Source organism: Mercenaria mercenaria, chromosome 11, assembly GCF_021730395.1.
Source record: "Mercenaria mercenaria strain notata chromosome 11, MADL_Memer_1, whole genome shotgun sequence".
NCBI classification, from domain to species: domain Eukaryota; kingdom Metazoa; phylum Mollusca; class Bivalvia; order Venerida; family Veneridae; genus Mercenaria; species Mercenaria mercenaria.
Window position 1 is genome coordinate 39,713,616 of NC_069371.1, and position 61,705 is coordinate 39,775,320.

A 61,705-nucleotide genomic window follows, 5' to 3' on the forward strand; every position below is an offset into this window, starting at 1 on the left:
TTTTTTGACAAAATGTTCCCAAAACCCGCACTTTTTATGCTTTAAACATGGTCAGTGATTTTTGAAATCAATTTCCCTGATGTCAAAAAGGCAAAAAACCCCCTTTTTTGGGTTTTCATTTTTGACACAAAAGTAATTTCAAAAAAGTCCCCCTTAATAAAAGAAAATTCAAAAAAAAAAAAAAATTCCCCCCTTCCCTACCCAAATTTTTTTTGAGCTTTTTTTACCAGAAAAAAAAAAAAAAATTTTTTTTGGGCCAAAACAAAAAAGAAGATCAAATTTCCCTTTGGCCATGTGATGTTGGGGAAAATTTGCTCTATATGCCTTTCAAGTTCCCAATCTTTTTTTTCTTTGGTAAAAATATACAATTTTGTAGTCATGCTGTGAAATTTAAAGAGCGTGAAAAGTTTTTGCCCTTAATTGAAGAATTTTAAGTTCTAGTTTTTTTTTTTTCACTAAGATCCTTTTGAAACAGGCCCAGATCAGTTTAACAATAATCAAAAAAAATTTAAATCCAAAACCTTTTGTTTTTTAATTTTTTTTGCCTTCTTTTGGTTCATAAAATCGTTCAGGATAGGCTATATGTTTAAATCTGTATCGAGCAGTAAAATTGTTTCTTTTTTTTTTTACATTTTTTTTAAATCATGGGCTATTCCCCCAATCCTGGTTTTTAAAACAAAAGCTCAGGGACGTCAAAAAGGGACCGTTTTCAAAGTTTTTGATTTATGTAGTTTGAGCACATTGTCTAGCTAAATTTAAAAATGAAAATATTTTCCACACACCCCCCAAAACCCATGAAAAACCCTTTTAAACCCCCCCCGGGGCCAGTCCACTTAAAGACATTACAGTATATCCCCAAAATTTTTCCCTTGGCTGACCGCCCAAACCCCCCCCCTGTGCAGCGACGCACCCGCCCAACCCCTTTTCTGTAAAAATTTTTGGGAATTTTTTTTTTAATATAATTCATTAATATTAAGTACTTGTTTAAAAAAATGTCAAGATAGAATGATTTTTGGAGCAAAGACACTTTATTTGTTTCTGAAACTTAAATTTATGTTTTAAGAAAAATTTTAAGGAGGGAAGTTTTTGGTTTTTTAATTTTTTAATATCATTTTAAACCCTCCTGAATCCTGCAGAAAAACCCTGAATCAAATTTTGCGGGCCCTTTTTAGTGCACCAAAAACAAAGAATTTAAAGCTGAATTTTATCAAGAGCTAAAGTTCCCACTGTCTTTAGATACATTTAACGGGAACCTAAGTCACCCTTGACCTTCAAGCAAGTGCTTTTTTAAAATGTTGTAAATTTTTGACCTTTTTACCCAAAAAAAGCATCAAAAACTGAAAAATTGGAAAAGAATTTGTTTTTAAAGCCTCCCTTAAATTTAAATTCCACCTTTTTTGAATGGGCATGTTTTAAAACAGCCATCCTCAGTTCTTTTTTTTTTTTTTGGGTTTTTGTCTTATGAGTTTTCGGGGCCCCTTCTGAAAAAAATAAATTACAGGGGTTTGTAAAGTTGTAACCCAAATTTTGGCCGTTATCAAAAAAGGGGCTTTCCCCCTTTAGGCCCCATGCCACAGGGAAATTTTTAAATCTTATATTCTTTTAAAATGAAAAACAAAGAGATTTAAAAATTTTCAAAAAATAGCTATTTAAAAGGGTTTTCCGTTTTTTATGATGTTTTGATAAAAAAAAAAAAGGCCTAAAAAAAGGTTTGAAAATTTGAGGCCAGTGAGTTTTTTTTTTCGGGAATTGCCCTAAAAAAATACTGTCAGTGATGAGGGATTTATGTTATAAAATATTCTAAACACGTTTTTTTTTTTTAAATTTCCCAAAGCTCTATTAATCTTTCTTGGACATTTTAAAAAAAAATTTTATCCACCCAAAACAGTTACAAAACCTACTCAATATTGCCCTGCAGCCACCCTTTGGCCTGCAAAAGGCCAGGTCTTCCAGTTTTTTTTCCCTCTCATTCCTTTCGGGGAATTTCCAACCCCCCCCTTATTTGACCCCGAAAAACTCATCAGACGCATGTGGGTAACATTTTGTCCCGAATGTGAAATTTAATATTGGGCCTGAAAAAGGGGAAAAAAACCCCAGTAAACTATTGAAAATTATGTAGGTCCAACCCGGTTTACGGGCAATCGTTTTGAAAAAAAGTAGTTTTCCATTATATTTAAAACAAGACAGTACTATTGAAAAAATTTTTATGCCTTTAAATGGTTTTCAAATGTTTTAAATTTCCCAGTCTTTTAAATTTTCCTTTAAAATTTTAAAATAACTAGAGTTTTATCACTGAAGGTGATAAATTTACTCCATATCTTTAGGCCCTAAATTGCTTATTTTTCTGGGGGACAAGATTTTAAAGGGACGTATCTCAAGTCAAGGTGAAGGTAAAATTTACATGTAATGCCCCGTGTTCCTTGGGCTCAAAGATTGGTTTATGTGCTGTAAAATTATTTGAAAAAATTTTGGGGAGCGTTTAGGAGAAAAAAACTGTAGATGGGGCAGACTGATGTGACTCCCATATATAGCCCCCCTACTAGACACTAGAAAATGACCCTACTTAAGAATTTCATCAGCCCAAAAATTGGGGGTAATTTTACATGCATTTTACCATCTCTCATGTCTCACTTGACCGAGGAAACGTACCCAATTTGGGGAAATTTGCCACCCCCCGTGTCAACCCGGCCTGAAGTTTACAAAGAAAAAAACGAGATAGCTTTCAAAATTTGGAAATTGGTTTTTTTCTACGTATGGGCCCAAAATTGGTATTTCCCCTCATGCAAGTCTTGGTATCTACATGCATTTTGTACCCCCTCTCCTATCCTACTTGGGGATTGAGGTCGTAACATTTAAGGGATTCGCCACCTTCCCATGTAAACAGGCCTGGGTTTTACAAAAAAAAAAAAACCCCAAGGGTATCTTTCAGATTTGAATTGAATTGGTTTTTTAAACCCATACTGGGTTGGTGTGCCGTTTAAAACCCCCAAAAAAATTTATTAGTTTTATTTTTTCCCAGAAGTACTTAAATATTTACATCATGCAAAATCTTTGTTACCTGCATTTGGTACCCCTTCTCCCGTCCCACTTTGCCAAGGGCCTTTCCCCTTAAAGGGGGTTGTAATTGCCATCTTTTCCTGTAAACAGGCCGGGGGATTGACAAATAAAACTGTAAAGCTTTCAGACCCTTTAATTAGTTTTTCTTTTGAATACTTTGTTTGGACATGCCCAAAATTTTGGGATTACATGCATTTTTTAAAACCTCTCCCGTCCCACTTTGGGATGAGGGTCGGACCAATTTAAAGGTTTTTGCCCCCTCTCCCTTAAAAGGCCCGAGGATTGACAAAAAAACCCGGGAAAAAATCTTCCCCCTTTTGGGTTGGTTTTTTCTATAGTTTCAGACTTGAATTAGTTTACTATGCATACTAAGTGTGACATGCAAAATTTTGGGATCTACATGCATTTGGGACCCCTCTCCCGTCCTACTTGGGATGGGATCGGCCCCAAATTTAAAGGTTTTTGCCAAAATTTTCCTTTTTAAACAGGCCTGGGGGGATTGGGGAAGAAACCGAGTTTTTTTCAGATTTGAATTTTGGTTTTTACTATAGCTTTCAGACTTGAAATTTTTTATATGAATACTAAGTAGTGACATGCAAAACTTGGTATTTTCCTGCATTTGTCCACCTCTCCCGTCCCACTTTTGGGATGGGTCGGACCAATTTTAAGGGATTCACCACCCCCCATGTAAAAAAAGGGGCCCGAGGTTTTACAAAAGAAAAACGAGATATCATCCAGATTTGAAATTGGGGTTTTACTGTTGCTTTTTAGACCCTTTAATTAGGGTTTTCAATGACATCCCAAAATAGTGACATGCAAAAATTTTGGGATCTCCCTGCATTTGTCCCCCTCTCCCGTTTTTCCCACTTGGGATGAGGATTTGGGCCAATTAAGGGATTCGGGCCCCTTCCCTGAAAAAAGGCTTGAGGGGTTTACAATGAAAAAAAGATATCTTTTCCCGATTAGAACTGGTTTTACATGTATGACGGACTTAGGAATTTAAAATTATGCAAATCTTTGGGATTACATGATATGTTCCCCTCTCCGCCCTACCTGGGATGAGGATCGCCATTTAAGGTAATTTCCATCTCCATGTAAACAGGTTTGGGAATTTTACAAAGGAAAAATGAGATAGCTTTTAGACTTGAATTGTTTACTATGTTTGATGCACCTAGAATTGACATGCCCAAATTTTTTGGGATTTACATGGATTTGTACGACCTCTCCTGTCCCACTTGGGGACGGGATATACCATTTTTAAAGGGATTCGCCACCTCTTTATGTTAAAAAAAGGGCCCGAAGATTTACAAAGAAACCTGACTTAGCTTTACCCCTAGAAAGGGTTTTTAATATGACCTTGTATTTGGGCATGAAAATCTTCCCTATCTACATGCACGATTTTAAAAAAAAAAATCGTAATATGTATTCCCCACAAAGTTTTTTTTGGAAAACGGGGTATCGGCCCAAAAACCCATATTTTTTCAGTAAAAACAGGTATCATTACTTATTCATTTGGAAAAAAATTACCGGATGGGTTTGGGAAATCCCTTGGGAAAATCGGCCCCAAAAACTCAGACTAGGCATTCGGTAACCCAGATGGCTAGACACATCCTTGGGGTTAATTTTTTTAATTCAATGGTTTTTGAAAATTTTTTTTCACAAATACGCGTTATCTGAAACTTGATTTAAACTTTATAGTTTTAAAATATAAAATAAATCTGAAAAATTGATCCCTTTTTTTAAACCACCCAGAAAAACCCCAAAAAATTTTTTTAAACAGTGAAAAAAAGGGAGACTCAGTTTGATTGAGTCTGTTCATGAGCGGTCCCCCTTTATGAGCAGTTATGGAAAAGGGAACACTGCCCACGCCCCTTTCACCGGGTTAAAGGGAGGTATTCAAATTTCTAATCTAAAAAGAGTTGAAAAACAAAAGATCCCCAAGGACCAGGGAAAAAATATAAACACTGAGATGAAGTCGGGCCCACTTTTTTGGCCCCCACCCCAGCATTAACCCCCGGGTGTAAATTTAATCTGAAAAATGAAACCCGTGAAAGCACTGAAAAACTTCGAAACGAAATTAAATAAATTGGGGGGACGCTTGGGCGAGGGGGGCTAAGCGCTTTCCCACTGAGGTGGGGGGGCCCCCGGTTTTGATTGGCAAATCCCCCTGCGGGGGTGTCCTTGGGCCAAAGGGACTTTATCAAGGGTTGCCTCAGTCGACCCCGCTTTTTAAACAGGTTAAAAAAAGTAAAATGGGTCCAGCAAATTGTGGGGGTGAGGTATAATTTGGGTTTTAAAATGTTCTTAATTAAAGGGGCGCAGAAAAGCTCTAGAGAGCTTTTGTTAAATTGGGTTTACTAAGCGACGGTAAATAAAAATTTACCCCTTTTCCCGTCTGAAAATTATTGGAAAAATTTCCCTTTTTTAACGAAAGGGGGGGGGGTTGGCAGCAATTTTCCCCTTTGTTTTTTTTTTTTTTTTCAGAAACTGACTTTAGGGTTTTAAAAGAATAAATTTTTGGGGGCCATGCAGAATTAGGGGTTTAGTACATCCGAACAACGTTTTTTTTTTTAGAAAGAATTTCTCAAGTAAATTTACGAAAAAATATTTAATTTTTTAAAGATATTACGTGTATTCGACAACTTAAATTGAAAAAAAACGTAAATTTTAATGGCAAAAATAGATTCGAAACTATTTGCTACGAAATAAATTTCCCTAATTTTAAAAAAAATACCCAAAAACAAAACAACAATATTTCCCTAAAAAACTAATTTATTTCAAAAGAAAAAAGCTTATTTTTTTAGAAAATTTGAAAATTCAGGGGCAAACAGTTTTTTCTGATGTACTTCATTAAATACATAATCGGCCCAAAGCGTAGGTTTTGGTATGAACGGGCGGGGGGGGGGGGGGGGCCCGGGGGGTTTTTATCCTTCTAAAAAATTGGGCACTCGCAGTAAAATTTGGGAAATTTTACAGTTTTAAATTTTTCCTTTTGGGGCTGAAATGTCGTTTTAGAAGAAGCCCCATTTTATCATAAATTTTTTTAAAAATCATTCCGCCAAAAAATTTAATTTAAAAATTTGGGTATTCATGTATTTTAATTACAATTTGTCAAAACTGCGGGTTTTTTAAAAAAGGGGTTTTTTTTTTTGTGGAAATTTTTGCCTGGGTGTCAAAAATTGACCCCTTTTTTAATTTTTTGGGGGAAAGTGGGAAAAAATTTAAAATGAAACCCCCTCTGTATTTAAATAATTTTTTATGTTTTTAATCTACATGCTTTTAAAGTAATGAGTGAAAAAATTTCATTTTTTTGAGTTATGATTTAAATTGTAAATTTTTCCCGTTCTACCCCCCCCGTTTTTAAATTTTTTTCTGAAAAAATCTTCAGATTTATGGATTGTAAATATATTTACAGAATGCCCATAAAAAAGACAAAATTCTAGACCTGCGTACAGCATATGCTGTACAAATTACCTATATAATTGGCAATGTTTTGCGGCAGAAGGGGAGTGGTGGTGTTGGAGACGAGGCGTCAGCTGCTTACCACGGAGACGTGGGTTTGAACCCTAATAATGGGTCATGACAGTTAACGTCCTCATTAAACACCATTCCAAGGTTTTCCCGGATTCGGACTCGAAACTTTATTCTTCACAATCGAGCGAAAGAAATTAGTATATAAGGGAGTAGCAAAGCAGTTCTCGTATGAGGCAGTTGACAGCTGCTGAGCAGGCGACCTCGGTAGCTCCACAAGTAGGCAGGCTTTTCTAGGCAACTGTCAGTTTTGAATATACTTTCATAACTACTCTTTCACTGAAAATTGGCAACATTGTAAAAACGTTAATATAACGTTACCTTAACAACGTTGTGATTCAAACTTGAGTAAAACGTTGTGACAACGTTACTTAACAACGTTGTGACAACGTTACAGCACTGTTACTTACACAACGTTGTAGCCCAACGTTTGCACAACGTTGTACGTACGTTGTAGATTTTACAAGATTCAGATAAAAACTCAGTGTGTCTTTTTATAGGGTCTTTTCAGTACATTCACACATTGCTTGCAAAGGACTTTCTCCTATACATTTCAAATCACTATTTTGAATAGTTCTCAACGTTGTTACAACGTTGTCACAACGTTGTAAAATAACACAACTAACATACAACTAAAACACAACGTTGTCTTAACGTTGTGTGTTTGCTGGGTTATCGTTGAGAGTTCTTTTGCCACACGTAAAGAGCGCATGCGCGTTAAAATCAAAACATCCGCGGATTAGCATAGCAGCCAATAACTTGTGTAAAAACATTCTATAAAACTTTAAGAATATATATGTTCACAGGTCATTCTGACATAAATCTGCTGGTACAAAAGGAACTACAGCTTTTTATTGTTAAAATGTTGTGTTATGAATAAGGGTTGGTCATTATTTTCAATCCTTATGACGCATTTATGATTTTTAAGCAACCAAGTAAACAAGTATATTTGTTAGATTCAGCTCGTTGGTGGTAATGAAACATGCAACCCTTGACCTTCCTTTTCATTTGTTTAAGCGGGATTCTATTACAAAAGGATATGAAATGGACATCATGATCTTATAAACCAGACAGTGATGAGTCCGGCCAAATCAATAGCAAACATTCTAATGTAAATGAAATAACTTGAGTACATTTTTAGACAAGTATTAAAGTTTTGTATCCTAGTATTAGTACCATTTAGATAAATTCATTTGGCTAAAATGTTAACATTTACATCTCCCACAAGTCATTACAAATATTTCCTACTACTATTAATGAACTGGCGTTACCCCAAATTTGAATAAATCATCAAAATTTCATTTATAAGGTGGCACAGAGGTGACATAAATGTTTTACAGTAAAACATGCGCACGTAATAACTAATGCGTGCGCACGTACTAGTATAAAAACATCACCGCACATATCAGTACGTGTAGACCAAAAAAAAACTTTCTGTTGCAGTATTCCAAAATTATATGTACCGTGGTGATCCGACGGGAAACAGCTATAACCTAGAATTTTACAATGTTCATTGCATACCTGTACACTAGAAAATCAATCAGTACATTGTGTTATTCTTGTTGGAGAAATCTGTAAGGAAATACGGGCGAACATACATTTCATTATCTCACCGAAACAGAATAAATGTCATTATTACACATATTCGTGCTGCACATTAGTTCAATATTTGTATTAATTGAGTCTCGGAAAAACAGACGTAAATAATTTCAGACGTCAATATATGTACCTTAAAACCAAAATGTGCAAGATATGCAACAATAACAAAACCAACGATGGTCAAGTCATAATCTCGTCAATGACTGAATTATACGAACGCTTCAAGATGGCACAAAAATAACGAACGACTGGGCAGTGGTCGTTACGTTCAAGAAGTGATTTATCTATAAATTTTACGAGACAAGATTCAGATTTGTGTTATTTATCTGCAGATAACTTCGATTAAAATGCAAATGTTTGTATTATTTTTCGATAATATAGTGTTTTGTAGGTCATGTAACTATTTGGAATCGAAATCACTTGAAATATTAGCAAAATAAAATTTTGAATTATAATCTTTGGCTATTTTTAGTTTATTTATGTCACATTTTCATGTAAAGGAAAGCATTGTAAGACTTATCTCCCCAGTGGAGTTATGCTCCTTAATATTTGCGTTTTCAAACTGCCAAGTGGTAAACTTTCATAAAACAGCCAAAAAGGATAAGGTTACCAGGCATATAATTTAAGCCATTTATGGATCGGATACCTTAAAACAGATCAATGGAGTTTAACGTACTTCATAAATAACGAAAAAAAGTGTAATTTGTGTAGTCTGTGACTTGTGGCAATAACGCAGATTTAACCTGTCATTAAAGTCTTTTGGATACAATAAAAGGTATGCACCAGGTATTTAACATTGTTAACGGATTGTTAATTAAATTGTCACTATTTATTGTTTGAATGTGATAATATAAAGAGTATTATAAGGCAATACAAAAAAAATGTATATACGGCTGTATAGTTTTTTATATTTAATTTGATAAAACGGCATTAAAATGTCGTTAGACATTACTTCCATTTTGAAATATCAGTATTTATCGATATATGGTTGATTACATGCATTCGAGGATTAGAAGTGTCTGAATATTGTTTTAGAGGTTGGATATGGTGGGGGAGGTATTTCGAGGGAGGGACATAATAGATTTGCCTTTGTCCGTCCTCCCTACGGTTTTCGTCTGTCTACGCGTCACAGTGTTGTGACGCATGCTGATGTAAGATATATATTTATGCAACACTGCATCCTAGAAAAATTAATGCTAAAAAAAAATGATAATAAACCTAATAATGAGGATACGCACGTGCGATTTTGTTTGTGATTTCACGGCTATGGTACCTGAATTAGAACTTTCAAACGTGTTCTGAAAGGATTTAGAGAAATGAACTATTTTTGGAAAATGTTAAATCCAGCATGTGACATTTTACACCAGGGCTTATGGTTTTACTCGGTTACAACAGAGTTATGACCCTTGATTAGTATTGTTAAATTGTTTAACGAGGTACTTAGAACGCATTTTACCCAGCAATTTTCAGTTTATCACCACAGTACGGCGGCTGATTTCTGCCAACTTTTGTACAGAAATTGATATAATTTCTTTCTATGGAAAGAAAACAATCTCTCCTGATATTATTTCATAAGTAAATAAACATTTTTCCTACAAAAAAAGGCGAGACTGCACAGATTTAAAACTAGCTTAATTATTCACAAAGTGCACATTAAATGCATGCCCCTTAATACAATGAGTCAGGTCATATAAGTGTTACATTGCAGTAAAGTGATTCACAAAGGGTTAACTTGAGTGACAATTTATCTATATTCTAAGAGGAATAATTTTATCGTTTATTGCTTGCGGTTCGCACCAGAATTCATTCATTTTTTTTTGTAAATGATGTATTTGACCAATCTGTATAAATATGGAGACAAATTGTGTATTGTCGGACTAAACTGAAATGGACGCACGCTCACTAAGTAACCAGGTGGTGGCTCGGAAGCCGGCCAGGGCTAAGGCCTTGCGCTGCGCTCAGCCTGAGAAGAAATGCAGACGGAGACAGAGAATTATGAAATGCTTAAAGGCTCATTTGTGCTAGCTGGAATTGTGCTAGCTCTGCCAGTACGAAGTTGTACTTTTGGTGACGGAGAAAAAAAAATAGACAGAAACAAAAACAGTGTGTTGAGTTATATTTTCCAGCGGCTTAAAGGAACGGCCACGCTACACTTAGCATAATTTCTACAAAAGTCGAGATATTGGTTTTTGGTGCGTTGTCGCCTTTTTACTTTGACGCGGGCGTCAGGAGGAAAAGGCAAATAACAAGCAGAAATCCAGTATGGAAAAAAGGCGACATAGCGAGAGTTTTAACGTTAATAATCTCGCTTTGTCACCCTGGACAAAGCAAGTAGGTGACAACCCAGAAATCCCGCCTTTTACGCTATGTAACCTTCCTGTAGCACATGTCATGTTTAAAATATACATTCGTTTGGTATAATTTAAACCGGAGTATCCAGGTATTAACACCGGTTGCGTGGTTTCAGCAATTGTTATATTTCATAACAATGGTGTGCGCATGCGCTACAAGAAGGTGACAAAGCGACAAGTTGAGATTTTATGCGCATTGTCACCTTTTCGCTTTGTCGCCTTTTTTGCATATTTTGCATATCGCCTTTATATAGTCCTATGAAATAAAGAAAGGATAGATTGAACCCACATGCACATTGTAATTAAGCAGAACGTCAAAATCTGAAAATCATTTGTGAACATTTGTGAACATTTGTTAGAATAATATTTTACATATACATGTCTTTAGATATGGTATAAATCTAAACTTAATTGTTTTGAGTGTTAAACCTTTTTTCAAATTTCTTTTTTTTCTGATCCTTTCGAGAAATGTAACTTGAGCTGCATGAGTATTGCACATAACATATTACATCTTTAAGACCATTACCAGTCATTTTGACGGAGCGAAAAATGTAGTATGGTCTTAAATTTGATACGATATATAAGGATTAACTTCCTTGTTTTATAACTTATTGCATGACATCACATTTGTCTAAAATCATCCAAATGTAACTTCAATATTTCACACTTTAATACACTAACATTTTATTTTTGCAATTGTACAAATGTATACAGTCATGTTCATGCATCAAACCAAGAAATCAAAAACATTCTTTTATTTCCTTTCTTACTGGGTTGGTATTATTATGTATTTCTGAGTAATCTTTTTTAATGAAACAGCATTTTGCAATTTTTGTTTTAACTGTAAATCATGTAATTATATGACCAGTATATTGCCTCATTACAGAACACTTTTTGATGGAGCGGCAATTTTTATGCTTTCCTCAAAAATGCTATATTAGTATTGGTTAGTAAGCGGTACACAAAAGCGGTTTATGACTATAGTTTTAAAGTTAAATAACCTTCATGTCTATGGCCTTTTTTGCTATGCATGTTCAACAGTACGGTGACAGAACGTAAAAGGTACTGTAGTGTCCACAATTGCTACCCTACTTTTGTGTTCCTATCATGTTATTTCATGTGTTGTTTCTTTCACATAGTTGTTTGATAAGTAAATTTTGTCATTGAAAAGAAGTACAGTATAACATACGTTTATAAGTATTAGTATACTGTTAAATATTAGTATTGACAGACAGTTTATATTATAGTCTAGTAACAATTTAGAAATTCGTAAAAAACATATTGTCGAATTAAGCATTTATTTGTTTTCGTTTATTTTCTAATTTTATATGATATACTGCATTACTGTTTCTCTTGATCTTTTTGACGGCAATAGTGTCCCCCACCCCCTTTTTTATTTGTTTGGTTTTGCTGGTATCCGGTAGGCTTTGGAGAAATACTGGTAATATACTTCTAAAATATTGCATATTTTCTCTTGTAGGTAACTAAACATGGAGATATTCTTGATATTTCAAGCTACGTTTCTTCTTTTATGCATGGTTTTAAACACAAGTAAGAGACAATTTGAAGTTTGCATGTACGTAAGAAATAGAAAGCACTTTTCACGAATCCTGAATATTGGGAGGTGCCAATCAAAGATTCAAAGCAGGAACTTATCAGATTAAAACGATTTAGCTGAACTTATGTTTATCTTTACGTAACATCTTTAAGTTGTGTATTCTTGAATTGTTGACTTTATATGATTATATACGTTCTTTGTAGTATTAAACACTTCAGATCATATTAGCGAAACTCTTCCATTCTCAGACAGTTTGAAAGTAATAAATGAATTACCTACGGATTTGAAAAAAAAATATCAGTCAGTTTTGACTGTCAATATGTAAAAAGAGGAATGGCGGTATAATTAAGGGTCTTATTTTGTCAAAGATCCAAGCGAACGCAATTCCAATATAATAGACGTTCTGTATAGATGCCGATGAATTTGTTTTTCAATTTTTGTCCCCTACTTTATTGGGTGCGGAATACCTTCACAGCTTATAAATGAAATTGAATGATAAAAGACAGAATACGCTACATGACTTCAAGCATCTGTCCGGTCGGCATATAATTATTACAGGTATGCTTGGTATAGTAATGCATTTAGTTCACAAGTTAATAAACCGCAGCATGTCGCTTATTTGATGCTTTCTCCAGTCAGTGCCATATATAAATTAAGTTCAAAGTATTCCAGTAAAAGTTGTTCTACGAAGCTGATTGGAATTGGTTTGTGTGCAAATACGATAGAATTAATCATTAGTTGGAAAGCTTTTTCATCCAGCAGAGGTTCGCAATTATTCCGGGATAAACCAGGTAGAAAATTGGTTAATGCTGTGTCAGTTAACAAAATCGTTGACATTTATTTGTTGTTTGTTTTACTTTCCCGTTTTCTGATGCCTGACGTTTAGAAATTATTAACGATCTAACAAACATGCATAACTGCTATAAATGCATTTATTAAAAATGCATTGGGTAAAGGAACGGTTTTCTTTTCTGTGTGGTCAAAATATCATTTCTCCCAAGTGAACCTCACGCAAAGATACATTTTTTGCATTAAAACTGTTATGTTTCTGTTATCTTCCATTCCAGGTGCGGGATTTTCTCTTACTGTTATCAGTCCTCTTGGTGAATCAAGGATAAATGATCTTGATATACCCGTAGACTTTGAGTGCAATACTGAAGTCACTTTGTTATGTGAAATTAAACCATATATAGACTCAATGAGTTGGCAAATTCATGGGGAAACGTACGCACTATGCATTTACAATAACTGTGTCACCTACCCGCCCTTTCCAGAAAACCACATTTTTACTATGGATGTGGCAAGCGGGGTTTTCAGTTTAACTGTGGATCCGGTTACCAATTCAACGAACTACAATATTTACAAATGCGATGATGGCATTACTGCAAGATCAGTGGAAGCTCAAGTGAAAGGTAATTATTAAGTTGTAGGAAGTTACATAACACAGGTGTTGACGTCTGCATTTATATAGATTTGACGTATAACCATTTAAGATTTCCCTTTTTTCATAGAGCTGGTTACTACAACATGTCAGAAGTTATTGATGGAAATACAAAAAAATGTCCTACCCATCATGATTTTCTGAGTGTGGAAAACGCATTATTTAGAGATAAATAACAGTCGTTATCTATTTTGTTTTAAGTTTGGAAATTTCAGTTTATTGTACCCCCCGACAACAAAGTTGTAAGGGGGGTATACTGGTTTCAGGTTGTCTGTCTGTCTGTCCGTCTGTCTGTCTGTCCGTCTGGTCGTCTGTCCGTCTGTCCGTAGACGCAATCTTGTGCGCACCATCTCTCCTTATCCCCTTGACAGAATTTAATGAAACTTCACACAAGTGATCAGTACCAACAGTAGTTGTGCATGTTAGGTTCTTTTAGAAAAAAAATTGCAGAGTTATGGGACTTTGTTTTTTTGTTACTATACTATATACATAGACACAATCTTGTGCGCACCATCTCTCCTCATCCCCTTGACACAATTTAATGAAACTTCACACAAGTGATCAGTAACAACAGTAGTTGTGCATGAGGCATGTTAGGTTCTTTCAGAAAAAAAATTTGCAGAGTTATGGGACTTTGTTTTTTTTGTTACTATACTATATACATAGACACAATCTTGTGCGCACCATCTCTCCTCATCCTCTTGACACAATTTAATGAAACTTCACACAAGTGATCAGTAACAACAGTAGTTGTGCATGGGGCATGTTAGGTTCTTTCAGCGACAAAAATTGCAGAGTTATGGGACATTGTTTCTTGTTAACATACTATGTACATACAGTCTGCATATGCAATTTTGTGCGTGCCTAATCTACCAAACCCTTGCACACAATTTAATGAAACTTCACACAAGTGATCAGTACCAACCCTAGTTGTGCATGGTGCATGTTACATTCTTTGAGATAAATATTCTGCATAGTTATGGGACTTTGTTTTTTGTTACTATACTGTATACATACAGTCTATATATACATACAGTCCACATAATTATGCAATCTTGTGTGCGTCAAATTGCAATGTACTGTGTCAGTGCATGCGGGGAGGTGGGGGGGGGGGGGGTACATTCATCACCCTTAGTGATAGCTCTAGTTTCCATATGTATTAGAACCAAATTAAGCATCTGATTTTTTTTGTACATACATGGTATGAATTCTGCATTTACATGTATTTCAACACGAGCTCCCGTACATATTTGACAACTGTCATATATCTCAAAGAAAACTCATATAAAATCGAATTTAATGAATAATGATAAATATGCATCAAACTTATTTTTGCAATGAGGTCGCAGGAATAAAATATTTGCCATAAATGGGTGTTGCATTTTTTAACATTTCTTGAGAAAATATTAAGTTTAGAGTTGCTTAGAAAAATAAATAGTTCTTTCTCACGCTTGCTCAAATGCACTTTGGATCGCTCACGCTAAAAATAGGACAATTTTTCAAAATTTCTCATTTACTATGGGACGGATGTTCCAACAACGTGGCAAGAAGGTTTGTTTTAACGGTTCTGCCTACCGTATTCAGATGTCGCTAGATCTAAAAAGTGAAATTTAGAATTCTAATGACTGCTTTTTATTATGAACCGCACACAGACTGTCATATATTTTTGTTGTCCAAGCGCAACTGATTGACTGCGCTTTGACTCTGGAAGACCCTCAGAAAATACGAAAATACTTAATAAATTTCTTCACTTGAACAACAGGATTAACTTGCACTTTAAAGCATGAAGAGCTAAAACTAAAACGCTTTCAATCTTCTCTTTATTAACTGGAAAGATTACCGTCACACCCGCTCAGTAGCATTTTTCAAGGGCCTTATTCAAAAGTGTTTAGTTCCAACTGACTACTTTTTATTATTCTTTTCACAACTTCCTTTCATGATAGTGTGTTTCGACGCATATTCAAGCATGACGTATATTCAAGGCTTAGGGGTCGAGGCTAGGCCAGCGACTAAGGATCTTTATTGCCCTCTCGTTTATTGATATGTTTTCTAGTTTTAATTCTACCTTATACAAGAACCAACAAACTGTTCAAAGGTACACTGCTTGTACCCAGTCATTGTCAAAGATGTACCGACTGGACTGAATTAACGTCTCAGTTTTCGAAAACTAGTAAAAATGTTTAAATCGTCTTGACTGAAACTGCTGCCATAATATTATAACAATTTTAGACAAATTTTACTGTGTAACCCTTTCCAAAACGACCTGTTTCAGTCTGGCATCCTCGTATGTCTTTTGTGGCCATATTTAGGTCATAGATTTTGCTCAATCCTGATAAACTTTGGTCAGAGGATTTCCCTTCAAAATCTCGAACTGGTTGAAACTTGGTCCACTGGGTCATATACTAAACAACAAGAAATCAATTTGTTTACAATCAAAGACACTGTTGAAAATGAGGCACTCGTTCAAAAACTAGGTTACTAGTTCACTTTTTTAGATTTTTGTAAAATGAAAGATGAACAATTAAGCCTGCCTGTGCCTTTTTGTTTACAAAAGCGTGTAAGAATAAATGTTATCTATAGGGAATGCAAATTTGACATTTTGTGAATATCGAATCTTGGTTATGTTTAGATTTTCTTATTTTAGGTGAGCTGAATTCAACATGTGTAAATAAGCAAGAATTTCACCATTATTATATCATATTTGTTGACTTCTGATGAAGACAGAATAAATTGTCGAAACGTCGAATAAGATGGAGTTAGCCTTGTAATTCTCCTGTTCTTTGACCATTCGCCTATCGTAACACTTACATCTCATAACAGATCATTAAGGACATTTCCGACAGTATATATTATACAACAATTGCGGAGTGACAGATCTGTTACTTATCAAACAGTTTTTAGATGGTATCAATCGAACAAAACTAGTTGTGAATAGGTTTAACCCTGTTAAAGGCGAACTTGTCGGTTTCTGGATAACGGAATGGAAACCGCTATGAAAAAAGTAATATCTGTTAACAAGAATCTATTTATTCATTTTGTAGGGTTTAACGTCGCACCGACACAATTATAGGCCATATGGCGACTTTCCAGCTTTGATGGTGCAGGGAGACCCCAGGTGCCCCTCCGTGCATTATTTCATCTCAAGCGGGCACCTGGGTAGAACCACCGACCTTTCGTAATCAAGTTAGATGGCTTCCTGAATGTCGTTCAGTGCGCGACATACGACATACGACATTCGAAAATTGACCAAAAATTTTGAATGTCGTTCATTGCGCGACATACGACATACGACATTCGAACTTTGAAGAAAAAAATTGAATGTCGTTCACTGCGCGACATACGACATATGACATTCGAACTTTGAGGAAAATATTTTAATGTCGTTCAGTGCGCGACATACGACATTCGAAAATTGACCACAAAAAATTTGAATGTCATTCACTGCGCGACATACGACATACGACATTCGAAAATTGACCAAAAAATTTGAATGTCGTTCACTGCGGGACATATGACATACGACATTCGAACTTTCAGGAAAAAATTTGAATGTCGTTCAGTGCGCGACATACGACATACGACATTCGAACTTTGAAGAAAAAATTTGAATGTCGTTCAGTGCGCGACAAACGACATACGACATTCGAACTTTGAAGAAAAAAATTGAATGTCGTTCACTGCGCGACATACGACATACGACATTCGAACTTTGAGGAAAAAATTTGAATGTCGTTCAGTGCGCGACATACGACATACGACATTCGAAAATTGACCAAAGAAATTGAATGTCGTTCATTGCGTGACATACGACATACGACATTCGACATTATAAAATTTTGAATGTCGTCCAGAGTGCGACATACGACATACGACATTTGAAAATTGACCATAAAATTTGAATGCCGCTCACTGCGCGACATACGACATACGACATTTGAACTTTGAGGAAAAAATTTGAATGTCGTTCACTGCGCGCGACATTCGACATACGACATTCGAAATTGACCAAAAAATTTGAATGTCGTTCACTGCGCGACATACGACATACGACATTCGAACTTTGAAGAAAAAAAATTGAATGTCGTTCACTTCGCGACATACGACATACGACATTCGAAAATTGACCACAAAATTTGAATGTCGTTCACTGCGCGACATACGACATTCGAAAATTGAACAAAAATTTTGAATGTCGTTCACTTCACGACATACGACATTCGAAAATTGACCACAAAATTTGAATATCGTTCACTGCGCGATATACGACATACGACATTCGAAAATTGACCAAAAATTTTGAATTTCGTTCACTGCGCGACATACGACATACGACATTCGAACTTTGAGGAAAAAAATTGAATGTCGTTCACTGTGCGACATACGACATACGACATTCGGAAATTGACCAAAAAATTTGAATGTCGTTCACTGCGCGACATACGACATACGACATTCGAAAATTGACCAAAAAAATTGAATGTCGTTCTCTGTGCGACATACGACATTCGGAAATTCACCAAAAAATTTGAATGTCGTTCACTGCGCGACATACGACATACGACATTCGAAAATTGACCAAAAAAATTGAATGTCGTTCTCTGCGCGACATACGACATACGACATTCGAACTTTGAAGAAAAAAATTGAATGTCGTTCACTGCGCGACATACGACATACGACATTCGAACTTTGAGGAAAAAATTTGAATGTCGTTCAGTGCGCGACATACGACATACGACATTCGAAAATTGACCAAAAAATTTGAATGCCATTCACTGCGGGACATACGACATACGACATTCGAACTTTCAGGAAAGAAATTGAATGTCGTTCAGTGCGCGACATACGACATACGACATACGACATTCGAAAATTGACCAAAAATTTTGAATGTCGTTCAGTGCGCGACATACGACATACGACATTCGAACTTTGAAGAAAAAAATTGAATGTCGTTCACTGCGCGACATACGACATATGACATTCGAACTTTGAGGAAAAAATTTGAATGTCGTTCAGTGCGCGACATACGACATACGACATTCGAACTTTCAGGAAAAAAATTGAATGTCGTTCAGTGCGCGACATACGACATACGACATTCGAACTTTGAAGAAAAAAATTGAATGTCGTTCAGTGCGCGACATACGACATACGACATTCGAACTTTGAGGAAAAAATTTGAATGTCGTTCAGTGCGCGACATACGACATACGACATTCGAAAATTGACCAAAGAATTTGAATGTCGTTCATTGCGTGACATACGACATACGACATTCGACATTATAAAATTTTGAATGTCGTCCAGAGTGCGACATACGACATACGACATTTGAAAATTGACCATAAAATTTGAATGCCGCTCACTGCGCGACATACGACATACGACTTTTGAACTTTGAGGAAAAAATTGGAATGTCGTTCATTGCGCGCGACATTCGACATACGACATTCGAAATTGACCAAACAATTTGAATGTCGTTCATTGCGTGACATACGACATACGACATTCGAAAATTGACAAAAAAATTTGAATGTCGTTCACTGCGCGACATACGACATACGACATTCGAACTTTGAAGAAAAAAAATTGAATGTCGTTCACTTCGCAACATACGACATACGACATTCGCAAATTGACCACAAAATTTGAATGTCGTTCACTGCGCGACATACGACATTCGAAAATTGACCAAAAATTTTGAATGTCGTTCACTTCACGACATACGACATACGACATTCGAAAATTGACCAAAAATTTTGAATATGGTTCACTGCGCGACATACGACATATGACATTCCAACTTTGAGGAAAAAAATTGAATGTCGTTCACTGTGCGACATACGACATACGACATTCGAAAATTGACCAAAAAATTTGAATGTCGTTCATTGCGTGACATACGTCATACGACATTCGAAAATTTGAATGTCGTCCATTGCGCGACATACGACATTCGAAAATTTTGAATGTCGTCCGTTGCGCGACATACGACATTCGAAAATTTTGAATGTCTTCCAGAGCGCGACATACGACATACGACATTCGAACTTTGGCAAAAATTTTGAATGTCGTTCAGTGCGCGACATACGACATTCGAACATTTTGAATGTCGTCCACTGCGCGACATACGACATACGACATTCGAAAATTTTGAATGTCGTCCAGAGCGCGACATACGGCATACGACATTCGAACTTTGGCAAAAAATTTTAATGTCGTTCAGTGCGCGACATACGACATACGACATTCGAAAATTGACCAAAAAATTTGAATGTCGTTCACTGCGCGATATACGACATTCGAACTTTGAGGAAAAAATTTGAATGTCGTTCAGTGCGCGACATACGACATACGACATTCGAAAATTGACCAAAAGATTTGAATGTCGTTCATTGCGTGACATACGACATACGACATTCGACATTATAAAATTTTAAATGTCGTCCAGAGTGCGACATACGACATACGACATTCTAAAATTGACCAAAAAATTTGAATGCCGCTCACTGCGCGACATACGACATACGACATTTGAACTTTGAGGAAAAAATTTGACTGTCGTTCACTGCGCGCGAGATACGACATACGACATTCGAAATTGACCAAAAAATTTGAATGTCGTTCATTGCGTGACATACGACATTCGAAAATTGACCAAAAATTTTGAATGTCGTTCACTGCGCGACATACGACATACGACATTCGAAAATTGAGGAAAAAAATTGAATGTCGTTCACTGCGCGACATACGACATACGACATTCGAAAATTGACCAAAAAATTTGAATGTCGTTCATTGCGCGACATACGTTATACAACATTCGAAAATTTGAATGTCGTTTTTTTTGAATGTCGTCCGTTGCGCGACATACGACATTCGAAAATTTTGAATGTCGTCCGTTGCGCGACATAAGACATTCGAAAATTTTGAATGTCTTCCAGAGCGCGACATACGACATACGACATTCGAACTTTGGCAAAAATTTTGAATGTCGTTCAGTGCGCGACATACGACATTCGAAAATTTTGAATGTCGTCCGTTGCGCGACATACGACATTCGAAAATTTTGAATGTCGCCCAGAGCGCGACATACGACATACGACATTCGTATTTGGCAAACATTTTGAATGTCATTCAGTGCGCGACATACGACATACGACATTCGAAAATTGACCAAAAAATTTGAATGTCGTTCACTGCGCGATATACGACATTCGAACTTTGAAGAAAAAATTGAATGTCGTTCACTGCGTCAATATTTACTTAGACATAAAACGAAAGGAAGTAGGTGATCTATGGTGAATTGATACTGCATGAAATGTTAAACAATTTACAAATACTAAACTACGGTAATTTCAACAACAGGACCTTGCAGATATCAGAGACAATGTAACCTGGAATTAGGTCATTTCATTAAGTAGTTAGTTATAAAGTAGTAGAGTTTGCATGTACCTTTTATGTGGTAGAAATATGAGTTCACCCAATATATGTAATTCTAAATGTTCAAAGTTAATTCCTGTTGCAGTCTCTTTTGTGCCGGAAAGGGAAACCAGCGAGTTTTCATAAGTTAATAAATGTTCGTATGTTGGTTTTCCCCTCATAGAAAGGACAGAAAAAAGAACATTATCAGGTAATCAAAATTAAGCCCCTTTTCAGTATGAAAGACAAAATTATTCAAAAGGTTGATTAGCCTTACTCATTTGTTTGTCAAATTTAAATTCTTCAGACCGGATATTTAACAGGTGGTAACAGAAAATGATCAAACTTGTTATATGCGGTAGGGTGCTGACCAAGACTAAGCTGGCCCGACTCAGGGAGCCGTGAGAATTGCTTTAATGGTGCCATTGGATTCAGCGAAGGTAGCGCTTGGGTTTTCAGAACCGTCTTGACTGCTCTGACAAGTTCATATTTAAGAATATTACTGGAATTTGACCTATGACCTTGACCCTAGCCGACCGGGTTCGAACCTGACTTGGCCTTTTTTCACTAGGTACTGATTTGTCTTTTGCAACAAGGTATCATTTATTAAAATCGGACATCAGGTTATGAAGATATGGCTTCTTAGACAAGGACCACCCCTCTATTTAATATATGAAAAAGTATGCATATTTTCACGAATACTGATACATTATAAGACGGTCCTCCAACGAAATCGTCGGCGGTGAAATTACACAAGTTACATATCCGTTTAGAAAATGTTTGAATTTTATTCATGAAAGTGATTTCATTAAAATATCTTGGAACATTCTACAATTATTTGAAGTTAATGAAAAACACGGACATTTTCCGTACGGAAAAGTACGGAAATACAGCTTTTATCTTTAAGTACGTACAGACGGACGAATAGATGTTGTCTTTTTTTGTCAAACCATTCAGATTTTGTCATTTTCTATCAAAACAAGTTTTTATTTGCAGTTATTTATCCAAAATAATTATTTTATAAGCACTTTTTCCTTATTTTATCGCTAATATTTTAAGCCAAAAATGACAAAGATCACCAAATGTTAGGGTGCCTGTCGGGGAAGAACATTGTTTTAATATTCGTTTAGGCAATACTACTTGTTAACAGAAATTTCACTTTGATACCTTACTTTTAACGCTTTTAATAATAAAATGAAATTGATGAATTTTTCGAAAAAAAAATGCGACCATGATTAGCCGGTATTTATCCAGGTGAACACCGGTTCGTTTGATAATGTCGCCGTCGCGTTTGCAGGGTCGACACACGACAACGCGAAGTGACATCGCGACATTACGAAGTGACATAGCGACAATGCGATACGAATCTCGACAACGCGAAGTGACATCGCGATATATCGTGCTTTTGAAAAGCGACATTTCAAAATGGATATCGCGACATTGTCGTTTGGGATTGTCGCCGTCGTTTGCGATTGTCGGGTGTCACTTCGTAATGTCGCTATGTCACTTCGTGTTGTCGTGTATAGACCCCACAAACGCGACGGCGACATTATAAATGACCCCAATATGATTCCGTAGGCATGACAGGTAGCAAAAAATGTACATATTAATTCTTAATTCGGGATATATCAATACAAATTATTACTTATTTACTTATTAGTAAATATGCATTCGGCTTATCTTTCAATACAATGTTTTTGTCCGTACTGTTTTGTATTCATACTTGAAACTTTATTAAATCTTATCGGGTACGGTGATTTCTTTTGTGATACATGTACATTAAAAGGTAACCCCTTTTTGTTTCTGAAAGACTGACATCATTTGTCAGAGTGCTTCAAACACAAGTACCTGTACTACAAAAATCTTCTTTACTAGCACTTTTTTGAAGAAAAACATCTTTTCTCTCTATCTCTGTTGAGATGTGCTTGAGGAGGAAAGGGTTTTCTTACAAAAGGATCAGTGCCAGGGTAAGAAAGAAATTATAATTATAATTACAGAATATTTAATCTTAACAAAACGTACTTTGTAAGTATATTGCTGTGGTTGCGCGTGTTGGTCGTAATTATAATACAAAATACTCCACGCGCATTTATGAATACCAAATGTTATTACATACTGAGGTTGATTAAACATTTTATCCAAATTTCATATCTTTTATTATTATCAGTGATCTATGTGATAATGTCAAACGTTAGACAATTATATGGGTATTTGAGAGGCCCTAAAATTATTCTGGAAAAGATGCGACTGCGAGGTTCCGCGTTTGACACGCACCTCGTGAACGTTTCGAATGATATCAACGTCACCAACCACATTATCTTTATATTACTTTTATCTTTTCGTCATTTTCAACGAAATTCCATAAACTCAAGTCTAGCTACGTTCGGCACAGCCAAGTTTCATACTAAAGTCATGCAGATACTAAATAGAAAAAGGGTGCTGAAAGAAATGATTGCCGATAATGATTCTCCGTTTTTGTATTTTGTATTTGGGTGAAAATAGTTTTCTTGCATCAATCATTTCCCACACTTCTCTTATGTGTCTGTTTATTTATTTATGTCATTTAATTTGTTATTCAGTACTGGTAATATCCTTCAAGACAATGTAAGTAACAGACATTTCCAATGGGTCCTATGAGTGGTGTTACCTTTGGAAATTTGACAGATGTATATAGAATAAAGGTCATTAGGCTATTTAGTGTGTTCATGTTTCAAGTCGCATATGCCAGTTTCGTATTATGGACCGAGTACGTTATTTTGAATAAAATAGCTATTCAGCTAGTTTTGTTTGATACCTATAGAAAAAAAATCTGGTAGACAACCAATTGTTGTCAAAACAATCAATTATTTTAATTCCGTGTCGATCCAAAAATCTTACCGGAGGTAACATAAGTTAGCGAAACGGACACGGTCATCCGTCTATCCAGATTCAGCTCAGTATTTCAGTATTTCATAAAAAATATAAGTGTGCATTTTTGGTCATTTCTCCACAAAATTTAGTTTCTGAAAACGGATTGTACTTTTTTACGTCTACCGGATCGACAAGGCTATAAATGCTAGATTATGTGCTAAGTATAAACAGTGCATCCGTTCTACTCCTTCCTGACATTTCTCTTTTTTATTTCTCTCGAACATTTACCAACGAAAGTTTGTGGAATTTTCAAGTTTACTGTTCCCTTCCACATTTTTATTATGCATATTTCATAAATATATGCATCAAGAAAATGTTCTAAGCTTATTTCTCAAATGCATTGATTGGGGCATTCTTAAAGAGTGTAACTAGATACCATTAACTGAAATTATTTTTTAAAATCTTATTTTAATTCAATTATCAATTCAAAGTTTTATCAAAGGTAGGCTCCGCAAAATGGGTCTTTGTATTCGCTCCATTAAACAACGAAAACGCCAATTCTAAGTTTGAACTTTATATCAATCAATTACTACGACTTCCCTAAGATCTTACCACTAATAAAGCGCAAAATGAACCGATAGTTACTCAACCTAGCACCTCCAATCCAGCTGATATCCGGGAAATAAAATAACAGATTTGCATACTGATGGTATATGCATAATTATTCTTTAACAGAAATGAATTGAAAGGGTCGTGAAGAATGATATGCAACTACATAATTTGTTTAAACTGAAAAACAAGTCAATCTAAAAAATAATGCATTATGTTTTTAATGTTTTTGAAGAAATTCCTGAAGTAAATACTAAAAAAGGAGATCACGGTTTTGAGGGTTGAACGTCACATCCACACATTTTTACTTTCAAAGCTTAAATGGTGAGGGAAGAACCCGTTTGCCCCTAGTCTGAGCATTATTTCGTCATAGGCGGGCACATAGGTATCAACACCAACCTTCTGTAGGCCAGCTTGATAGCTTCGTAAGGGCGTAAACCACATTGTCGTGGCTCAAATGCTTTGTATTCGACCAAGTAATAATAATAGTGATGAGAGAATGTTGTCAAACAAGTATACAGAATGTCGTATGTCGCAAACTGAACGACATTCAAATTTTTTGGTCAAAGTTCGAATGTCGTATGTCGTATGTTGTGCACTAAGCGACATTCAAATTATTTGGTCAAAGTTCGAATGTCGTATATCGTATGTCGCGCACTGAGCGACATTCAAAATTTTCGAATGTCGTATGTCGCGCAGTGAACGACATTCAATTTTTTCTTCAAAGTTCGAATGTCGTATGTCGTATGTCGCACACTGAACGACATTCAATTGTTTTGGTCAAAGTTCGAATGTCGTATGTCGCGCAACGGACGACATTCAAAACTTTCGAATGTCGTATGTCGCGCACCGGACGACATTCAAAATTTTCGAATGTCGTATGTCGTATGTCGCGCAGTAAACGACATTCAAATTTTTTCTTCAAAGTTCGAATGTCGTATGTCGCGCAGTGAACGACATTCAAATTTTTTCCTGAAAGTTCGAATGTCGTATGTCGTATGTCGCGCAGTGAACGACATTCAAATTTTTTGGTCAATTTTCGAATGTCGTATGTCGTATGTCGCGCACTGAACGACATTCAAAATTTTTGCCAAAGTTCGAATGTCGTATGTGGTATGTCGCGCTCTGGACGACATTCAAAATTTTCGAATGTCGTATGTCGCGCAACGGACGACATTCAAAATTTTCGAATGTCGTATGTCGCGCAGTAAACAACATTCAAATTTTTTGGTCAATTTTCGAATGTCGTATGTCGAGCAATGAACGACATTCAAATTTTTTGCCAAAGGTCGAATGTAGTATGTCGCGCTCTGGACGACATTCAAAATTTTCGAATGTCGTATGTCGTATGTCGGGCAGTAAACGACATTCAATTTTTTTCTTCGAAGTTCGAATGTCGTATGTCGTATGTCGCGCACTGGTCGACATTCATTTTTTTTTGCCAAAGTTTGAATGTCGTATGTCGCGCACTAAACGACATTCAAATTTTTTGGCCAATTTTCGAATGTCGTATGTCGTATGTCACGCAGTGAACGACATTCAATTTTTTCTTCAAATATCGAATGTCGTATGTCGCGCAGTGAACGACATTCAAATTTTTTCTTCAAAGTTCGAATGTCGTATGTCGTATGTCGCGCACTGAACGACATTCAAATTTTTTGGCCAAAGTTTGAATGTCGAATGTCGTATGTCGCGCACTAAACGACATTCAAAATTTTTGGCCAATTTTCGAATGTCGTATGTCGTATGTCGCGCAGTGAACGACATTCAATTTTTTCTTCAAATTTCGAATGTCGTATGTCGTATGTCGCGCAGTGAACGACATTCAAATTTTTTCTTCAAAGTTCGAATGTCGTATGTCGTATGTCGCGCAGTGAACGACATTCAAATTTTTTCTTCAAAGTTCAAATGTCGTATGTCGTATGTCGCGCAGTGAACGACATTCAAATTTTTTCTTCAAAGTTCGAATGTCGTATGTCGTATGTCGCGCACTGAACGACATTCAACTTTTTTGCCAAAGTTCGAATGTCGTATTTCGCGCTCTGGACGACTTTCAAAATTTTCGAATGTCGTATGTCGTATGTCGCGCAACGGACGACATTCAAAATTTTCGAATGTCGTATGTCGTATGTCGCGCAATGGAGGACATTGAAAATTTTCGAATGTCGTATGTCGTATGTCGCGCAATGGACGACATTCAATATTTTCGAATGTCGTATGTCGTATGTCGTTTGTTTAGCCAACTTCACACAGCTAAATTAAACAAACATATTTTCTCTACGGAAAATTATAAATATAAGAACTATGAAGGAGACATATTGTTTTTGTCTTCGGCGTCTGTTCGACCGTCCGTCGATTCGTCTGCCCGCATTAAGCTAGTCCGGCTTTCACAGGTCAAACTGCTGGCCGGATTTCGACGAAACTTCACTGGGGTGATCAGTACTAAGCCTAGTTATGCATTTCGCGCCGGTACGTTCCGCTTTGCTTCTTATAATGGCCGCAAGAGCTAAGAAAAAGAAAAAAAAGATCTTGTCCGGCTTTTACAGGTCAAATTACTCCACAGGAGTGATCAGTACCAAGCTTAGTTGTGCATATCGTCGATACGTTTCACTTCGCTACACAAAATGGCCGCCAGAGCTTGAGGTAGAAAAATCTTACATAGGTAAAACTGCTGGATTTATTTCGACGAAATTTCACAGGAGTGATCAGTACCAACCCCATTTGTGCATATCGCTGGCACGTTCTGCTTTGCTGTATAAAATGGCCGCCAGGGATAAAAATAGAATACATAGTGGGAGACTTACGTTTTTGTGGCAGAAACACCTTCTAGTTGATCAATAAGCTTCAGTTTTTATTAGGACTTCATCAGTCTCACGTCACGCTTCCAGCTGTTCAACGTTTTATGATTGAGAATTGTTACGTCAGAGGGTAACAGTTTCTTGTTACAGTACATAAAGGTAACAGAAAGACAAACCAGCAACTATTAACAATAACTAAGTTTTATTCATGAATTTAAAAATACAAATACCTTTAAAAATGACAAAGAGCTGTTAAATCCAATCTTATATGTAAAAATAGTCCAAATCCTGTCCAGGTCAAATTTAAATCCAGTACGAATAAATTCCACAATGTTTCACACAGTTCAAAAGAAATATCCAAAATTTATAATTCCTCTCTTTCGAAGATAACTTTTTAAATCCAGGAATTTTTACATAAATCCTTCGAATAATTCTTCAAAAATTAAATATCCAAACTGGTAATAATTTGTTTTTAAGAAATACAAGAAAGTTTCATTAATATCTACAGTTTAACTTCTTAGGTTCTAAGTTCTAATGTTTATTGTATTATGGAAGGTTCCAGAATTTATCAATAAGAATAAAAACAACATTCTGGAAAAATCTTTTCTAAAATAACTGACATACACTGTTTATCAATAATTGATACATAATTAACACAATAGAATTTTCTAGATTAAAGTAGAATGTTATGGTAAATTCAGAATGATATCTTAAAACAAGGTCAATAAACAATGGTTTGCCTCAGGGAAAAATGAAAAATGATCTATACATAACAGAATGACATTGGTCATTTTTAAATGAGTTATCGTCTTAACCTACTTGAAACAAAATTTGAGCAAAAAACATATTTCTTTTACAAAGTTGATAGTCTGGTCCAGATTTCAATAAATGTGAGAGGTATAGACAGATGTTTTAACACAAATATGTAATAGTATCACAATTACCAGTAAAACATGTGAGTTTCTTTATTAAGCTTCCGTTATGTTTTAACCTTTCAGATGTGAAGGATTGCCATATCTACATCATTATCATCATAATTTTGGCAGTGCGTTTCCAATCTCTTAAAACCTTGATCTCTGGGTACAGCCTGTACAAAACGTTTTCAAAAGACGGACGTAAGTACTGAAAATTGTCAAAGTTTGAATAATTCACAGAGCTACTAGCTATCAAAACATGAAATAGCAATGACATAAGAAATAGGGGATGGCTTTTTCAAACATCTTATGTATACTTAAGGCATCTAAGTATCATTTAAAGGATATTTTGTTTTTCTCGTAATTACAGTTATGATTAAGGATGCACATTTTGAAATATATACTGTTTTAAGAGAGCTGGGAAAGGATACTCATAATTTATACTAAGGATTCTTTCGACAGTAGCAATCGAAATTTAACAAGACCTATTTTTTCGAGCTTGCATTTTCGTGGGCTGTCTAAATCACGACTCAAAGGTGTGTCCATTTTATCCCTATGCCGCTTCAGATCACTATGCTTACGTGACCGTCTTAATTCCAACCTAGCAATATCAACCGCTTGGGCTACGGGTGTCACAAGGTTTACTACGGGGAGATCTTCTCCTTTTTGTTCTTGTTTCATTGCTTCTCTTTCTTGTTTCTCTTTCATTTCGGCCATTTTCCTAAGATGAGCACCGCTACCCAAAATGTAACGGCCCATATGATCAGGCCGTACGTATCCGTCCCTCAGGTCTTTGAAGTGTTGTATCCACTTTTCCGGGTCAGGTTTATCCGGTGCCCATTTTTCTTGTTTATAATCGTATACCTCTATGGAACCCATTTTGGCATGGTGAAAGTTAATGCACGCCAATCCTTCTTACAACATTCATTCATCATCATCCGATTCCTGATCGCCATCAGCTTCTTTATTATCATCCATTGAATATTCTTCTTTGCTTTTATGATCGGGCCACAACTCATTAAATAGGTCTTTTCTAAGCGCAATGGCTTGCTGAATAGATTCTTTGACAGTCATGCCGTGCTGACTTCTTAGTTTCTTAGCCGACTGTAGAATCTGCTGCTGAGTAGGGTCGTTTTATAGCTCATAAAAGTCAATTAGAAATCGGGCATAATTTTGTCTCAGTCTCTTTCTTAATTGAGGCAATTCGTCATTAGCGGTGCGACGGTAAGCTTCTTCAAAAGAGAGCCCTTGTTCTGTATAGTTGTTAACTTTAGCTTTAAATTGTTCTTTAATAGATTGTCTGAGAGGATCCTGAAAACGCTTATCCCATATCTCACGGCGTGATCGCTCTTCTATAATTTCAACTTTTCTACGTTTACCGGGAGGTCCCTTGAGCAAAGATCGTTTCTTTACAAAGCTTGTGTCATTTCTATTTTTTGTTTCATCATCACTATCATCATCAACATCATCATAATGGTCATCATAATCCTCCTCCTCATCTTCAACCTTGTCATCATTTTTGTCAGATGAGTAGCCTTCTCCATTGAAATAGTGTTCTTGTTTATATTCATCATCTGTTCGTTTTCTTTTTTCTGGATTGTTTGCCTCGAAAATATTATCACGTAAACGGTGTTGTTCTGGGGTGCTCGATTTTAAGTCTATTACCAAATAACCGTGCGGTCTTGATGTCACTCGTTCAAACCGTTTCATAAAGATATTACTAGACGAAGGATATATTCTTCTTGCCAATGTAGCTACTTGCTGTCTATCAATAGGATTATTAAATAGCACCAGATACTGCGTATTCAAAGCGATATCTCTGCAGGTATTACCTTGAGGAAACAAATTTTGGGTGAGATATACGACAGATATGTTCCTGTGGTGACTACCCTTGGTAAAGAGATCAGCAATTCTTTGATCACATTTAGCTTCAGTCATCAAGTCGTCAAAGACCAGCAGATTCCTTTGATTAACATTTATATATTGGGAATCATTCAAGTAGTCTGGAATACGGTGTACAAAGTCGACCCCGGGGATATCACGCTGAAGTTCATCATACAATGGTTGCCATTGTCCAAAACACCATATGATACGCTGAGGCTGAGGTCTTACAAGATTTGATGATAACAGTTTTCTTGTCCATTCAGTTTTTCCACTACCACTTGGTCCTGAAACGACAATAGAAAATGGATGTTGAAACGTCGTCTCTCTTGAGATGTCCCATGCTTGTAATGGCGGTGAAAAACTGTCAGTGACTTCGTCATTTCCGTGGACATAACGTTGATGTCTCCGCATGTTGTCGATCCTAGAAAAAGACTGATGGCAAACAGGACACTGATGCATTTGTGAAACCGATGTAAGTTTTATATCTTTTATCCAAAAAAAACCCCACTGCTTTATTCTGTTCTATTATCCATTCTTACGCTTTCTTGGGGTAGAGGAGAAGGAAGAGGAGGAGGAGGAGGAGGAGTGAAGGAGGAGGAGGAGAAAGATGAGTGGTAGCGTAGGAGGATGAGGAGAGGAGGAGGAGGAGGAGTGGAGGAGGAGGAGGAGGAGAAGTGGAGGAAGAGGAGGAGGAGGAGGAGGAGGAGGAGTGGAGGAGGAGGAGGAGTGGAGGAGGAAGAGGAAGAGGAGGAGTGGAGGAGGAAGAGGAGTGGAGGAGGAGGAGGAGGAGGAGTGGAGGAGGAGGAGGAGAAAGATGAGTGGTGGAGGAGGAGGAGGAGAGGAGGAGTGGAGGAGGAGGAGGAGGAGGAGGAGGAGTGGAGGAAGAGGAGGAAGAGGAGGAGGAGGAGGAGTTGAGGAGGAGGAGGAGAAAGATGAGTGGTGGAGGAGAGGAGGAGGAGTGGAGGAGGAGGAGGGAGAGGAGGTGGTGTCGGTATATACAGTAACTCGTAACACCTTCCGTCATGGTTAAATTTACTTTTGACTTATATGCGTGTGATCCCTGAGTGACCAATCATGCGTCGTATCACAAGTCAATCAGAGCATTGCTAAGCTATACTGACTAATCAGAACATTGCTTTGGCTCTATTAATTATATTTCTCCCTGTAAATTCATTCACTGCTATTTTGGTTATCAAAGTGTAAGGATCGGGTAAGCTTACTTTGACGCATTTCTCGCATGAGTGATTTGATACTTTGTAATTATTAATACACAATATATGTAATATGTTTTTATCCATTTATATCAGTGTGCAATTTATATACAGATGTACATTCGATCTCATTCATGTTTCGCTCTTGGTATTGTTCACAACTTAGGTTAATTGTAATAATAAGACCGCCGCGCGCTTGTTCTTCAAGATGACCGCCGCACGTGCTGTGCACGTGATTGGTGGCGCCCAAGAGGCGGTGGCGCCCAAGAGACATCTATACTACTAATGACAAATATCACTGTAACCTAATTCATTGCTGTACTCCTTGCATTGTCACTTATAATCCCTTTTTGGATCTAAAGCATAATATAATATCCTAACTATGCAATACTGAACAGGTCATTTTTTTCTAATACAAAATGAGACTTAACAAGTTTCATATGTTTATCACTATGGCTGGTCCATGTTTGAATATATAATAAACGATTACTATTATAATCAATACTACAGTGTGGATATAAAGTTATTACTATTCTTATTTCTTAGATCAAAGGAAAGTGAGTGAACAGAACTAATACAGAGAGCTTACAAGTGAAGTGGTCTTTACTACAGATGGTCAGTAAATAATACTGTTACTCTGGATTCTCAGACTAGAAATACTGATTGCAGTCACATAGACATTAAAGAGTAAAATTTCCTTGAAGTTAGCTATTTAGTAGACAGTACAATAAAATAAGCGAATATAGTATCCTGCGTGGGCGCATTCCAATTTTCTATATGAGATGGATTTTGTGTTTAAAAACAAATGAAACGCAGCAAATTATCCTGAAATAAGTGTTGTTAAAAAATGCCGACTTCGATAAAATGAATTTTTGTCCGTAATAAGTATATCATAATGTTATTGCATTCTTTTGAAATAAAAAAGCCTGGATAACATTATCAACACTATTATTTGTCATTTTATTCTGTTATAGATGTTCCCCTTTCAGTGAAAACAAGTAATTAAACTTTGATAAAGCTCAACAAGCTTTTGCTCTATCATTTTAAAATGCAAATAAGTAATTGTTGAACAGTGGGTATGATGATTCAGATTGATAAAATTTCGAGTTTTCGCATGTGATGGACAAGTCAAATACATATAAACTCTACTTAACAACCAATGTGCTTATCATTTTGGAACGCATAGCAGTTGAGCAGACATATATAAATATGTTCTATATTATGTCATTGGTTCACTCTTATTGAATTATACATGTGTTTAACTTCTCAACTGACACAATTTCTGGGATGATTAGTAGAATGTCTTGAATATCTTGCTTTCAGTATTCATGCTGTCTTGTCAGTTTTCTTAGTCTTCCGTTTTGATTAATGATCAATGTTTTGCAGCGTGAAGGTACGTGTATTGAAATGTCATGCCAAATGTAAGAAAATGATTGTTGAGAGCTGATTTTAGTGGGAAGATACACAGACGCACGCCCATTTTCATAGCTGGGCAGTTAGATTTCTTAAAAATGAGAAGGGGCGGCGTAATGTGGGTTGGGTTTAAACGAGGTAGCTACAAAATCATAAATACAATAAACATAGCATTACACGACATAAAGCAAGTTGAGAATAGGTGCAACAACTCGGATCTGTTAGTAACGTATATGTAAAGGAAGCTGGGGATTCAAACTTAGTTTTAAGCATGGTAAATTATGGCGTCATATCAGTATTTTCATGAAACTTCAACCCGATCTCGACTGGAAATGGAGATATAAACGAGTAGAGCTGGAACTACTCTCTCCCTCTCTCTCTCTCTCTCCCTCTCTCTCTCTCTCTCTGTATATAATATACGGTTAATGATATTTCAGGCTTGTTATCAGGACTCCGTTATCTCAGGACAGACTAAAGCAATAACACTAGGATGTATACATATCAAGGTAAGCCTATATGATCATTATTTTCGATCAAAGATGCCTTATCTCACATATCGTCACCTGAGTGGAACGATGCTCTATCTACCATTTTTTGAACGTGGTGAAAATCGCTTCCAAAGTTTAACTCGTGTCTAATTTCTTTATTTCTTGGCGAGAACGATAATAAATGCATCTACTTGTTCCTTGTGCTTAGTTTATTCTGACTAAAATGTTTTAATTCTGTTTGTTTTAACTTTTCTACAATTATACATTTTTCACTTTGGAGTTAGAGCAAATTTGACAAAGTAACAAAAAATGTCAAAGGTGTATTGCTCTACCAGGAGATGGAGCACTGTGAAATTACAAAATTGGACATAGCGCAAAATAATATTTATCATATTGAAATCAGGGCAATGAATTTCGAATGACCTTTTAAACAGTAATGGCAGCCACTGTACTCATTATGAATTTCCAGGAGGATTGGTTTTGTTTTTGCGTTATCGTCAAACTGACACAAATATAGGCCATATTGCAATTTTTAAGCTTTTCATAGTGGAAAGACCTTAAGTGCATTACTTTTTTGGCAGGCGTAGACACCTGGCTTTCCACATGTCAGCTAGATGGCTTCCTCACATGGAATAATTATACACAAAAGCGAGGTTTCGAACAGTTTTTTTTTTTTTGCCAAATTCTTTACCATGCTGCCCGCAAAAGGATTTTGAACATTAATTACTCAGTTACAGCAATAATGATTGTCATCAATGAACAACAAATCTTAAAATCTTTTTAGTCATATCTATTCAATTTCTTATTACGCTAAGTAAGTTTCTCCATGTCTTTTTTATCTGTTGGCATAAATTTTAACATAATACTAAGCATTATAACAATACCTAATAACTTAATATTCCTAATAAATATTCACTTCAACAAAAACAACCGTTTTTATATTACTGTCAATTTTCTGCATGCAAATGCTCACAGCAGCAAACTTTCTCAGTTATACCCATACTCTTTCATAAAACACAACAAATGTTATTACCCGCCGCCAGGAGGCGGTGTGTTTATTGGTATGCTAAAAAAAGTTTCGCGTGTGGGACATGGAGCAAGTCATGTGACAGGTTCTCGATCCAGTACAGATTTTTTTTGTTCGTAGATGTGTGATACACTAATACTTTATTTAAATGATAAAATATTTTATTTATATAATATATAATTTTTTTAAAAAAATAAGTGAAAGAAATCTTGGGTCACGTGACACGTTTCGGCCATCTTCGTAACACACTGTAAAGTACAGGTTACATTCTACCAATTCAATTCCTTATTTATTTCATATTAATAACAAAACATTCAGACCTCATTTTCAGCACTTTAGAGCATTTCAATGATATGAAAACCATATATGATCATTTAGTATAACATGTCTTCTTATCAAAAATAGAAAAATATTGACATGTTATGTTGTATATAAGAAAAATAATCTGTTCTGAGAAACATCACCCTCTAAAAATGCCCCCATGAAAACAGCCGTTTAGCAGTTACGCGTAGGTAGGCATTTTTTGCAAAGAATAAAACTTATTCCAAGAAATTTACAATGAAAATGGTCTAGATCTATTCTCAATACTATAAGCAATAAACATAAGCCAACAATTTAACTGTCACCTCCTTATGTCACTCATTATACCAGATTTCATCCATAGCACGGAACTACATTTTGGACTACTTCACATGTAACACGGAGTAGTCACTTCCGGTTTGGTGTAATCCGTCCTACAACCATCTCGGATGACCGTGACTAATTCGAACGATCCTTTTGTTTACATTTTTATTTCTACAATTTTCGCCTTTCATGTGGTACATGCATTTGACTTAGATACAAGAATTTTATAATTTTGTGGTGATGTAGAATTACCACGAATATCGGAGATTTGTGGAATTATGTTTTTTTTTTTAAATATTAAATTGTAAAAACATGTTGTGTATGACGTCATCAGTATCCGCGTACATAAAAGGTAAACAAATAATCAGCTATTCAGTGAGCTGATGACCTTTGATAGAGATGAGTAAATGTAAATGTGTTACATTACTTCTGTTAGGATTCTGGTTAGGAAAGTGTGGTTAGTTTGCATAAACTATAGATATTAGATTTTTAGGTTATGATATGATATATTTAAATTGCCATGACCTGCAGATGACCCCAATTCTTTTTGAGATCGTTAAAAGGACATTCATTATGACTGTCAGTGACCTGAATATAAATTTCTGGAGGCGGAAAAACTTTTGACTTGTATTCATGTCTATTTAGCTCACCTGAACTTTGTGAGCTATAAGTATAAGTGGACGGTCCGGCGTCCGTCGTCCTGTGTCATATGGTGACTTTTCTAAATTTGCTGGTGGAGGATGTCCACAGGTGTCCCTTCGTGTATTATTTCATCAAGAGTGGGCACCTGGATAGAACTATCGGCCTTCCGTAAGCCAGCTGGATGGCTTTCTGACATAAAAAATTAAACGCCCCGAGTGATGCTCTTATATTTATTATAAGGTCCACTCCTAATTTTATACATATGGGGGCACTTGGTCATTATTAGGGGCTGCTAGAGCTAAAGTAAAGGTCCTCTCCCAATTTTGTTCATATGGGTACGATTGGTCGCTTTTAAGGGTTGCCAGACAAGCGGCCAATAAAATTATAAATTCCTTTAAATGATTCCTTCTAATGAACTACTTGATGGATCTTCATCAAGCTTAATATGTGGCATTATCATAATGTAATTCACTAACATTGTTCAGTTGGTGGCACTTGGCCCCTTCCAAGGGCTACTAGATTTAAAAATAGATATACCTTTAAACGACTTCTTCACATGAATAACTTGATGGATCTTTATCAGACTTGATCCCTTTTAGAGGCAACTTTGTGTACAAAAAGAAATACATGTACCTTCTTCTCATGAACCGTTTCATGGAATTTCATCAGACATGGCCTGTGGGATCATTAAAAAGTTCTCTCCTATCAAAGTTTATTCAAACGTAAGCAGTTTTCCCCTGCCAGGGTGCACTAAGGCATATTAATTAGATCCATAACCATATTTTGTAAGTTATGGGCACTAACAATAATCCACTTTTGCAATCTTGCTTCTCAGACACATATATCTATGTCTAAAGCTACGTGTTTGTACATGTATAAGTAATAAAATGATAAAGTAGTCATTGTAAGCTGTAACAAGTAATCTCATCCTTGCATGAAGTGCAGAGAGATAATTCTAAGTATATTTCTACGCTTTATATTCTCCATATTTTGTTGTGATTGCATGCCATGTTACTGAGCTTTCTAATGGTTAAAATAAAGTTAGATCAATTCTCAATTAAATTACTTGGAGATAGAGTACTCTATTAAAATGTCTAAAGAGGATCACGTGATGTTATAGTTTATGTGTATAACTGGTCAAGAATAATCTTAAACATTGCAGTGCTCTAAGTCCTGGAGATAGAGTATTTAATCGTTACTCTAACATTCAAACGGAGGACATGGAGCAAAGTATTACACAGAATCTTCCTTTATGACGCCGCAAATTACATTTTCTTGCAACAGAACAATAGGGCTCGGCGAGACAAACAAATTGATGTAAAAAAATTGTGCCATTTTCATATAGCACAAATAATTTAACTTCAACATGAAAATGTCACTGTATAAATCTAAATGAGGAAATTACTGTAACAGTTCTGATTTATTAGTAAATTAAACAATAACGGACAACTATGTTTTCTTTTCCAAATATTTATCAGCAATGCGGTGTGACAGCAAATGGTCCCGGAACTCTGATTGGCCGAGGTGTCAGCAGACGACAAATCAATCAGTGTCACGAATGTTGTTCTACGGACAGTTGCAACGAACTCCTATGTGCCCGTCGAAATCGTACGCACAAAATTTTCATTTACTCAAATACTGATTGCAGATATATCTGTTTTTCGCCTTTTGGCATAATCACAAATTATCATATCTAAAAAATCATGGCAGACAATTCTTGTGAAACGTAACCTTTTCTGCGACAGTGGCTTTTCCGGAATATGTTCAGTCCAATAGGGCCGCTGACACGAAAACTCAGTAATGTAGCAATAATGTCTAGTTGGCGTACTGTCATTTCGGCAGAACAAAGACACGGCACCACGACATTAAAGGGCAGCAAGGAGACGTGCACTCAGTTGCCATCATGAAAACTGTCAAGTTGGCTTACTCATTACTGTTTTAACTTGATCATGATATTGAAAATATTTGCAGTTTAATTTATCAACGTCATTTGTCACTTAAGAAGTACTTGCGCATCAATAAAGATATACATGTAAGTTACCACAAGACAGATGTTTTAATACCATGAACTTCAGGCTAAATTTAGTCTCTATCGTAGCAAACATGTGTTATCTATATAATATAATATGAAAAATATCATATTTCAGCGGCTGATTGCATCGATGATGAAACGATAGACTGCTCACGAATGAATTCAGTGTTTGGCATCTGCAAGGATATAAATCATGCAAAATCGTTGTGCCCTCATTTCTGCGGATTGTGTGATGTTGGTAAGAGCTAAGGATTAAACCGACTCAAGGCTTAAAATTTTAGTGATGGCCATACTTTAGATATTATCCGTGAAATTATTTTGAAACCGGACTAGCGGTTTAGGAGACGTCGCTCGATCATTTGTCTATAATTTTACATTCAGTTTAGTAAATACGAATATGAATCCTTCCGAAGTTGGTGTTAAAGGGTTACCCAATGGAACATTTGCGAAAAATTTATTGAAAATAGAGCCATCACAAGATTTTTGTTTTGTTAATTTCCACAATGTACATATAGAGGAAAATGACTGCATCCTCTTGCGTCCATGTTTTTTGTTGTTGTTTTTTGTTTTGTTTTTTGACAAATATGAATAATATAACAAGTCTCAAAAGGAACATTTTTGTGAAATTGTTCTTAATTCCGGACAGTTTGTTTCAAGAAGATGCTTTAATTTCCCACTATACACTGTATATGTAGGGAAAGGTTACTACTCCTCCTGCCGGATTTGTTTTCACGAATTGGAAAAGTGAACAGAATGGCTAATATTTACAAAAATGATGTCCTTTTAAAACCCGAGTATGACAATAAATTCAAAGCTAATAAAGATATTCTATAATTGGAGATGAGTTCTAGTAATGGGGACGTAATCCTTTGTTACGAAAATGATAGATCATCAACAGTAATAAATATATACCAGATTTATATAGCGCCCTTTAAATGATAAAATCTTTCAAAGGCGCTACATACAAGGGCGGCCACACAGGGCGCCATTCATCCTCTTATTAATACAGACACAGAGCGATCTGCAGAGCCCCTCCCAAAGAACACACAGAGAGAAGTCCATTACATACAAACCTGTCCGGTTAACTTAGCCTAGCTCTTTGCGAAAAGACAGTCTGGTTCTTTAACGGGTGCGGTCTGCAGCACAGATACATGCAAAGCCATCTTTCTTTAAAAAAAAAAACAATGCTTGCCTCGTATTTGGGTAGAAGACACCCAAAAGCATTTCAGAAATTTCAAATGCCTGGACCGGGATTAAAACTCCGGACCTATGGATTGACAGTCTAACGTGAAACAACTAGACCACCCGGCCACTTATGCTGTTATAATAATGCCATAGCTATTTATATCTTTCGTCAGTGGACGGTGCTTGGACGGAATGGACATCCTGGTCTACATGTGACGTCACTTTTGAAACAGGAACCCAGTCAAGGGCAAGGACGTGTACAACCCCAGCACCAGCTCATGGTGGTTTAGACTGTATTGGCGACAAGGCACAAACTAAACAATGTCACAAGCAGCTTTGCCCTGGTAACTCTCTATATATATTTAGATATACTCATTGTTCTTGATAAGATCTTAATCATAAGAATCACGTCAATAATAGCCTTGTAACAACATTTATTTTCTAACCAGCTGTCAAAAATGATAACATTTAAAACGGAGCATTCATGCAAAAACTAAAACTAGAGCAAACTAATGTCGCACAAAAATACGGATGTCACAGAAATTGACTTAATTTGGTTTGAATAGACGCAGAAAGGTGTATATTTTAGAGTTCGAGTCATGTGGCAAAATTATGTCGAGTGTATGCATCCAAATGATTGTCGTTTATTTCACATTTCCAAAGCGTCGTTGTGAGTTATCATGGGAAATTCAAATATATTTAATCACAAAAAAAAATTAATTTATTGTGATTCCATCATATTTTGAAGTAATAAAATCTACTTTGTTTTAAAAGTTAAAATGACATTTTAAGAGGATGCCAAAATTTGGGTGTCTGGCCCCTGTGAGCTTGTCCTTTGATTGAGTCACCCCAAAATCAAGAGGAGTCATCTACTTGGCATGTCCAATCATCTTAAAAAGTTTAAATATTCAGGGTCAAGCGGTTCCCAACTTATTGATCGAGAACGGTTTTATATGTTCAAGCCTCTGTGACCTTGACCTTTAATAGAGTAATCCAAAAACAATATGGGTCGTCTACTCTACAAGTCCTACCTCGCTATGAAGTTTGAAGGTTCTTTGAAGGCTAAATGGTTCTCCAGTTATTGATCGGAAATGAAGTGTGACGGACGGACGGATGGACTAGGCAAAAACAATAAATATACAATAAATAAGTTGTTGATTACATCTTTATATTCAGTCCTGGTGATCCTTGTTTATATTTTATTTCTTCCTTTTCAGTGTTTTATTTATTTATTTTTTCATTTGAGAACTAAACATTATCAATGAAATAAACCAGGCTACTTTTAATGTAATCGGATCATTATCAGTGCACGGTGGGTGGAGCGCGTGGGAAGCGTGGGGCACCTGTTCGGTGACATGTGATATCGGCATACAAAGACGACAGCGCACGTGTACAAACCCAGCACCCCAGCGATTTGGCGACCACTGTTTCGGTTTTAGCTTGGATGACCGGCTGTGCATGTCTATAGCATGTTCAGGTTAGTATTATGCTTTATGCTTCAATAGGACGCGTAAACTGGTTAAAGTCGGATAAACTATTTGACTGTTCCGGGGTTTGAACTACATAAGGTTATTTTATCTTTCACTCTTTCTTTTTAACGTTTTATCGAAATCAGAAATGAATTGAGATTTAACTCTTCCACTATCTTACTGAATGCACCGTTAAGTATTGTTGTAACCTTTTCCTACATTATAAAGCACTGACGGGCTCATGAAAATAATTGCAGTTGCTTCGTTTGTTATTTGCTTTTCTAGATGGCGGATGGACAGCCTGGGGATTCTGGGGAACTTGTAGTATCACCTGTGGAGGAGGTTTCCGGTCACGGTCTAGGACCTGTACAAATCCGATACCCTCGCTTAGCGGCAAATACTGTAAAGGCGATACAATACAAGTAGGAGCATGTAGCAACAACGTTTGCAAAGGTATTTAGATACAGTCCAATAGCAATGGTTAAAACTTCAATTTAACTATTCGATCAACAACCTTAAAAGTCATTTTTGTCAACCATTTTGAGAGTAAAAAACCGTTACGAGCATTTGACACCTATGTGTTTCAACATTATCTTAGTATAAACGGCAAAATTGTTATAAAAGAATTGATGATATGTTTACATGACTCTGCTATATAGCTTTGTTTACATTCTGAAGAACCTAATGTCGCATTCCGAAGTAAGGATGTGGTCAGTACCATCCCGCATTCCGGACAAACTATCGTGTTCAAGACAGCCACACTGAACGAAGGCAGCGGCTATGATAAGACCACAGGGATATTTACAGCACCAGTAGCAGGAACATATTTGTTCTCAATACAGCTGTGTGTTGAGAAGGGACACGATGTTGATTACGCTATAGTTGTAGACGGCGTAAATGTAAAAGTAGGTCATTTTTCTGATGCAACCTGGGAACTATGCTACTCAGCAGAGACCGTAGCCATTTTACGTTCCGGGAGCCGTGTTTGGGTGAAATGTGATTATGACACGTGTTATCTACATCAACGTACTCACTATTCGAACACATTCTCTGGTGTGTTGATTCACTCATAAAATTCAACTATTATTTCAATAGATAGCAATTGAACGTTTAGCAGTTTCAGCGACATATGTGTACAATACAATGTAAGTTTTGTATTCCATTGTTGGTTTTAATACAGGTGCCATGTTAAAAAGAAGTGATTTCATTACTTTCCTGAAATAAGTTTTGTATTCAGTATTCATGTGGCATACCTTTCATGTTTATTTTTCTGTAAAGGCATTTATCCGATTAGCTATAGTGAAATACAATACATCTTTTTTAAAAGTGATAGAAATTTACATTGCCGGCGCTGTCGTAGAGAAATGTAGCGACAGTAATTTAAAATATTTTCATTTTTGTGAACATTCAAAATTGAAAAAAGAAAGAAAGTAAAACTTGCTTTTATTTAAACTGATAAAATTGTACATAAATAAATTCTTGCTTTGATGTTTCAATATTTTTATTTTATTGTTCCTTCTCTTGAGAAGGAACATTATAGTTTGGTAAGTCACGCTTGACTGAGCTACTGATATCGAAAGCTGTTGTCATTACAAGCTGGTCAGTCAAACTCCCTGACCTTAGAAATAAACTCTGACGTTAAAACTATTCTTCCTAATTGAGGCGACTCTCTGACTGAACGCGTCCATGGATTACATATTACTAAACCCGAGGATGGTTGACTAATTTTTTTCCCCTCCATTTTTGAAGAACATAACATATATACCAACAGATAGACATATATCAGCAAATTTACATGTAAACAATTAAATATTATCGTTATCTTCAAAAGCATGGTAAATATGTGAAAACAAACCCCATTGCGACCCTCTAATTATGTGCAACAAATTCACGCATCGAATCATAACGGATTGACCGGGTCAATGTCTTATTGCCGTATTTACTCAACTGAAAGTGGTAACAGATTTAATTTGTTGTTGGATTTAACAATTCATGTTAAATAATGACTAGCGTAAATACCTACTTGACATTTTTGGCAGTATAAAACAGACATTGCAACCATAATTTTACAAGATGATCATTATATATTTATATTGATGTGCCCTAGAAGGAACTTTTACTATGCTTTAACTTGTAAAATATTTGTTTCAAACATAATCGAATACTGGTCCACTTCTCCCAATCTGACTAAAGTACATCTCCTATTACGCTACGCATAGGATCTGAACACGAGCTATTGATAGCCTCGTTCTGACCACCCTTCCGCTAGCCAGCCAAAAGCTACATTGTAACTTACAGCAAGAAGCGTTGTTGTTTTTTTTTTTTTACATTTACAATTCTTATGTCGTAAGACGTCAGATAGCCGGTTAGCTCGGACGGTAGGACACTTGCTCTATAAGCGAGGGGTCCCGGGTTCGAGCCCTGGATTGATTGCAAAATTTTCTTACTCTTTGACATTCGAACAAGTCGTCTGATTGGTTCAAATAAAAATATATTTGTGAAAATAAGAATAGCAATACTGGAAATCCAAAATATACAGAAGACGTATGTGAATGGGTCGTTCTCAGATCTTCGTTTAGAGGATCAAGTACTTAAGTCAGATTGCACTTCTCCAATCCTCGTGCGCGATCAAGCCTACTTTCTAGGAATTTCATATAAAATCCACTTTTAACACTTAAAAACGTTATTTCGATGCTTCCTAGAATATCAAATTTTCATAGACTTGTTATCTCATCTATATTGCTACTGCAGAAAAAAAGCGTTTGTTTGTTTGTTTGTATAAGCCTATCTATGTGTCGCACATATTGGCGACTCCTCCAGAAGACTGGGGAAAATACTGCAAGAAACAGCAGATGGACTAATCGAAATGGATACATGTACAATACAATACAATACAATACAATGCAATGCAATAGAATACAAATTGTATTTAAAGTCGGTGCATGTATATAAACAGGAAAACATTAGCTATATGTTTAGCTATTTACCGACAGATATAACAGAACAAGTAACATGCAAATCATCATAGAAGTTATTACACATTATATATATCATAAAATAGGCTTATGCATTAAGTAAATAAACACCTGATAAGACCTGCCAGTGTTGCGTTAATCTTGACCAAGGGCCTAAATACTTCTCTAAAAAGTAAATAACATAAAACCTGCAAGGAGAAAAAGACATAAACTGTGTATATTTAAGAATTTTTTTTCCAAAGTCAGCTCTTGCCTCAAATTAAATTTGAGCTAAACTGATTAGCACTACTCTCCAAGGGGTTCAATAAGAAATTGTTCCATTACAATAATGGTAACATTAAAACTATAGATTGCTAGCTAGTATATAAATAAAAACACATACATGGTCAGGCTAAATCAGACCAAAGTTGGGAATAAAACAAAGGAAAGATAAAACAAACAAAAAACACACAAAAACATGAAGACTAAACTGAAAAGGCACACAGAGAAGCTAGCCAAAACACAACAAATCGGCGACTTGGAACTACGAGCATAACGAACAGGAAAAGCTCTCACCATTCCAGGTGAAGCGATAAAAGTTCATCTGCTCCCTGAAATGCTGAGGAGGGAATTCCATAACTTTGGTGCACCGGAACGAAAAGAGCTACTACCGTATCTTTTATTTCTTACCTGAGGCAACATTGTTGTATTAGTGTACCTAAAAGAATAATAACTTTCTTTGATTTTAACTAAGGCATGCAAATAGGCCGGACCATGTTTGTTTACAATTTTAAAAACGTCCAGAGCCATTGTCCTCAGCCTTCGTATTTTCAATGTTGCCAAGTTAGATTTAAATAACAAGGAAAGAATCATAGCTCGAAAAATAATCATCAAATATGAAACGAGGAGCTCGTTCTTGATTTTTCTCCAGATTTTTAGTATTAGTTTCAGAGCAGAAATGTCAAGTCAGAGGACATAGTTGAAATTTGAAAGGACAAACTTCATCAATCAATACGTAAAATCTTTAAGAAGATTCAACATTCATTGTTTCAGATATCGTTTGACTATTTCTGATGCATGTTATTTTATACTTGATTATTCATTTTCTATATCCCTGCAAGCCATATTGATTTGTTTGCTAGTTAAATTAATGCTTTGTCATTCATGATGTTGCCGTTTTGCAAGTAGCTTTATCATCAGTACCATTCGCTATATTATATCAAAACATTTGTACGTGCATTTCGTGTGTAGATTTACAATATGAGCCTTCAATTACTTGATAACCGTTATGGTGGCTGAAGACAATGTATGATGGACATAGTCGGTGATAACCTTTAAGTGATTGTGTTTTATATGTAAAGTAACTGTGTTTTAGTACAGTGGCCAGTATGGCTGTCGCATCAGGTTCACGCGATGCCGTGACAGTACGATGACTCGATAGTGGTGACACAACAGTAAGATGTACGATGCTTATTTAGCGGAAACAGAATATTGATGGAACAAAGGCACGATGACAATGACGTGGGTATACAATGACACAATGGTAATTGTCCTACACTACGACAAAACGATGAATACGACGTAATATTACTTTGCGCCATTGTCGTGCATCCGCTCCGTCACAATCGTGCTTTCGTGTATGTAACCGCATCTCTCGTGCCTCTGTTCCATTTGAATTGTGTTTTCTTTCAATCATCAACATCGTGTCATTGTGCTGTCATGGCATCGCATGTGCACAGTAAAGAAATGGTAAATCGGGTTCTTATACCCACATATCAAAAGGTGGTGCGTGTTAGGACTCGAACAGTGACCAACTTTAACATAGTGACACTTTTATACTGATATTCACTTGATATTACCATACTGTGTTTTCTGTGTTTGACCTGCACTGGCCTGTAGAGTTACCGAGTTACCCTAGGTATCTGATCTTTGTCACAGGATATGGTATATGTAAATTGCTAGTATCGAGTAAGCTGGTACAGCCAAGGCCAGCTAGAATGTTACCATTCTTGTCGTTTGACTTAATCCTGTTACCTGTTGGAGTGTCTAAAAAGTCATACCTTTAAAATATTACTGGATTTAGACGCAGATTGGTCAGGTTCAATTTTTTAGATATGACTAGAATGACAAAATTAATCATTCTACAGGTATTTCAGATTAATATTTTATTCTTGTGAAACTTAATCAATTAAAAAAAAGGCAGTTCTGCACGTTCTATCAACCGGAAGTATAACATGATTTATCTGGAAAACGTGGAATAAAACCTGGACTTGGAACACCTGAAATGAAGTATTTTTCATGAACTGGTGACAACCCTTGAGTAAATTTCCTAAAACGGCAACTTTAGTATATTTCTAAATATAGAATATGATATTAATTCCAAATAATGTCTGAAAGTCGGTGTGTAATATGCGAATCTCTAAAGAGATTTACCCAGATAGCAGACATGCGTTGGCCCAACGTTGGGCCAACGGCAGACTCTTCGTTGGCCCAACGAAGATTTCCGACGTTGGCCCAATGCCATTTTGCTAATTGGCGCAACGTTGGCCCAACGGTTGGTACACCGTTGGCCCAACGACTGGTATCCTACACTCATCGTTGGCCCTCCATTGGGCCAACAACTGATATCCTACACTCATCGTTGGCCCTCCATTGGGCCAACAGCATTTTTTCGTCTATCACGGTTGGTCCAACGTTGGGCCAACTCTGTTTCTTTGTTGGCCAAAGATGGATGCCAACGCTATCCCAACGATTACGAAATTGAAAAAAGACTAAAACTAGCATTGTTTAATACATGTTTTATTTTCAAATATTTGTGATTTTGTTAACATTTAACAAAAAGAAATCTAACATTTATTTAAAGTTTGTTTGCAATTTTCCTGAAGAAATATAACAGAATATTTCATCACTACAACATGTAAAATATTGATTCCAAGTCTTTTATAAATTTAAATATTTTTCTTATTTCAGTCACTAATTAAATCCTACTAAAGTGAATTACTGTCTGTATATTAACTCATTATATATCCAAGTTCTGTTTGTTTGTTTTCTTTTCTCACTGAAGTTGCAGCTTTTTTATATTTTTATTTTTTCCTGTACACCACAGTGCTAGGCACTCCATTATTACTCCCTTGAACAGCACCCTGTAAAAACAAAAATCATAATGTTGATTAAACCATCTACGTCAAATTGAGAACAATAACTAAAGAAATGCACATAAACATCTGGACATAAACTTGCGTAAAATGTATGAAATTAATTTGTGTCTGTATTTAACCGAGAAAAATATGTTAGAATTAACAAGAAAATGAGTTATTTTATTTACAGAATTTAATACTCAACACAAGTGCCATCCGCCAGCTTTAAATATAAGTATTTAACATATGTTCAAGTCATATGGATATAACATGCATACAGGATATAAAAAGAAATTCTGTATAAGATTCCATAACTTTATCAAAAAATATTTTAAAAAACACTTCTACTTACAGTTTATAGCTGGAAGACCGGGTTTTTTTGTTAAATCTAGACCTATCACATGTATAATAGTTTCCTTTACTTCACATGTCTATAAAGCTAGAAATCTGGCCTAGAGAGTAAAATTAACCTCATTTTCTGGGATTTCTTACATAACTCGGGTTAACGAGAGTTCATGTTCTGGAATATTCAACAGATTTATTGTAAACATTTTATGATTGTATAAAGTTAGATATTTGTTACAGAGTTAGTAAGGGTTTTTTTTTTTCAATACCTTTTTCACAATTTTTTCAAGGTAGTAGTTTTGAAATAGTTCAAAATATCATTACGGCTGCAGATAAGTTTTTAGTTTAATTAGCCCAAATTTAACTGATTACGAATTGGTGCAGGAAAGTGTTTAATAATTAATTAAATATTGCATGTTACAGCTTCACAACCTGTGTATACCTGTGAGGGTTTGTGATAAAACAGTGACCTGTAAAATATACAATTATTATATCATTACTTCTAATGGACCAACGTTGGCCCAACGTTGGGCCAACGATGTTTTCTCTGTATAAGTCTTTCCCTGAAAATCAATATCGGGCCAATGCAGAGATATCTTTGACTGAAATTTAAAGTTGGTTCAACGTTGGCCCAACAGCTGTATTTACAATACTTACTAATCATTGTTGGGCCAACAGTGGCCCAACAACGATTATCCTTTGACGGTTTTCCGTCGTTGGCCCAATGACTTCATGTTTACAGGGTAGTATAGACAAATATCTCAAAACAATGCACACGGACCTAAACATTCTATTTCACCATATTATTATTTTCAACTATGAGAAGTTGCATTAAAATCTACATTGTAGAAAATTTCGATTCCTGAAAATGTCTGTTTCTTATAGACGCTCATTACGAAACTCGTGTGAGGTCCAATTTTTTCAAACCAGTCTAGCAAAAAATAAAGCACACGAACATATCCTTTTTATATGCCGAAGTTACATCTGAAGTTTTGACAAGTCAGAGTTTAATCAAATTATACATAGTAAAACAATTTTGAACCGAACGTGCAGAACTACCTTAATGAAAGTTTTAATGCTACTCGCCCACAGCTTTTGTGAAATTTTTCAACATATTCATCCCCACCAAGTTTGGCATAGAACGCGTTTACTACCTTCTGCACAATAATTTTAGTTATTTACAAGAATATCTTGCAAAAATCTTATGTAATAAGTTTGTACCAATAGTCATTTCAGATTCAGTTTATGGATTTTTAAACAAATTTTTTTTTCGCCTAAAATTGTGGATTAGTCCCCTTAAACCTAATGGCCAAAATTACCGTTGTAGAGTCCCCATATTACATTCAGTCAAGAGATCGTACGGACGGTCACGGAAAACAACTTATTATGTAGATGTTTTTGTAATCCGCTAAATCAGTTTTTAAATTGTGACCTCACTGATGAATTAGAAACTAGGATTATTATATTCAATATAAGCAGTCGGACTAAATTTTGAGTCCGGACGACCAAAGGCCTTTAGCTTAATATTTAGTTTGCTGTACTGAAAAAAAAAACGAATTTCCGACTTACAAAATGATACTTTTTTATTTCTGTCGTAATTTGTGTGTGAAGCAACGACAGCGATGACACAATGACGATGAAGCCGTACCACGACATCGCGGTAATATTGGTGTGATAGTCATTGCAGCAAACGTCTTTTAAAATATGTTTTGTAAAATTTTATAAATGAATATTTTTTTTCATTGCAAAAACTAACATTTAAATGTGATGGCTCGTTTGTGCCGTGTCGAGCTGTCTGGTTGTGGCCCTATCAGAACGACAGCTCGATCAGTGTTTATGTCTAGATAACGCCCAAGCTGCACGACAAGGCAGCATCCCGATAGAACGAGGAAAGTTGAGCGACGATACGACACATTTATCCGTCATGTTGTTGTTCTGCTGTGACGGAAGACATAAAGGCACATGAAAATAGCATTCTGTCGTGTTATCGCTCGTTCATGTTAGCCACCGGACAACATGACAACACTACCCATTATTTGATAGTTCCGGCTCCCAGTTTACATGCGGCCATATGCTTTGAGGCCGGAAGTTAACTGAATCATGGTATAATATTGCTTTTATCATTTCGCACCATGTTCACACGGAGAAACTAATCAATTTTATATAAAGTCCACGTAATCACCTCCGTTACGTAGTACCGTTACACGAACACACTTATCTACGGTTTTCTGTAAGGGTCATTGTGCCATCGCTGTCGCATCAGGTAATCGAGATGCCACGACACTAATGTACGATAGCACGGTGGTAATGGACTTAAGGTACGATAGTGATGGAGCACTGATACGGTAACACGATGCGGAAGACCCGATATTGCTTTAATTGGGTCTTTGCCATCGTGCCTTTCCTCCTTCATCATCATGCAATTTTCGGCATCTTTTTGACTGCGTTACAAAAAAAACAACAATTATAATGTTCAACAAAATGAAGAAAGAAAAAGATGTAAACAAGTATAAATTACATGGTAACAAAACTAATGTGCAAGAATGTTCTTCTACAAAATCCGCTTTCGAGTTTGTTAATTAAAGCTAGTATGGCAAAATGTATGCCAGTAGAAACGCTAAATGAATGTCCACGTTCAATCGCTAAATGATCCATAATGTTCAAAGTAGCAAAACATGTACGCATTTCGAATGGCGAAAAACAATTTCATAAACTGTGAATCATATTGACTGTCTAATTAATTATCTTTATGCTTTTGATATCTAAGAAAATAATGAGAAAATTATTTTAACATGGTACCTTTCCTATTCGCCAGTAATATGCACATCACCGCTGACGTACAAAAACCTCATATATCTAAGCCATTTTGGTAAACCCAAAACTCCCCAACTGAGTCAGTGACTATAAATATTTTTCGATTGCCAGGATTTTAATTCAATCTGACCAAAAATCCACAAAAATCATCTTTATTATAGTGTGCTCATATGGATCAATTTTGTAGTGCGTTATGACAGGGCTTTCGTCCAATAGCGACATAAAAGTATGCTGTAGCGAATTAAAACATAAGCGATATCGAAAATTTATGTAAAGCGCATTTTACGTGTTTCCGTCCATTTGAAATGAAAATTGCAATTTGTAGTTTCTATGAACCTAAAGTCCAAATTATGATTTAAAAAGAAAACTGTTCACGTATTATACGAGGTGTGATTATGCGATTAATTTCTTTAAAGCAGCATGCCTCCAGATTTGGCTAAAAAAAATCTTTCTTTCAAATTGAAGTTTGGTCATATTATGAACATTAGAATATGAATTTTTGTTCCTAAAATATTTTAAAAGTTCCAAATCAAGAAAAAAAATATGACCGCGCCGGGAATCGAACCCCGGACCTCCGCGACAATAAAGACATTTTTCCGTTGTCGTAACCAACAGCGCTATTATAGCTGAAGTAGTGATGACTCCAAAATATAGATATTTATAATCGAAACAGTTTACCTGGAGTAAAAGCGTGACAAACGCTTTTTGATTTTCATCGTAAAAAGTAGTAAAAACAGCATATTCTCACGTGTTTCCGTAACAAAAAGTTTGTCAGTAATTAAGTTTTAAAGCCTTCTTAAGAAATATAGCATTTATTTCAAGATATCTAAAAAAAATATTTTTTTTTGTTTTGGTTGTCGAACGATCTGGAGGCATGCTGCTTTAATATTTAACTGCATCTGGTCTTCCGCCGATCCAGTGGATGTTTACATGTACGTTATACTTCAAAAAAGAACCCCATGACTCACTGCATTTGGCACAATGGTAACAAAACTAGGATAAATATGGTATATGTAATTAAGCTACCCCGCTGTTTATTATGCACGCCATCAATGCTGCCTCTGCCAAATACTTAGCTATAACTGCTCGGGCATAGTTTGCGTATATTAAGACCTATGATATAGAACCTAAAACTAATTTTGAAAATAACCATTTGCGTGCAATCGCAATATACCGCATTCTCGTGGGAGCTCACCGGGAACCAGCGATCAATATTTACTTCTTCGGTTCACTGGGCACCAGCAAGTAAAACGTAATATTCACAGGAGCTTGAATTACTTTTTTATTAGTCACGGTAAGAAACGTTTAAAAGAAGAAGAAGAAAATTGCTCTGATTTCTAGGCAGTTCTTCTTCAAACTCGTTTAATATGTGAAGTACATTGAAAGTTTTCTAAATCACGTAGAATAAGTAAAAAATGTATGTGAAATGGTTGGAGTTTATATATCACTTTCATAAAATTGTAATGTAATTCAAGTGTCCTCTTTTTCCCCTTATAATATAATTGATGTAATAAAACTGTGAGCTTTCTTAAAACGTAAGAGGGAAAGGAGAAAGAAGCCATAATTTAACAATGTGAATCAACACATGCAATGACATATTTCTGCTTTTTTCTGTTTTTTTTTTTCTGTCTTTTTTCTTTTTTAAGAAAAAAAATATCCAAAGCTTCAACATAGGCTGGATAGCTACTTTACACCTAGGCTACGCTCGTGAACATCTGACATCAGCATGCATGTCCAGTAAACATTATCATAATCGGGTCACATAGAGGGTACTTGAAATAGTGAAAAGTGAATAATGTTGACTTGATACTTTGTGGAAATGGCATTCAGATTAGAATGTTAACGGGCGTTCTCTTTTAACGTGAATGTAAACAACATTTAAATTGTAGTAAAAACAGAATATAAACTGGTTGATAAACAGAGCACACTTACTGTACGGACCTCGGGCCGCAATAGTTTTGACTGTTGACCGGCAAACCATTCAATAAGTGCATGACATTGGAAATAAATCTTCATTTTTCTTTAGAGTTTTTACTTTATTTTTTTTAGTGTTAATTCATAGACTGTGGACGGGCGATTTAATTAAGGATTCATGTAATATCAATATATTTAACAGTATTTTGCTTTTGGTTACCATGGTTCTGTCTAACGTGCAATAATCCACACACTTCGGATATGTAGTATCAGTAGCATACAAGCCCCTGTGGAAACTTATATACTGTGCACATGTTTGATCTATACAGCTACAGATACAAGTCATAGGTATTGTGCTAGATAATTGTTTGCAGGCAGCAGGATAGTGGAGAAATCCGGTATGTCATTTCTTTTGAATAATATGTACATGTATTAAACTTAAGCGTTTGTTAAAGGTTAATGTTGCACATTGAAGGTTTAATGTGCAATTACATGCATATTTATTAAGTTTAATAAGTTTAAATATACACAGTTTCACAAGTTCATTTTAAGACCAACTTTACACTACTGTAGTTTTACATTGTCAAAATATTTTAGACGCTTATACAAACTATCATAGGCGTATTTATACATGTCGTTTTCGTAAACATCGTGTTTGTAAACATTAAAGATTGCGTTTTGTAACCTTAACTTTAGTGTGTCTTGTATAAGAAAAACGTGTGCTCAAGCTAAAACAAGACATAATAAAAAAATATAAAGGTTATTTTGTAAGTAGATAAATTTTGGTTTGAAAACGTGTAAACACGGATGACCTAGTAATCGAACTGATGTACATGTATGCGTTTGTTTATCTGACCTTTTCGACCCAAATTTCAAATAACAAGTTGGATATTCACGATAAATACACAGGTAAAATTTTTGCTATATCCTACACAGGTAAGTGAGAAATAAAGCGTAACTAATTTAATGTATTCAACAATACCACTGTATTATAACTGTGTTTAATGTGTATGTGACTACATGTAATATTCTGTTCTAATAACACAACTCGTGTACTTAAGCTTGATATATACATGTATGTTTTTATCAGATTGTAACACATGTACATCGGTGTGTAGTTTCATTTTTACCGAAAATGTTCGATGAATGTATTTCTTTCTTTTGGATTTTAAGTGCCTGAGTGATCCGTTTCATATTCAGAATTAATGTTCATATTAGGATCATATGGGAGGTTACTCCTGAAGCTAATCAATGTATACATGTAGAATTATGCCCCTTCTCTTCTTAATCCGCTCCGATAATTGTCAATTTTTTCTATGTCGACAGATTCTAGGATCATGAATCTAGAGCGATATTACCCAACATAATGAGCCCATAAACATTTTGAATAAGCTTGGTAAACATTAAAAAGGAAATGCATAAATTATTGTGTGGGCTGTCAATTATTAACGGTCATAACCCAAGTGAGACTTTGAGTTTCTATCTGGTTTTCGAATTTTCCCAAATATTATGCCCATAAACATTGTGACCAAGTTTGGTGAAAATTGGAAAAGAATTACTCAAATTAGAGAGTGGGCATTTTCAAGTTTCGCCATGTTAAGTAATTCAAGGCTATAACTCAAGGGCCACTAGGATATTCCGTCCAAATGGTTATCGCCAAGCTGCAGTATAAAACCCGTAACTATTGTGACGTAAACATTCGATAAGACTAGAAACTGAGAAAAATATTTTTGTTTTTAAATCTAGTGAGTGGGTAGCCAGACAGTGCTCAGGTACATTGACTTTCATCAGTAACTACTATATTACTGCCAGCTCGTTTGAAAAGCAACAAATCTTAAGAGCTCGAGACCGAATATGATTTGAATTTTCCTTAACGGATACCTAAGACATTGTGTCCATATACAGTTTTCCATTTTGTATTAATATGTTACTGTTATATAAGTATGTTTACAGATAGTATGATGATCATAATTTTAAGCATTTATAAAGTCATCAGTCGGTTTAAATGTTTTGCAGATCCAAAGGAAATAAACTGACAGGATGGTTTTCCAAGATATATCGAAGGTCTTGTTCGGACAGCTAAGTCCGGAGGAGTTTGTTGACCCGCTGAGTGCGTCAGTTATGTTCTTCACGATCACAATGGGAACAGGATGGTCGCTTAGAGCATTGAACTTGAAGCTGACGCCAGAGCCAATCAAAACGCACGTTGCAAATTTCTTAGCTACATTGGAAATGTGCGCCTACTTCTTCGAGAACAATTTTATTTATAAAAACTATGGCAGCATTTGGTTGTTTATCGCCGTTGTCATAGAATGTTTCATTGCAAACAGAACATTTTTCGGAGCCTCAGAAAACCCGTGCCATGCTTTTACTGCGCTGCTTGAAAATCAGATCTCGGTTACAACAGCGCTTACACGGATTGTTGTGCAAGCGCTTGCAGGTCTGGCCTCCTACCGGTTTGCTAGAATGGTATGGTCGTTAGATATGGTACCAGATCACAGAGACAGGTTTGTGACAGTCATTAATGTCTAAAAATGCAGTCAAACAAAGAAGGGGCGATGTTTGAAACTTCGCTTATGGTGTAGGATTGTTTTATTTGAGAAAACCACCCAGCCGGTGCACTTAAGTTCGGTAGTTCTACCTTTGCCTGGCGGCATGGTTATTTCTTAAAAATACTGCAAACTTTTTATAAGTAAATGTTAAGCCTCGTGTCAGAAGTAATGCAAGGTGTGGCATCTGAAGTCTTTCTCCTCCATCAAAAGTTGGAAGTCGCAATAAGACTTAAACATGTGTCGGCGTGATCCAACGTTTCAACCTAACATATAACGTCTTACACACTTGGTAATTTTGTCTATGTTTGAGATAATACTCTAACTTGTTACCATTTTATGGACCAAGTAGCAAACCCTGCTTTAAAGTATTTAAATGATCGTGGTTTTGTCATTATATAGACATTATTTCAGTTACGGTATGTGAACATTTATACTTCAAATGCTATTTTGCTACATCGCATAATTATACATATATACATGAATATTATTATCTTCTCCTCGTGCTTATTCTTATTCCTATGTATAAAGTTACGACATATACAAGAATGTGTGTGTCGTAAAATCAAAAGGGGGCATTGCTGCATTATGTGAAAGACACCCTTGATACTTTGCAATCGTTAACTTTTCCTGCCTTCATATTTTCACGATCAAAATTTTATTGTGCAGATTCAAATCTTAAAACACAAACGTTTTCAAATACACTTGGTGGCTCTTTTGACGTGACGTATAAATATTCAAAATGTGTATGCATATTTTAAAATGATAAGTACTGAATTTTCTAGTCATATTTTTCAGATATATGGAGACAGTCTGTGCTTCTGACCTGAATGTTGCGTTCCTGTTTGGTTTTGCAATAGAGCTTGGGGCTACATTGATCGACACATGGATGGGACGTCAGACCCTGTTGAAAATGTCTGTGGTTGACGAGCTGATCAAACTCTCCGTAGGTTCGCTGATGATCGTACTGGGTACGTAAGAAGTATGAGCCACGCCACGGCAAATTGTACCTTACGTAAAAAAATACGAGACACACCGCGGTAAAAATGTACCATAAATTAGTGACTGTTTTCCCTTTTTCTATTCATAAACCACGTTTTCGCATGGTATTCCTATTTTCCTTTGATCTTTTCGTTGCGATATACATGATAACATTCTTCATAGATTCTGGAACAGAACCGATAACAGAAAAAAATATCTGTATTGCTATTATAACAGTGAAGAAATGATGTGATGATATATAACGGTATAGCTTTCCCCATTGAACTGCTATATTAATATACAAGAAAAGAGTGGCGATATATGTCGTCACAGTTTTTTGGTCATATGAAATTTAGGGCTACCAGCAGGGAACTTTCTTTTTAATATTGGATAAAAAAATAAATATTGTTTCCATGCGGTAAAACAGTTAAAGGACAGATACTCGTGCATTATCGCAATTATCATGGCGTTGGATGAAGTCTCGAGTTTTCCTGTAAAGATATTAACCTCTGTCAAAGACAAAGAAAATCCTTGATTGCACCCAACACCAACGTACTCGTATTGACAGTCAGTGTTGGTCGTTTATTAATAACTATTACTTATTGTTACTATCTTAAAAAAAACGTTGCTGTTTTTATTATTTCATTATGACAATCTTATCTTACTTACTACCATGTCCGTTTTAACCGACATCATGTCTGCAGCTTGTCTATCTGTATTTCGCATCTCTTTTCCAAACAAAATTGTACATGTAGTCATTTCATACAATTCTTTTTTTTTTCAGGTATTAACATGACCGGCATGTACTTCAATCCCGCAATGGCTTCAGGTCATACTTTCGGCTGCCATGGCACCCAGGCTTGGGAGCACCTGTTTGTTTACTGGGCGGGGCCTTTCCTTGGTTGCTATGTAGCTACTGTAATTGATCAGATGGTACACATTGACGTCATACAAGCGGAAAAAGAAAGTCGCAAGAAGGCATCTTGAGCTGAACGATGTTTCTTTCCTTTCCAATTAAATGCCAGTTATATGTTTACCTTAGCAGTATTAGTTACCTTATTACTGCATGAGACGATCTATTCCACTCCTTGTTTTCTTCAGCAGTGGTTCTACTTGAAATATGCGAAGAATGGAATAACTTGGATCTCCTTCAGTTTCTCGTTTGCTCACTTGTTTAGAAATGTTAGTCAGTTTATACATCTTGGATTTAATCCCGAACACACTTGTAATCATCATAATCGTTGTCTTATTCAACATCATTATAAATATCACCACCGTCATCGTCATGGTCATCTCCACCTCAACTTCCACCATTAAGTTTCCTAGAGTTTTCTTATTTTTAGCTCACCTGTCACATAGTGACAAGGTGAGCTTTTGTGATCGCGCAGTGTCCGTCGTCCGTGCGTCCGTCCGTCCGTGCGTAAACTTTTCCTTGTGACATCTCTAGAGATCACATTTTTTGTGGGATCTTTATGAAAGTTGGTCAGAATGTTCATCTTTATGATATCTAGGTCAAGTTCGAAACTGGGTCACGTGCCGTCAAAAACTAGGTCAGTAGGTCTAAAAATAGAAAAACATTGTGACCTCTCTAGAGGCCATATATTTCACAAGATCTTCATGAAAATTGGTCAGAATGTTCACCTTGATGATATCTAGGTTAAGTTCGAAACTGGGTCACGTGGGTCAAAAACTAGGTCAGTAGGTCTAAAAATAGAAAAACATTGTGACCTCTCTAGAGGCCATATTTTTCATGAGATCTTCATGAATGTTGGTCAGAATGTTCATCTTGATAATATCTAGGTCAAGTTCGAAACTGGGTCACGTGGGGTCAAAAACTAGGTCATTAGGTTTAAAAATAGAAAAACCTTGTGACCTCTCTAGAGGCCATATTTCTCAATGGATCTTCATGAAAATTGGTCAGAATGTTCACCTTGATGATATCTAGGGCAAGTTCGAAACTGGGTCACGTGGGGTTAAAAACTAGGTCAGTAGGTCTAAAAATAGAAAAACCTTGTGACCTCTCTAGAGGCCATATTTTTCACGAGATCTTCATGAATATTGGTCAGAATGTTTACCTTGATGATATCTAGGTCAAGTTCGAAACTGGGTCATGTGGGGTCAAAAACTAGGTCAGTAGGTCTAAAAATAGAAAAACCTTGTGACCTCTCTAGAGGCCATACTTCTCAATGGATCTTCATGAAAATTGGTGAGAATGTTCAGCTTGATGATATCTAGGTCAGCTTCTTAAATGGATCATGTGCGGTCAAAAACTAGGTCAGTAGGTCGAAAAATAGAAAAACCTTGTGACCTCTCTAGAGGCCATATTTTTCATGAGACCTTCATGAAAATTGGTGAGAATGTTCATCTTGATGATATCTAGGTCAAGTTTAAAAGTGGGTCACGTGCCTTCAAAAACTAGGTCATTAGGTCAAATAATAGAAAAACCTTGTGACCTCTCTAGAGGCCATATTTTTCAATGGATCTTCATGAAAATTGGTCAGAATTTTTTATCTTGATGATATCTAGGTCACATGTGCTCAAAAACTAGGTCACTGTGTCAAATAATAGAAATAACGACGTCATACTCAGTTCAACACTGGGTCATGTGGGGATAGGTGAGCGATTCAGGACCATCATGGTCCTCTTGTTTTCAGAAATGTTTTAGATTTTTATCTTGGATTTAATCCCAGTCACACCTGTTATCATCATCATCACCATTATCATCATCATAACATCATCGTTGTCATCATCATCATCATCATCGTCGTCCTTGTTATCAGCATCAACCATTTTGGGAGTTGCAGTTCGTGTTTCTGAGAATTTCAAGCAGATATTGCCGATTTCTTTGATTTTTACATACCTGTACATAGACGGCAATTTAGTTTGCTTTTAAGTCAGTGGCACCTTAAAACAATCTCTCAAATCGCGTTTTAGACCTTATATCTGAGGAAGCCATCCAGCTGGCTTACGGAAGGTTGGTGGTTCTACCCAGGTGCCCGCTCGTGATGAAATAATGCACGGAGGGGCACCTGAGGTCTTCCTCCATCATCAAAGCTGGAAAGTCTCCATATGACCTATAATTGTGTCGGTGCGATGTTAAATCCAACAGGTTCATTAATTTAGACCTGATATCTTTCATAATAAACAAATGCTGACAATAGATACTTGGTAGAGAATCTCTTGATAATATTAAATGTTACCCAGGTACTGTTCCCATTAGTAACATTATGCTTATAAAATTTTGTATTTTTTGTGGTTTTCTGGAAACAAAGACTTCGAGTTGTTTACTGGAATATTTCTTTTTTTATAAAAAACAAGCGTATATTCCGTAAAATATTTAGAAAAGTACTTAGTTTCGCAGTGAAAATTTGATGCGAAACTAAAGAAACTTAGCTAAATTTTATATCTTGCTTAAAAACATCTACATGTGTAATACTGATTTATGTGTTTACAGGTATTTTGTAAACATTGAAATCTATTTTAAAATTTGTTATTATTATGTTGATCTAGAGACACGCCCCGATTAGCATTCTGCACAAGCGGTATTTATTATAATTTTTATAGTTATGTGAATGATATATCCCTACACAATTTTACAGATATTTTACAATGGTTTGTTAGCAATGATTTAAAAATTAAAAAGTAAATAGCTGAGTGGTTTTGATTTCTTCGTATCCCTTTGTAACATCTAGGCGCTTGTAAGAACTATGGTGAAATGGAGACTGTGTACATATCATTCTTCCTGTGACATGGAGCAAAAGGCTTCTCGATGAGTGGTCATAATCAGTCTTATGGTATGTTAGGTAATTTGAGACATTCTTTTTGTAACACATTTCGTCTTGTCGCCTTAAACGTGACAGAGCAAAACATTTTATTTTGTGCTAAACAAAGATTTCGTGTAAAAGTAAAAGGTTGCGTTATGTCGCATTGGCGTGAGCGCGGCTTGTGTAACATGTTTGATTATGTCTTCCTGGTGCAAGTACCAACACAAGAAATGAAACATTTAATTTCAGCTTGGCGTATACGCCAACGCGCCAACACGAGATTTTTGCTGATGGCGTATGTGCCAAAGCGAAATAAAATTTTAGTCCTGCTGCCTACAATGTTTCATTTATAGCATGTTGATAGGTTTGTTCTGTCACGTTGGCACGCGGGACGAAATAAGACAACGAAACTTCTAAATACAAACAGATGCAGGAAATCACAGAGGTATCACTGTGCTACCAGTTTTAGAAAAAAATACTAGAAACCGTCTTAAAAGATCGAATCGTTGACGCGATGGGCCAAAAACAAAATATGTATCAAAGAGGATTCACTGCTAATACTTCACCTCTACTTGCTGCACCCTTAGTAGAAGAAGCAACACGTGAATCGAAAGACAAAAACAACGAACCACTAGAATTCATATTTTTGACGTCGTTAGCCATAGTCATCTGCTTCGTAGAGCGTATCATGCGGGAATAGATAACAAACACTGGAAATACTTAATGACATTCACAGAGGCTCAACGAGCGTTGTCAAATGGTCAGATAAGCCTCTAAACCATTCAATATCTTTCAAGGAGTCCGACAGGGTGGCATGCTAAGCACCGACTAATATAAACTATACGTAAATCCATTACTAGATAGGTTAGAAACTTCTTCCCAAGTGTATTCCATAGGCAACATAAAATGCAACGCCAGTGCGTGTGCAGATGATATCACACTGAACTCAAACTTAAAGTGTGAAACAGAAGTCTTTATCAGCATGACAGAGGGTTTTTCAAACCTAGAACGTTATGCGCTCCAACCGAAGGAAACAGAAGCTCTGAAAGTAGCGCCAAATTCGAGGAAAACTTACAGTCCTGATACATACGTTATATATGACAATTCTGTGACATTCACACACAAGAACTCACCTTGGACTCAAAAGATCAACAACTCTTCGAAATACTGGAGGCAAATGTCGACCAGAATATCCAGAAAGCATGAAGAACTGTTTATAGCTTCATGTTAGCGGGACTACAAGGTACAGGCGGGTTAGATGTCTCAGAAGACTGCTTTTTAACTTACATACAGAAAGATATAGATACTTAACCGCAGTTAAAAAATCAGAGAACTTTAAAGTGCACAAACGGCGACGGCCACCGATATATAATAAGTTTTTAGTGAATTATAGAACATTCCATAGACCAGTTCTAAACTGTAAACTGTTTGTCACGTGTTTAGAACACGGTTTGTCTACAGAGGCAGAGAAGACTTGGATAACGATAACGATAACGTTTGCTGAGGTAAGGGAATTGCAGGGGGAAGGTGTTAGATAAATACTCAGTCGTTTGAATCTGGCTGCGAGAAAGTAAACCTATAAGGGACTCAGGAAAGTCTGGAGATATTTCCGAGTAAAGGACACCCCCCACCCCTCCCACTCCCCCGCCTTTTAATGTAAAATCCTTCCAGTGGAAGTTAACAAAAAAGGACAATGCCTTAATTCCTGTTACAAAAACTTAAAGAATACAACACTATCAACTGTTAAGTGAACCGTATTTGATAGACGAAACATTTTTAAATGCAATAAAGTTTCTATCTAATTCTTTAGATAGAGAATTTACAAACACACAAACTATTTAAACATACACTGGCACCAGAACAGAAAGAAAATGCCCTTGTACATGTTATACCCTACCCCTAGGTATTCTATTAGAACCATGGTCATGAAGGGAAAAATATACTAACCAATTTTAATCGCGCATTTCATACATAAAACACGCAGTTCGGTAAATGTGTACTATGGATATCAAACAGGTGGTAATTTATGTACCATTGTGTATCGGTCACATTTTTTCAATACTTCTTATCTTAGAAAAACAACGCGTAGTTTATAGTTTTTTCAACGTTACACAAAAAAACTTGCTTGAACTTCCCTGGTGAAGTTCCAGTCTAGATTACAAAATCATTCTGATTGGCCGATGTGAAAATGTATGTCAGTCGTCATTTTACAACACGTGTTCGATAAAATGTGTATATGCAGCATAAATGTGCAAAATGAATTAAATAAACTAACAGATGTATACCAATGTATGATTTCAAATTCAAAATCATATCCAAGATAAATTTCATTCATCATTTCGAGTTTTATCGTAAAACTTTGAATATTTTGCATTTTGTTTTTGTTTGTTTACATTTCGCCTAACATGTGCACACTGCCGTGACCTCTAGACCGGATGTTCATTAGGGGAGTTCACGCATGTTTTTTCTGTAGCGTTGGCGAAAGCATAAAATATGTGGAGCATCTCTGCAACATGGAATATTGAGATAATGTGACTGGTGCACGATGGAAGATAAATTATCACTTTTTCAATATACTAGGTACCCATTCACCGAACTGTGCGTTCAAGATGAGAAATGTACGATTGAAATGGATAAGTGCACTTTCCCGTTCATGACCATGGTTCTAATAGAATACCTAGGGGTAGGGTATAACATGTATAGAGGCATTTTCTTTCTGGTCTGGTGCCAGTGTAAACACATAGACAAATGCAACTTAAATGTAAACACTCATGCAAGATGGCTCAAGAGGAACATGACCATAAAGAGCATAACAGTAATTTAATGTAAGAAGAACTGAAAAAAGATACAAGTTTACCTGAGGGGAGACAAGAGATAAAAAAAAGCACAAGCAGGACAATAAGAGGCAAGCAAACCGACTAGCTACACATAGCTTGGATAAACCTGCATGGGGCCTGTCCTGGACGCATTGGTCGAGAGGGTCAAGACGCTTTCCTACGAAGGTGAAGGCCACGGGTTCGATTTCTGGCTACTCCCATTGCAGTGTTTTCTTGGGCAAGGCACCTTATCACGACTGACTCAGTTGGCCCAGCTGTAAATGGGTATAGCAGCAAATTGCTGGGGGTAAAGTATAATTGAT

At 36.1% G+C, this 61,705-nt stretch overlaps 3 protein-coding genes across 5 annotated transcripts; all 3 read left to right on the forward strand.

Annotated features, from left to right (window-relative positions):
- The first annotated feature begins 10,160 nt into the window (after window positions 1-10,160).
- LOC128546752 (uncharacterized) lies at window positions 10,161-32,077 on the forward strand. The gene is made up of 4 exons (XM_053518045.1): window positions 10,161-10,290; window positions 13,164-13,508; window positions 28,218-28,334; window positions 31,775-32,077. Exons 1-4 carry the CDS (start codon window positions 10,161-10,163, stop codon window positions 31,801-31,803), a joined length of 621 nt encoding a protein of 206 aa, XP_053374020.1. The 3' UTR covers window positions 31,804-32,077.
- A 6,751-nt stretch (window positions 32,078-38,828) lies between these two features.
- Window positions 38,829-41,282, forward strand: LOC128546874 (complement C1q-like protein 2). Its single transcript, XM_053518274.1, has 4 exons — window positions 38,829-38,983; window positions 39,946-40,116; window positions 40,394-40,561; window positions 40,787-41,282. The coding sequence occupies exons 2-4, from the start codon at window positions 40,098-40,100 to the stop codon at window positions 41,179-41,181; spliced, it is 582 nt and encodes a 193-aa protein (XP_053374249.1). The 5' UTR covers window positions 38,829-38,983; window positions 39,946-40,097; the 3' UTR covers window positions 41,182-41,282.
- A 10,251-nt stretch (window positions 41,283-51,533) lies between these two features.
- LOC123530903 (aquaporin-11-like) lies at window positions 51,534-58,456 on the forward strand. Of its 3 annotated transcripts, none has more exons than XM_053517207.1 (4): window positions 51,534-51,670; window positions 53,289-53,779; window positions 54,620-54,792; window positions 55,587-58,456. In XM_053517207.1, exons 2-4 carry the CDS (start codon window positions 53,313-53,315, stop codon window positions 55,787-55,789), a joined length of 843 nt encoding a protein of 280 aa, XP_053373182.1. In that variant the 5' UTR covers window positions 51,534-51,670; window positions 53,289-53,312; the 3' UTR covers window positions 55,790-58,456. The 3 variants fall into 3 exon arrangements, with proteins under 3 accessions (XP_053373182.1, XP_053373184.1, XP_053373183.1); XM_053517209.1 differs by lacking the exon at window positions 51,534-51,670 and adding an exon at window positions 52,018-52,039; XM_053517208.1 differs by lacking the exon at window positions 51,534-51,670 and adding an exon at window positions 52,042-52,181.
- Window positions 58,457-61,705: the final 3,249 nt, after the last annotated feature.

Excerpts from the sequence above, each read along its gene's own strand:
- LOC128546752 (XM_053518045.1), top strand. The coding sequence starts at position 10,161 with ATGCAGACGGAGACAGAGAATTATGAAATGCTTAAAGGCTCATTTGTG. Across the intron at positions 10,291-13,163 it reads AATAGACAGAAACAAAAACA|GTGCGGGATTTTCTCTTACT; the intron begins GTGTGTTGAGTT and ends CTTCCATTCCAG. Across the intron at positions 13,509-28,217 it reads AGTGGAAGCTCAAGTGAAAG|ATGTGAAGGATTGCCATATC; the intron begins GTAATTATTAAG and ends TTAACCTTTCAG.
- LOC128546874 (XM_053518274.1), top strand. Across the intron at positions 40,562-40,786 it reads TAGCAACAACGTTTGCAAAG|AACCTAATGTCGCATTCCGA; the intron begins GTATTTAGATAC and ends TACATTCTGAAG.
- LOC123530903 (XM_053517207.1), top strand. The coding sequence starts at position 53,313 with ATGGTTTTCCAAGATATATCGAAGGTCTTGTTCGGACAGCTAAGTCCG. Across the intron at positions 53,780-54,619 it reads GTACCAGATCACAGAGACAG|ATATATGGAGACAGTCTGTG; the intron begins GTTTGTGACAGT and ends CATATTTTTCAG. Across the intron at positions 54,793-55,586 it reads TTCGCTGATGATCGTACTGG|GTATTAACATGACCGGCATG; the intron begins GTACGTAAGAAG and ends TTTTTTTTTCAG.